Source organism: Phlebotomus argentipes, unplaced genomic scaffold, assembly GCF_947086385.1.
Source record: "Phlebotomus argentipes unplaced genomic scaffold, Phlebotomus argentipes genome assembly scaffold_4, whole genome shotgun sequence".
Lineage (NCBI taxonomy): Eukaryota > Metazoa > Arthropoda > Insecta > Diptera > Psychodidae > Phlebotomus > Phlebotomus argentipes.
The window spans coordinates 4,922,858-4,978,552 of NW_026776174.1; the positions used below are offsets into that span (position 1 = coordinate 4,922,858).

Below are 55,695 nucleotides of genomic sequence, written 5' to 3' on the forward strand. Positions count from 1 at the left end.
ATATTCCAATTATTAATTGTTCTGTCCTCTCGCAATTGATATTTCATATATTGGAAAAGTGTTGGCGAATATTGGGCTTATCAGTGAGAGTGTGTTTGAGTGAAACATTTGACGAATTGAGTGTTTTTCAGCATATTGGAATTTTCATCAAAATGCAGTGACAGTGAAATTGAACAAGTTCCGATATTAATTCCCTCAATAATCACATGGATTTAGCATAAGTGGTCTATAAATACAATTCTAGTTCAAAGTCTTTCTCTCCGTTGACTTTTTTGCAATCACATCGCGATGTATTCAATACTGGGCAAGAGTGTTATACTGACGAGAATGTATCAGTACCTCTCGTACTTGTCGCCAATCACGCTCCTCATCTACGTCCTCCTCGTGACGCTCATCCTCATGTACAACAAGCGCAGAGCGCGTCTAGTGAAGCTGATCGACAAGATACCAGGACCACCGGGCCTGCCGATTTTGGGCAACACCATCGAGATTAATGTTGATCATGACGGTAACTTCTTTCACACTATTTGCATACTGCGCATGAGATATCGTACGACGCAATCTTAGCATTTTTTCCCTATCATCTTCTGTAAAAGAGCGCCAGACAATTGTGCATTCTCTGAATCTTCCAGTGAATGAATGGCCCACTTCGCGAGATTGGTACACTTTCGTTTTCTATTGTCCGCGGACCTCTAACAAATAAATTAAATATTTTTTTTCATGTACATCGCGCACAGAGGCACGAAAATGTGCTCCAATCCAACACTCGCCATTGGTATATTGCATCAACCTATTATCCTAATCATAGAAATTGAGAAAATTGTCTGTTGCTTTTTGCTGTCGCGCACGTGCATTTCGAAGTTTGAGAGAAATTTCCTAATTTGCCTACGAGATTTCTGGGTGAAAAGACAACCTTGGCACATGTTATAAAATAGGTCGAAATTGTGGCAAAGTGGATGACCTATGTATACAATACGTCCACTTCCCCTCGGGGTATTTATTTTCAGTTGAGCGCGCACAATTTTATCATTTCCCGAGCATCGGAAATACCTTCCAGTAGACTGACAAATGGTGTTGCAAAATTGAATTTATGGTGAACTTGAAAAAACTAAAAGATGAGTCAAATTATAAATTTGTCTGTCACGAACACGAGACACTTCTTTTTATACTTTTAATGTGATAAAGCAAACACACGATTTCACCAAAATCTGGGTAGGGTAAGAAAAATGACTGCCAAACAGGCTTATAAAGCATGGTAAAGGAAAAAGAAAGATTAATGATTTTTGGTGGAATTATAAATTATATCACGTGCATTGTTCCTATGAATGACTCTGATAACTTTTGCTGAAGTTATTGGGTTGTGCCATCGGACAGCAATGAAATGTAATAGTAATGTATAATGTAAGGGAGTTCATCTGTAACGAGCGTGTTGCGATGTTTGCTGCCAAAGCCAAAATCTTAACCACGCTAGAAAGATATATTGACGCCTTTAAGGAATTTTTACAGAAGTGAAAGACCTCCAGTAAATGTGGGAGATTTTCAAATTGTCTAAGAATTTCAGGTTTTTTTAGCTGATTTAATAAATGACCATTGCGAAAGAAGTGGGTGTGATATATGTACGTACTTAAAAAGAATTTGTGCTTATTTGATACTAAGACTTTTGGATGTGTCCAAAATGGAAGAACAACATTTTAGCATTTTTTAAATATTAAAGATAAGATTCTTAATAGCTCTTGTTCGGTTCTGTAAGTCTGACTAGTCGTTTTGCCTTAAGTTTTAGCTTATATCCCAGCGCACTTAACTCTTTTTTTGGTCAGAAAATAAAGATTCATAGCCATTGTATCCTAGCGAGACTTTTTTTCACAATTAAGATAAATCGGCCGTCGAGTATATTAATCAAGTATTATATTGGAATCCCGGATCTTCTTCTTCAAAAAGCATTTCCAAATAAGTCGCTTTTCTGGAGCCTTTGGATAAAGTTATCGGTTATTGAAATTCTTCAAAAATTTATCTTTTCGAAAAGTTGTTTTATATAATTTTAGTCTAATGATTGCTTAAAATACTCAAGAAAGCGAACAATTCAAAAGACAAATGTTAAGCAAATATTTCTATTATTTAAAAAAAAATCTCACTTGCCTTTGATTTTTTTGTCTACTGGATAATCGATACCTTTTACAGTATATTTAAGTATTTGTGTTATATATATAATATATATACTACAACTCCGCATCATCTTGGCGACAACAAAACTACACGTGGTTTCAATGCTCGCTAAAATGTGTGTTGATTTGTGCGCGGCAGAATTGAAATCGAATGCATAATATATCGACATATTATGCCTAATTGTGTCGTCTATATTTTCCAAAAATCTCATTTTATTTCAAAATCAAGTTCACACTGTGTGAGGTAAATAACACGGCGCGCTAAGAGAGGCCAAACTAACAATAATATCGTTATTTATTTGCATATATTTTTCCGTACATCCTTAATGGAAAAATCTGCGCGTGGCGTGACAATTTTCACGATGATCTGCATCAATTTGTGAGGCCTTCGAAGGGATAGACTTGGTGTCTTTCGGGGAATTGATACGCTTCGAGTGCGGCTTCTGTGATGACAAGTCGGGAGCAAAAGTGGCGATATAAAGAAGACCGGCACTATAAATATTTGCCATCATGTCTGTGGCCTCTCTTTCCAACATCACGTCATCAACGGGCCAGCGATCAAAAGGTTCTTTTAATATGTTCCGTCGAATATATGCAATATTAGGGAATTGATCGATATGGGAGGCAATAAATAAATCGTTCTTACGATGATATCTGCGACATGATTAATCACTGGAGAAAACGGCCAAATGTAATTTGTAGATCATCGCATTTTTTCGCCTTTTATTGTTGTACTTTACCCATCCAGCCGCGAGTTTTTCCTTCAAATGGCACCATCCCGCCCATCAGTTGCCCCCATCGCCTCTGGGGCGGACTCTTTGATGTCACAAATTCGATTAATTATCGAAAATGTTTATATTGCGGTTTTGACAGTTATACGATGTTCCAATAAACACCTATTTTTGCCAGAAATAATCCACTCCAGTTTGTTAATGTGAGCGTTCGATATCAATTTGATTGAGTCACGTTTTCTGTACAGAAGATGTCTGATAGGATTTTATTTATTGTTTCTTCTCATCTGAGCGCGAGTTTTATCGGGGAAAAGGGAAAAAATGGGCACGTCTCTTATCTAATCTAAATATATCATGCTCTCACATTTCGCCAATAGCACACTTTTTCATCTCGCGTGCCGAGTAATATTTTCCCGTCTTAAATATCTATGCTAGAGTCACTCGAAAGGTGGTGCAATTTTTTGATTTATCACAGATATTCCTAACTCAAAATTTGATACATTTCATGGGAACCACGTGAAATAATGCTTTCACGCCGAAGTAGCATTGAACGTTGGTCTGCATCGGATGGAAGGTGCCTCTCTTGGTCGATGCATTATTCATTAAGACTCTCGGCATTGAATATCAGTTTGATCGTGACTCGGAGTTAGGTGAAACCTTCAAAATTTTCGAATTAATATTTATTATTTGGTATAAAGAGTAATAGAAAAAAATTGACTCTAATTCAATTAGTTAGTAAATAATTAGCATTTTTCTTCAGATGCATTGTCAAAAGTGTATTAAAACAAAACGCAAAGACTTGTGCTGCAAATGAATGGCCTTCTTCTCAATATTAAGTTAATATACGGAATTTCCTAATGATATACGATACTTTGTCTAATTGAAATATTTTGGAATAAATAATTGAATTAGCAGATATACGATAAAACGCACAATGAGAACCACTGTCCAGTTTTCGAAATTATATTTTAAGCTTCTGACGTTATATATTCGAGCTTAGCATCCGTATTAATATTTATGTATAAGAAGCATTTTGCGCACGGTGATGAAAGAAACGCGCCTTATCTTTTGTTCTGTGATGTGAGCATTAAGTCCACTAACAAATTATACGGTCGAACTGAGAAACGAATGAGACATTTACAATCAAAATAATTTCATTATTGTGATTGATTATGAGTGATGAATTTATGGTGAGCGGTCACATTTTCCGTTCAGGAATGAGGACAATGGCAAAGGCTTTTCCCACTTTGTGTCACATGTCTCAAAATGCACTTCCTCCAAAAAAAAAACTCACTGTGTAGTTTAAATGCTAAACTTGAGGTTAAGAATTTCGAAATCTTTTAATTATAATTAATTTTGACACCAATCTTTGAGTGAGACATTGAGAAATGTAGACCACTCAATTAACGAGTCTCAAGGAAGTTTCGTGCTCGTCTTGCAGAACTGTTCACGAGGATTTTGGGCATGCGAACGTTGTGGGGACGACGACAGGGCTTCTGCAGGGCGTGGATTGGCACTCAACCATATGTCTTTATCTCAAAACCGTCAGTAGTCGAGGTAAGTCACGTTACGCAATAAAGGGAAGAATGGGGAATTTCGGATACTTCTTACACATTAGAAAAAAAAACATCTTTGAGTGTCAGGAAATTCCAGTGATAGATCAATGACAGTAAAAATATTAATCTTCTGAAAATCTAACTGGGAAGTTTCCTAGTCAAAATTCAGAAGATATGAATGCCAAACCCGCATGTTTATTTGAGGTAAAATGCTAAATGACTTAACATCTTGTTTAATGCTTATTTTGGCTTGATGAATTAACACTTCATGTATAGAAGTTGGTAATTAGGACTTTATTGCACAATAAGCAATTAGCATATATATGGATACGAACGATGATGAGAAATATATTAATGAACGTTTCGAAATTGCCCTTTCCTTCCCTAACTCAATAGACAAATCATTGAAAATACTCTCTCCTTCAGCCAATCCTGGGAAGCCCGAAGCACATCGACAAAAGCTCAGACTACAACTATCTTCATCCTTGGCTGGGAACTGGACTTCTGACGAGTTCCGGTGTTAAGTGGCATTCTCGGCGAAAGGTAAATTTCATGGCAGAATTAGCAATTTTGCTCGTCATCTGCGTAGAAATATTCCCAGTGTCTCTCTCTTCATGCAGATTCTGACGCCGGCTTTTCACTTCAAAATTCTTGAAGACTTTATCGATGTTTTCTCGGAGCAAAGCTCCATTTTAGCATCGAAATTGGCTGTCGAAGTTGAGAAAGAGTCTTTTAATATCTTCCCGTACGTGACACTGTGTACTCTGGATATTGTTTGTGGTGAGTTTTTAAATCATGACACCTTCATTTTGGTGTGTCTGATGGCATGAATTTATTATGGATAAACGTAAAAATGATTAACAGCTATAATTGATATTAAATACATGTGAAGGAAGGTCAATAACTCTTGATGCAGAGAGAAAAATACACCATGCGTGGAAAAAAGCACGGTCTTCGGTGAATTTAAATGATTTGAATAAAAGCATTGAGATGTTGTTGTAAGAAATTTATTAAAAAATGATAATTCTTCTCAAAAGATGTGACAGAAAAAAATTCATGTTTAGGTCATTCGGAAATGGAGGTAGCGAAGTATTGTGAGAATTGACCTTATGATAGCGGAATGTTTGAGAAAAACACAATACGCATCTTTTTCTTGCAGCATGAATTGACTAATTTTTTCCGGTTCTAGAAACGGCGATGGGCAGACAAGTCAATGCTCAGAGCAACAGTGACTCAGAATATGTGAAGGCGGTGTACGAGTAAGTATATGAAGAGAACTTTCTACTGCCGATGCGCATGAATATCAAGACATTGCTCATGCGATCATGCTTTGACCTTTCTTTTTTACACCCGCCCAGATTAGAGCCTCTACATTTCTACACACACATACTCTTCACCTAATTGTTTTCTCAATAACAAATCAAGCATAATTGAGCTTCTGATTGAATAATCCGACACATTATTAGTGAGAAAACTCACTCTCGGTGAGAACATCTTCAATTTCTTGCGTCCAGTACCCTCTTGGCACACATTTCGCCGCCCAACAACTTTTTCAGCTTGACCGGCAATTGAGATGTTGAGTAATTTTTGGCGAAAAATTATGGCATTTTCCCATTAAAAGTTTTTCGGCTGTGAGACTTGAGGTTGTCGTTCAGTGACCTTCTTGTACAGCAAGACAATTTACCGGAACATTAGGCCCCTGAGTTCCCAATCACTCAATCAAACCCTCGCAGGGCGTTCCTCTCGCACAGGGCAAGGAGTCACAGGAAAGTGGATGTCAGTCGTATGACGGTTTATATCACAAATCCATTGCTGTGGAAAATTAACCCACCCATCCACGTCACATTATTTTCCGTGGATACCATCATAAGTGTGCTGAATTGACTTGTGGAAGATGAGATTCTCAAGTTAACCGACAGCAAGTGTCACTCTCGCGTGCAAGAAGAAATATTGGAGGAAAAATTAAACTGTTTTTAAATCACGCCCACTTCAATGCTCCGCCAATTTAAATATTATTTTAAAAGCTCATATTATCCAAAAACACTAAAAAATCTAATGAAATCCTTTATTTACTGATTGATTATAGTTTTAAGGCCAGTTCAGTAAATTGTCTTGAATTTGCAAAATTTTGAAAGGTTGAAGAACTGAAGGATATTCATAAAATTACATTTCACACAATTACTATAGCTGTGATTTCCAATGAATTACTGCTCATGAGGCGGGAAAACCTTGTCAGCATATCCATTTCACTCTCGCGACCATCCACACATTCTGCCTCCCCCTGAACGCCCTGTATTGTATGATATGTAGTGATATGTCAATCATTTCTCTCCCATCAGAATTGGTTCCATTGTCTTGAATCGTCAGGCGAAGATATGGCTGCAGCCTGACATCATATTCAGGCACACGAAGCACTTTGCCGACCACCAGCGATGCCTCAAAGTCCTGCACGATTTCTCATACCGCGTCATCCGGGAGCGGAAGGAGATGATCAAGAAGAACGAGCTCAGGAAGCTCCAGAAGCTGGCCAACAACAATAACAACAACAACAACAACATCATGGACGGCTTGAGCATCGTGGAGCGCGACACTTCGGACTCCGAGGAGGAGAGAATGCAGTTCATCACGGCGGCGAGCATGCAGCAGGATTCTGACGAGGATGTCGTGGGCAAGAAGAAGAGACTCGCCTTCCTGGACCTCCTGATCGAGGCATCGCAAGACGGAAAGGTTCTCTCAAACGACGATATTCGCGAGGAGGTCGACACATTCATGGTGAGATTCAATTGAATTCGCTGGCATTTTCACGTATTCTCAAATAATCATGATGGTCTTCTTTTTTCCGGCTCTTCTTCTCATAGTTTGAAGGACATGACACCACATCAGGTAATTATTCCGCAATCCGCGGATGATGTGCGATCAATGCCTAGCGCGTGAAGTTAATTGATGGAATTCTTTACAGCTGCAATCAGCTGGACTCTGTTCCTCATCGGCTCTGACCCGGAAATTCAAGAGCGGGTCATTGAGGAAATCGACCTGGTCATGGGAGGCGATCGCGAGCGTGCGCCAACGATGAAGGAGCTTCTCGACATGAAATACCTGGAGTGCTGCATCAAGGAGGCGCTCAGACTCTACCCCAGTGTGCCCCTGATCGCGCGCCAGATCAAGGAGGACGTCAAAATCGACTCGTACACCATTCCGGCCGGCACCACCGCTATGATCGTCACGTACATGCTGCACAGGAACCCCGAGATCTACTACAAACCCGAGCAGTTCAATCCCGACCGCTTCCTGCCGCAGAACTGCATCGGACGCCATCCTTATGCGTACATCCCGTTCAGCGCCGGGCCGAGGAACTGCATCGGCCAGAAGTTCGCCATTCTGGAGGAGAAATCTGTGATTTCCGCCGTGCTGAGGAAATACAAGATCGAGGCCGTCGACCGACGGGAGGACCTCACGCTCATGGGCGAGCTGATCCTGCGACCCAAGGACGGACTTCGCGTGAGAATCACGCCGCGCCCTTAGCTTCTGGTCAGCTTGACGGCATTTGATCCTTATTTAGACCATAGATGATATTTATTTAATAAATAATGTCCAATGACAAAGACCTCAAATTAATTGTAACTCAGAGTAACAACTATACGCAATGTAAATAAATTTATACTTTAATAATCATTTTACCTAACGAAATTGAAAATGAGTGGAATTTGAATTCGTTATTGGCTCTGTGTTCAAATGTGGGCATTATGCATTTGCATGGTATTCCTATAGGCCTTTCGCAGCACATTTACCAGGTTTCACATGATTGTCCAAACATTTAAATGGCTTTCGGTGAATAGCCACACCGCCATATTGGGTTTTTATTGTTCGAACTCGCTGACTTTCATGCGAAGATGCATTCTATAACCATTCCATTTACAATATCTCATGGAAAATTTCTAATTTTTTTCTTTATAATTCATAAAGTGAGATTTTCTAAGCACAAAACAGCACGTATTGTCATAAATATTATAAGCAGAGATATGTCCATAGCGGAAAAATGTACTCATCTGTCTTTGAATTATTATGCACCAACCCGTAATTGTACGTGAGAGCGTTGTGGCGAGCGCTTTGCGAAGTCTCTTCGCCTTCGATGGGCTGCAAACAGTGTGTCATCTCGGCGATGACTGTCAGTCAGTGATCAGGAACTGAAGTTGTTGGAATTAATTTCTATTGTCCAGTGTTTCTCACTTTATTTTACGAGAAGAAAGTAGTGAAAATACTTGCGCAGGACTGCAAAGTCTCGAACGCCATGAATTTGCTGAGTGTTGCCCTTTGTGGCTTCCTAATTATCGGTGAGAAGCGCCTCAATGCCATTTTGCGTCTTATGTTTTTTTCATGCCCCCCACAAAACTCCTTTCTCTTTGTGTGTTTTGACAACGCTTTCGGGGAGTTTTTCACTGGAATTTCCACTGTGTTCGCAGGTGCTGCGCTCGCCTCGCCCATCATCGAGACCAGGGAGAAAGGCTTGGACCGCAGATGCTCGACAGGACCCCAGTTTTGGTGCAGAAACATCGCGTAAGGCTCCTTCGCATTGTGCTGCGCTCCATAAATTAGCCATTTGCGATAAGACGATCATTTTTTCGCGTCATGAATCATCCGAATGACACTCGTTATCGGCGCGGGTCAGCCAATGATCACTCTCTTTCTCTCTCTCTGGGAAGATATTTCAAGAACAAGTCTCCCTTTGTCCTCATTTCGGCAACAATTTGCAGAAAATCGCTCACATTTCACTCAATCCCACAATTATCTTGTGGGGTTTCATTGAGCGAGCATTTCCTCAGTGGAATTCTCCTCTGTTGACTCGCCATTGGACTGAGATTGCGTCCGTTGCGTCCAATGAGTCACACTCTTTCCCTGATGCATAATATCTCAGCCATCTCAGCAATTGTTCGGTCAATTTATCGAATTGTCCATGCTGCATAAATGCAGCTAAAGAGCCAAAGAACAGGAGACAAAGAACTCATGACGATGCTTATTCCACTTCCTTCTAATCTCTGCTTATTGACAATTCATCTCTGACACTCAACACCCTCACACGATCATTAGGCTGAGAAAAGCCCTCATGAAGACACTCAAAATTGCTGCCTTTTCGCCACGGACGAGCGCCCATTTCCTCTGCGGTCTTGTCTACCGACCAAATTATTTCTCATTGTGTGCCGTTGAAGGAAAAGAAATCAATAAGTGTTTGACGGTTATGCAATGGTGTTTATTTCAATACTTCTCCCAATACAGGGTCATTCGCTTTGCCGGAGAGTTTTTTCTTCTCCTTCGGCGATTCGCTCAGAGACCTTTTCTCAATTTGGCGTGTTTTCGCCATCGCGTCGAATTCCATTGAAAGTGACGGAACAGATTCTCACCCCGATATTCTCAATAGATAACCCGCGATTGCAGAATCTTGGCCAGAGAACGCAAACAAGTCGGGAAATATTTATTCAAACTGCTTTCAAGATGCTTCGCAAGGCACAAATGAAGTTAATATTCTGAAATCAAGGTGTTGAAGTCGAATATGAGATCTTTTTGATATCTGAAACATCAGCCTAGGATATCACAAGAAATTCCATTTTGAGTAAAAAGAAGAAAAGCGACAATACAAATTCTGCAATTATTTTAAGCACGAAGTTAATGAGTGAAGAGCATTGAGAAAATAAAAGAAAACAAATCTATGGAAAACAAACATTCCCGAGAAAAAAAAAATGTGGAACAGGACTTATGTATTATTTTCTGGAAATGTAAGAATAAGATTCACCAAATGAAGGCTTTGCTTCCAAACAAATAAAGAAATGTTCGTAAATGCTAAAGTGCTCGTAAATAAGAAACTTCAGTTTTTCGGAATACCAAGTAATTGTCGTCAAAAGATCTGTTTCTATGCGATGTAGATTCTTAATAGTTGAACCAGCAGGCTGGGGAGATTCTATTCACGCACGAGTAAATCTTGACTTGAAATCATATTATATATAACACTGCTTTTATTGTTAAAATTACTTTTATTAGAACTAATTCCGTTTAATTACCCGCATAAATTAATCACAAAAGAAATATAAATATTAGGGCAATTGAAACCCAACCTTATATCCAAGACAAGGAGCGTTCTTTTTCATATCTCATGAATATTTGCGGAGAAATATTTGTGAGAAGCAATGCGAAATATGAATAATTCATAGACTATTTCTATGCAAGCACCAGTAAATCGTAAGACAAAAACTAATAATTACATCTCAAAGCTGTGCCAAATCACAATTACATGCCGTTTTATGAGTGAGAACAGATAAGAAATAGACAAATTGTCATCCAAGTGGCGTTCTGTTATTGTTAGGCTGAAGTAGACAAGCTTTTCCACTGCGAGGCACATTTTTTCGTGATGATTTATTTGTTAATGACACTGAATATAAATTGCGGCATGCGAAATGCATTTTCTCAATTGCAGATCCGCCAAGACATGCAACGCCGTGACTCACTGCATTCAGACGGTGTGGGAGAAGCAGAATGTGCCTGAGGATCACGATTCCATCTGCAAGATCTGCCTGGACATGGTGCAGCAGGCGCGCGATCAGCTGGAGAGCAATCAGACGCAGTCGGATTTGCGCGACGTGTTCGAGGGCTCGTGCAAGCTGATCCCCATCAAGCTGGTGCGCAAGGAGTGCATCAAGATGGCAGATGACTTCGTGCCCGAGCTGATCGAGGCCCTGGCGTCGCAGATGAATCCGCAGATGGTGTGCTCAGTGGCGGGCTTGTGCAACAACGCGAACGTCGACAAGCTGTTGGAGATGGAACAATCGTCGTCGTCATCGTCAGAGGTGGAAGAGCTCGTGCCGCGCGTTGAGACCGAAGATGTGGATGACTTCACGTGCGATCGTTGCAACAAGATAGCAGGTGAAATTGCACGCAAATTCGCCAATGCCGACCGCGACACAGTTCTGGAGAATATGCTGCTCTACTGTGGAAAGATGTCGTCCTTCTCGGACGCCTGCTCGAGCATTGTGCTGACGTACTTCAATGAGATCTACGATCACATGGTGGAGAACTTCAATGAGAAGAGCATTTGCCACATCAGTGGCGTTTGCGCTCACAAATTCCACGTGCATTCGGAGATTGTTGAGATTCGGCCGATGGGCAATGTGGGTGTGATGCCAGTGAAGGATGACATTCCCTGTGAGCTCTGCGAGCAGCTGGTCCGGCATCTCAGGGACGTGCTGATCGCCAACACGACCGAGTCGGAGTTCAAGATGGTTCTGGAGGGATTCTGCAAGCAAACGGGAAGCTTCAAGCCCGAATGCCTGAGCATTGTGGATCAGTACTACGACAAAATCTACAGTTCGCTGGTGAATGAACTGGACGAGAAGGGTGCTTGCTTCCTCATTGGCATTTGTCCGAAAGGTGTTGCTGGAATTAGCGAACATGCCCAGATCATGCCACTTCTGCCCGCTCTGCAAGCCCAGGAGATTCAAGTGACTCTCAAGAAGATTACGCCGAAACCGCCTAAGAGATTGCTCGGTGAGGGCGAGAAGCAATACACAAATGAGGAGATCATGAACATGCAACTGCCTATCGATCGTATTATGGGTCCGCAGAATCCTTTCTACCTCATCGACAATGGGAAATACTGCCTGCTGTGCGAATATGTGATGCACTTCCTCCAAGATGCCCTCGCTTCTCCGGACAATGAGGACAAAATCAAGTCGGAAGTGAAGAAGGTGTGCGACAGAATTCCCTCCACATTTGGAGCTGAGTGTCAGAATTTCATTGACGTGTATGGAGACGCAATTGTGGCTATTTTGGTGCAGGACTGTGACCCGAGCATTGTGAGTATTTGTCACGACACAATATAAGGAATAGAAGTGAAAACACTTTCTTTGTAGGTTTGCCCACGCCTTCACTTCTGTCCCAGTCGTCGTGAATCTGATGTAGAGATCTTCGCGCCGGACAATCTGGAGATCACTGTGGATATCTCCAATACTGGCGCTGATAAGCCAATGTGCCCGCTCTGTCTGTTGGCCGTGAAGGACGTGCAGGAAACTATCCAGAGTGACAAATCCAAAGCCAACATCATCAAGTGCCTTAACAATCTCTGCACACATTTGCCGCGCAAGCTCATGGGCGAGTGCAACGACTTTGTGGAGACGTACTCTTCAGAGCTTGTGGATATGCTCATCAATGACTTCTCACCTGAGGAGATCTGCGTAAATCTGAGATTGTGCCAAGACAATACGCCGAAGATAAGGAAGGAGAACAATGACATATTCACGAATGAAATTCCCGATGACACCGTCAATGGACAGTTCGTCACGAATGATTTCACGCCTCGACGTTACGAAACCACACCCGAGTGCCTTCTGTGCGAGCGAGTTATCAACGAAGTGGAGAAGAAGGTGGTGAACAAGAAGTCGAAGGAGCAGATTAAGCATGCTCTCGAGCACGCATGCGACAAGGTGAAGAAGTACCGTGAGAAGTGTCTGGATTATGTTGAGAAGCACGGCGATCAGATTGCGGATATGATCATGAAAGATTTGGCGCCGAAAGAGATTTGCCGCATTCTGGGCTACTGCTTGCCGTTCAACGATGAACTGGATGTCAGCGAACCAGATTGTGAGTATCCAAGTAGAAGAATAAGGAAAGAAATTTGGTTGCATTACTTGAAACAATAATTATAAGTTGCTTAGATCGATCAAAAGTGTTACGAAAACTTACAAAGCACATTTTTCAGTGGAAATCGATGAAGCTCTCTCTATCACGGTGATCGCAAAGCCTGCAAATCCCGAGAAGATCATCGAGGCTCCAAGTCAACGCGACAATCAGTGCACTCTCTGTCAGTTTATCATCCAGCAACTGGAGAAGGACTTGATGAACAACAAAACTGAGGAAGAAGTGAAAGAGGCCATTGAAAATGTGTGCAGGAAATTGCCGGCGAAATTGGCGCAACCTTGCAATCAATTTATCGAGCGCTACACAGAAATAATCCTCTCGATTTTGGCAACGGCGCCCCCAAGTGAAGTGTGTAAGAAACTCGGCCTCTGTCCGGGATTCGAAGTCGAAGTCGAGGTGCCGCCGCAGTTTATCGAGAGCAAGAAGGAGGTGATTGAGTGTGCCATTTGCCAAAGCGCCGTAATCGAATTGGACAAATTGCTGCGCGATCCGCAAATTGAGAAGGATGTCGAGAAGCTTGGCCTCAAGATCTGCGGCGTCATGCCGTCGAAGTACTATGCAAAAGTGAGTTGCTGTGCTTTGTTTGTAGTGAGATGATTATGAATTATTTGTTTGGTTGCAGTGCAAGGAAATGGTGGAGATTTATGGGCAGAGCATGATCAACTTGATCGTGGCGAAGAGCGATCCTGAGAAGGTGTGCGAGAAGATTGCCATGTGCTTCGCCGGAGAGCATCCAGGGTACATTCAGCTGATAGACGGTGAAGTGACGCCCAGGACGGCTGAGGTGAAGCACAAAGATCGTCTCGTGGGCGCGAATGAGTGCACTTGGGGCCCGTCCCACTGGTGTGCCAACGAGGAGAACGCCAAGAAGTGCAACGTAAGAACTTGAATTGACTTGTGTCTTGACTTAATTGGCTAATTTCTCTCGCTCTTCTACCTTCAGATGATGGCTCATTGTGCCGAGAAGTACTGGAAGGACGGCAAAGCGGGTGCGTAAAACAGAGGTGAAGGATAGTTCAGCATATTCAAAGCATTGTTTACCCCCTTCTTAAAATCTTCATAGTGTTTGATATAAGAGATTGACGAAGAAACCTAATAATTCTTACCAAAAAAAAGATCAAATAAATATAAATACTTTAGCACAGTCCCTAATAATGGTAGTAAGAGGTTTTACGATTTCTGAGGAAGTGTAATAAGAATTTTTGTGTACATTAGAGTTTGAGAGAAGAGGAGAAGAAGTTTGCGTGGAAGAGGAGATGTTTATACTATTTGCCTGAAAGAAGAAGATTCAGCTGTATTTTTATCGCTCTAAATATCGATGACTGTGACGCTGTAAATTCATGATGAGTGTGAAGGAACAAATCGAGAGATTGAAATAAAACTATTTGGATTTTTCCCATTGCTCTGTTACTTCCACTCGAGCGCGAGAGAAGCCCGAAATGCTGCTGAGGAAGATGAATTGCGGGCTGTAATATCCGGACGATTGTGTGCGTGCAAGAGGCCAGGCATGCGCATCCGGTGACTGTGGCAATCTGTCATTTGTGCAGGAGAGTGAAAACTGTGGGAAAATCCCGAGTATATGTGTAATAGTGAAGAAATTACATTGAATTGCATTATGAGGTAGACGCAATAAAAGGGACGTGATTTGATTAAGTGATTAGCATCGAATTTAAAGCAGCCTGCGAGTGGAGAGACTGAAGATTGTGACTTTGTGAGGCATTTTCCTTTGGCTCTGTCGCTTTTTTTGCTCTGCATTTTCCAACTCTACAATTAACTTGGCATTTGATATTGAATGGGAATTTGCTGTGTTGCTCAGTGGCACAATTTTGCCGGCATAATTTAATTAGATTGTCATGAATGAATTCAGAGAGTGAAGCATCGGAAAATTGTGTCGTTTTTCTCTCATTTGTTTGTTATATGCATTATCGATTTTCCCGGCTACCTGCCCTCAGACAGCAACACAGTGCACACAGTTTTCCGTGTGGTTGTGCGAACTGCGATGGAATACTGTTGCATACGTGAAGGGAAAACAGGGCCAAAATGAAGTAGAATTCAGTAAAAAAAAAAAGTAAAAGAGATGTGAGCGGATTTTCCTGTAAAAATGCAATCAATGACGGAAAATGTCTGAGGCAATGCTAAATCAGTCGGGGCAGCAAAATCAATCTGACGAATTGAATTTCACCGCTTTCACTGATCTCTGTCGCTTCTGTTCGCTGAAGAATGGCCCAAAGCTGCACCTGTTCGACAAAGAGGCCGAGCAGCGGCAGATCATCTTCAAAATACGCTCTCTTTTGCCAGTGGTGGTGAGGTTTTTCTGTCGTCTCAGTTCACAATGGAAAAACCGCATTGCAAAACGCGTCGAGCTAATTTTCCCACCTTTGCAGATCAGCAAGGAGGATTTCTTGCCAAAGAAAATCTGTGAGCTTTGCGTCAATCGTCTGGAGACGCTGTTCGAGTGGCGCGCGAATTGCGTGCAAACTGACGTGGTGCTGCGAAACTATGCGGAATCTATGAGAGCGGTAACTGCTACTATCAACTTTCAGGTGAGTCCAAACTCTCGCCCTTTTCTCTCTGATTTTCCGTGGGAAAATCGCATTCAGACAAAATGCATTTAGCAAACAATTTAATATAAATTCTACTGGGAAAACATTTCTGCAACCAGTGATTTGCAGTATTAACTTTCTCAACAGAATTTCATCAGTGAGAATGATAAACACCAATTATTACAAATGACTAGTTATTCTTTTCATTTCATCCGAATAATATTTAATTCGCATATAAAATTTTCTGCCTAGTGTAGAATATACAAATTGACAATTTTCCTTTTAATTGTCTTTGTTCTTTCCTCTTATTCAATGGACTTGAAATATGATAAAGTGTTCTTTTATATTTTGGCTTTCATGAATCTTGAGCTGTTATCTTTGTAGGAATAAAAATTTCATTAAAAATTCGGAAATCTGAGTAAACATTCCAAACATTTTTCTTACTTTTTCGACTTCTCATCAAAATGTTGTTAAAATATTTTTAAACTGAAAAAATAATGTTCAATTCGAAAGGCGCTTCGGAACGTGCAGAAAATTTGATTCAGAAACTCAATCATCCGTTCTGCAGCTGACTGTATAGCCTCATAGTTGCCACCCTTGGGGTGGAAATTTCTTTTCATTCCTCATTTCCACCCAACTGCCAATGTCGCCGTTGTGTGTACACTTTAAATCAATAAAACACTCTCTTGGCTGGCTTTTTTCCTTCCTCCAATTTTATTTTATATAATGGCCCTCACATACCTTGTAAGGACATTATACAACATTTTGTAATCTATATGGAAAGTCTATTTATTTGCCTCTTGTCACAAACACCAAAAGCCCGCAGAGAGAGAGAGCTTCCCAAGTCGCTCGGCGTGTAAGAGTTTGTGTGTGCCATGTAAAGTGCCGAATGGGGGGATCGAGAACGCGGCTCTCGAAATTCGACGGAGGGACGTCGTATTGATCCTTCACCCCAGACTCATGCTCAGTGCCGAGGAGGGGTGTTCAGGGGGCTGGGGTGGGCGAGCCATACATATTTGCTTGCGACTGTAAATACGAGCGCCGCGCTGCACTCGAAGGGACACACACACGCCTTGCGGCGACGTCGCCTCCTTCTGGCCTCGTGCACGGAAGTGTCCGCTCTGTCGGTCACTGCAGACAATACGAGCCACTTCCGGCTGCACACAGTCGCACCGGCTCCTTCGCACCTCGCCTGTGCACTTCGGGGAAAATCCTCGATGGGGTGGGCGCATAATAATCACTTTCGCTGCCAATCTGAGGCCCAGCATCGGCATCTGCGAGTGTGGAAAATACTCATCTGTCGACTCGCAGTGGCGGATCAGCGAGCGCTCTGCAGCTGAGCCAATATCAATAAAAATCACGGCCCGAAAAGGTGTGCGGAAGAAGAATCCATCACTGTATCACATGGAGCTCCCCATTGGCCCGTGCCTCCCTTGCGATGGTGAGGCGCACAGCACAGGATCGGGCTCGGGGTGCCAATTGATTTTCGTGGAAACACAAGTTGACATCGCACTTGAGGCACTTTCAGCAAGCACAATGCGAAAGAAGGGAAAGAAGCCGAATGGAAGTATAAGAAAAATGTCGGATAAATGACTTAAACTGAGAAGAACTTTCTCTGCACTTTTCTTGGTACTGCATCTGAGTCTTGTTGAAATCGTAGATTTTTTCATTTATTTAATTTATTAAAAGCACCTCCCTGTCTAGCGCCCCTGGCGCGAACGGTTAAAATCCGAGATCGTACAGTCATAAGTTAAGATACAAGTCTGCGGTGACAGACCCAGATTCTCACACGATAAGTCTATCAAAAAAAAACTGTCTATCTAAAATAGTTAGACAGGAGAGTATGAAGACTAAGGCAATTTGAAGATCTCTAAATTGACAGATATTGACGCCTTCCTTGCGGGTTGCCCTCGTGCGGCCCTGCGCGCCGCATTGAGCTCATATCAGAAAGGGAGGGAAATTGCCAAGGGGGAGTGGATGGCGGTGAGGCCGTTTATAAATTACATCGGTTTATGAACACACCATCCACATGACGTATGTGTATGTGTGCCGAGTGTAATGTGTATGTCCGTACATGGGGAAGGGAAAGGGACTGGCTTGGAGCGAGGGCTGAGGGTGGAAATGCCTGCCGCCGCTCGGTTGGTGGTGAGCCAGGAAATTTTCTTCGACTCGGGCTTGACGGACGGCGGCACGACACTCAAACGGAGAAAGGCGCTTGTACGTCGCGCGCGCGGAATTCTTCCTCCCTACGGACTCTTGCTGCACAGTTCTCCCTTCGGGGTGAAGGACTCCCACTTGTGCCGTGGAATTGTACACACAATTTAATATTGACGCTCATCAGTGCAAGTGAACGCGGATTTTTTGCGTCTGGGGGACTTTCGAGCGCCTCCGCTTTCCGGGTTGTGCAATATAGAAGTGCAAAGGGTGCGGAATTTCAGAGAGTGCTGCAAATGAAGGGTGTGTAATGAATTAATGTGATGCAGTGCAAAATGCAAAGTGCTGCTCAGGCTTAGTCATCAGGCACTGAGATTGGAATAGAGGCGAATCTTCTACCATCAATACACCCGGAATACGAGCACTGTCTGGCATAATTCGGTTATGCAATATGTTTTTTGTGAGTACCTCAGCAGAATCCGTGCAAATATTGCACTGGCCAGTGAAAATCTCACTCCACAGCGCGCTGGGCGACGCCGAGGGGGCGGGGAAGAGCGAAGGAAGAGACTTTCCTGGTATGGTGCGGGAAATCCCCATCCCACCAGTTCAGCAGGGGTGGTTTGGGGCCGAGGTGTAGCGTTCTCCACAGAACGTCGTACATTTGTGATTCGGCGTTAAATTTCTGCCACTGGATATGTACAAGGGCGCCCATATATGTTACTCTTATGTGGAGAGATTGTGAGGGGAATTCTGCGAGGGAAATCCATATTAGAAGGGAAATTCGGTCCGCACCGCAATTGTTCGTCTCCTCCTCATGCTATATAGCAAATCCCACCATCTCCTCCACCACTACCAACACCGCCGGCCGACTCGGGGTTGTGCCGCTCGAACGTTTTGCCGCTGTGTGTATGACTGTTTCAATTAGTTTTATTGATTTTAACATAAATTCGAATTGAAACTGAGCTCTGCGCGACTCCCTTTGCCCACACACGCCCGCGAGAGTGTTGCATTGCTATGTGGCCACTGCTGCTGCTCCACTCAATTCCGCCCTCCTTGCAGGATGGCCAAGTGAACATTGACAAGATGTCCTCGGCGCAGAAGAATGCCTATCTGGAGGCCCACATGGCGGTGCAGCAGCACATGGCCCAGGCTGCGGCCATGCAGCTCAAGCAGCAAGTCCTGTCGCGACCCGGCCATGGCGCCGACAACACGGGCAACAGCCAGCAGCCGCAGCAGCCCGGACAAACGCAACACTCGCCGTCGAATGTGACGTCGTCGCATCACTACGGCAGCACAATAAAGGTTCCGCAAATTAGCTCCTCGAGTTCCGGCGGTGCCGACAGCACATTCACAGTGCCCGATGACGTGGGAATGGGCTACGAAGGAGGGGTGCGAGTTCTGCAGAGTCTAGGCAATTGGTACGTCCACTCCAATTAATGCACGCTCTCTAAGTGTTTAATTCAATTCTGCTCGTCAGAATGAAATTTTCCTGTAAAATGGTTAGAAGTTAGGGGTAGATTTATAGGCAATGGTGTTGATTATTACCACAATTGGAAGAATTGGTGTTTCGCGAGTAAAATCGTTGTAAACTATCAATTGGCATTAATGAAAATATTGTTAATTAAACAAAAATCGAGTGAAACTGAAAAGAAAATTACAAATGAATAGTGAAAGTAGCAGAAATTCATAAATGCGTTTAAGGCAGAATTTGGTTTATTTTGTTCCAAAAATTATAGACCTCAATCTAATTCCTCAAAAGATATTCAATTTAGCTAGAGATGAGGCAAATTCCTACTCTTTTCACCTTCTTGATAGTATGTTTAGAAGACTTGTTTTATGTGTTTATTTTTATTAATTCCTTCCATGCTCACTTCGCAGGACGCCTGACATTCCTCCCAATGTGCCACGTCCGAACTTGATACCCTTCACGGAGCCGTACGTCGAGGGGGGCTCGATGCACCCCGCGAGCCGCCTGAAGGCTCTGCAGCAAGTGCAACAAGCGTCAAGTGGTATTAGAAAGACGAACCCATCATCCAAAAGTACTAGCACTGGCGACACGAGTATAATCAATACAATACTTTCTCACATCCGACATTGATGAATGGCACTAATTGCACGTAATCTCTCTGGTTAGGTCACAAGGCGTTCGAGTGCTCGGTGTGCGGAAAGGGATTGGCCAGAAAAGATAAATTAACAATTCACATGCGTATACACACGGGAGAAAAACCTTACATTTGTGAAGTATATTCTTTAGCTGAGAAAATTATGTGGATGGCGTGCACGCTGAAGTTGAATTAATTGTGCGTCTCTTCTCTCTTCCGCCCTCGCGCGAATCTAGGTGTGCAATAAGGCGTTCGCCAGGCGAGATAAGCTTGTGATCCACATGAATAAGTTTAAGCATGTCACCCCGACCAACATTGCACCGCTGGGGAAGCGCCACAACAACTTGACGGTGAAGAAGAAGGAGGAGAACAACGAGAACACCAAACAGTCCGCCATCGATCACCAGAGCCTGGCGCAGCAGACCACTCAGGCCGTGGGCCACAGCATGGTGCCGCCACAGCAGCCGCATCCGCAGACCAGCGCCCCAATTCCGGGCGTCCCGCTGCCGCACCACCACCAGCAGCAGCTGTCGTGGACCTGCGAGCTGTGCGGCCGCATGTTCTCCACCAGAGACGAGTGGTCGTTGCACGCCAAGAGTCACTTAGAGGTACAAAAAGCTCCAACGGTGGTTAATATTTCGGCTGCGGAGGAAAAAAACATACCCATATCTGTGCTAATGACTCCGCGACCTACGGATTTATTTGTACATTTTGATTAGCTCAGAGAAGCATTTAGCTATTCAAATTGGCCATTTCGGATCCGCATGCTTTCCGTGCCGTAACTCACATTTTTTGGGCGCCAGCAATTTCATTTCTGCAATACAGTGCAGAGAGTTTGGCATAGTTTTCGCATTCTAAACTTGGAAATCAATTATTGGTATTCATAACTCTTTGTCGTGAAGTTTAGCATCAAAAATACATTTTATGAGGCAATACAACTTAATGCCTTATTAGTATTTAAAGACAATTTTCTTTCTGAAATTGCCTCTTAAGCGTTATGTTTGTGTTTCACAAAGCACATATTAAATAAAAACCAAAATGTAATTGAGCATAGAAAGCAGTGAAAATATCCGATGTTACCTTGTACTTTTCACACTTTTTTGAAGACCAACACTATATTTTACTGCTTCTTGCGCTAATTTTGCGAGGATTCGCGCAATTAATGTATTTGTAATGCCCTAACACAATTTATTATTGTTTTACAATCTTAGCATTAGCATGCGAAAGATTTTAGACTATTGCTTCAAAGTTACTCTTTCAGAAATGTCTAAATATTGCGAATGATCTCATCATATAAATTACTTTTCTGTGTCACCAGACATATTGATGAATTGGAGTCCAAAAATGTGAATATTCACGAGTCAGAATTAATTTCTCAATTTGCTAAAGACACGTGAGTTATGTCTACTGATAGGAAAAATCCGCGAATGGGCGCTTAAATGCAGTTTTCTCTTCCTGCACGCTTCTGTGACAAATAGTGTGGTATTTTCTCAGTGACTCTCTCGAACGCAATCGTGATGGTTGAAAAATAGAGCACAAATTGTCTATGATGAATTTTTCATATTATAAAGAGAGGAAGTATGAAAGTTGAAATTTTTTTCTTCTTTACTTTGACGTCACTGCAAAATGACTTAATTATTCTGGGTAAATTTGAAACGGTCTACAAAATTGCCAAGAAGCGGAGAGTTTGAATTTTTATTTCTATTCCACGCGTTCCATGTGAATGCAGATCAACATAATATTATGTACATACGGTCGTCTCCGAAAGTTACACAGAAAGTACAAATATATTTTTGCATTGCATGGCGAAGAGAGAAGCATCGCGAAGAGTGTTTAACGTCGGAAATTTCCTGCAACTCATTGACACAATCCATAAACCATGACTTCTTCTGGCTTATGGCCAAAAGTAATCATATTAACTCGTTGCTCTCTTGCAGTATTGACATCAGGAAAAGGCAAACGGTGTGATGGCGCAGCATAGCAATGGCTCAGGTTTGGGAGCAGGTATGTTTCCTGTGAAGGACACAAAGTTGTTACCTCATCAAAACCAAGCTCTTCTGTCGCAGCAGCGTCGAGCTCACGGCGCTCATCAGCCAGCCTCAAGCGGCGCCTTAAGCGGCTGCCCAGCGAGTAGTAAATCACTGGCCGCTCCGCAATTTCTCCACTCGTCAGCCGGCAGCGCGGCCGATCCAAATGAGCGTCAATGGCATCTCGGTCAGTGCGCGATGCTCGCCAACTCCACACTCCAGCATCATCAGTACGCCAGCAGCGCGTTCTCCACGGCACAGATCTCGGCATTCAGCACCCAGTGAGCATCCTTCCAGGACTCATCCTGTACATAACCCGGAGGCGACAGCTCAACTCTCAATTCTAAAGGCAAAGAAATCAACCAATGAATTAAATTCAGTCAAATATAACTTTGTATGGAAGCATTTGTATGAAAACCACGATTTCACGAGTATATGAATTCAGATTTTTTCTATGAACATGCAAAAGATATTTTGCAATTTCGATGTAGATATGATTTGTTGATTTTCACTGAAGAAGATAACAAGTGTAATGATCAAATATTAATCATGATGAAGAATTATGGTCGTGTATAAAAATAAATAGACGAAGAAATAATCAAATTAATACCTTCAATTTACGATGATGCATGAATAATAAAAAAAAATAATGCAGAGTGGGGATGATAAAGTGAGGTTATTTAACATTTGAGGGGACTTGTATTGCATATTAAATAATTAAAAGATGAGAAATAGAAGAAAAAACCTATATAACTGAATATATATCACATATCTGAATTAGAAAATTTACGTTTATTATACTCATGAACGGAACAGAGCAGTAAAAACATCAGATTGAAATTCAGGTTTGAATTTGGGGCATTAAATTGAAGGGAGTCTCTTAAAATAGCGCAGAAGAGATGCGAATAGAAAGAGTATGTAAAACACTAGATTGTAATACAATAAAAAGAAAACAAATTGTATTTATGGATTTGTTTTTTGAACTATAGTGGAAAGAGGGGCAGTTTTAGGATATTGATTGATCAATTATACGGAGAGGAGTTACTTATAACAATTGAAAAGCTGCATTTCTTACTAAAAAAAAAAAGTCTAATAAAAAATACTATCATTAATTTCTTTTAGAATCTCGTTATAAGCAGCGCGAAATGTTAATTTTTCAACAAAGATTAAGTGTGAAACATATTTTTCCTACTTATCCTTCTCCCTTAAATTATACGATAAAGCACACTAAATAGCCATTAGCGCCATTAGACAATTTGATTAATCATTTATGCCAGATGAGCTCATTACAGTTAAGATTTAGAATGTTGATGCGGATTTGCATATTTCTGCACGGCGTTTCAATTGCAGTAATTGCGTAGTTGCAGAAAAGCTGCAAATTCGCCTTTTGCAGCTCTTTGAAAATTATGCTGAACTGTAAGTGATCTTGATGCCTACAAAAAAGGCAGATATGAAATGTAAATTTCAGTTCAGATCACCATTGAATTGCACAGGAGAGAGAATTTAATCAAAATCCCCATCATCTGCTACACTGGCGCTCTCTTTCTCACCTGCGCGCTTCTTCACCACTCTGTGACCATCAAGATGATCCAGTATAAAAGCAGTCTGAGGATTTGCAACAAGTTTAGTTTCTTCCGTGGCGCTCAACAAAACGGAGATACCGTTCACGCAAGATCGCATACAGATCATCATGATGGAGCGTTTGGTAAGTTTTGACCGCGGCGCGTATAGAAAGTTTTTCCAATATCATCAAGTAAAGAGTGCAAACCACAAAATTCCAATAGCCATGTCAACAAGTGAAATTAACATAATTCCAAGAAATGTTATTTCGACATAAATTCTATCTTACACACTTTTTCTCCGCAGTGCGATTTGAAGTTTTCATTGTGCCAAAAACATGCCTATTAACTGTTGTTCGTGAAGCCATCATCGCACGATGATAAATCAAGTTCATATGGGCATATTTCTCAACGCGCGCGCGCGCGCTACTCAAGAAGAAAAGTGAAAAGATAAGGAGTGGATGGAAAAAAAGTAATTGCAACTCTAATCAACATTGGACGACGATGGCCGGATAAGAGAGCTTTTGAGAGATAATTTCTCTCACTCATTGTAATTTGTGATCGATTACACTGAATTTCTAATTGATTGCATGGCAATTAGATATTTTTGTGCATCGCTCGCGCAATGTCAATGTGCTGCTTTTTCGGTGTCACTCAATTTGAATCTCCATTGAACTTGAATACACCTTTTAATATAGCCATAAAATCTCCTTTCCACCATCACAGCGAACCAGTTCTTGCAATCTCAGGCTCAATATCGATATCCGGAACTTGAAAACATGCAGCACACAGTGCATATTTAGTAAGAAATCGCACAAGCGACTTTTCACAGTCACTTGAGGATCAATTCTGCGATCAATTAAGAAAAATTGTGTGTGGAAATGTATGTGCATAAAGTGAAAGTGGTGGTGAGATGACCTTCCCGAGGCATTCCAGCATTTTCTTATCTACCACTGCAGTTTATTGCACCTCCTGTGCTTTTGCCGCGCAATTGATGTGGTGAACTTCACACCATTCGCGAGGGATGTTTAAAAAGTGCGCTACAATTGTGCGATTGACAGCGGCGATCGTTCGTGAGAATGATGCAGGAGGAAGTGTGAAATTATCCATCTCGTGATGTTTGGTCGGTGGGTTTAATTGCGGGCACATAACGGGCGCTATAGAAATGAGAAAATCCCAATGGTGATAATTGATGTCTTGGCTGAAAGTGTGCACTGTAACATACAAGAATAAAATGGAAAAGTAAATCATTTGCCATCGCGACTTTTTGTATTTGCCTCGCATCGCGCTGGATGCTTTTTAGAAAATGCATCCAACATTCACTCTACATTTGCTCTTTTCACATGTATAATTGGAGATGAAAAAGAGAAAATTTCAATTTATTTTCCATAGATTGTGGTTTTTATCACTGCAGCCGTTATGTGTGGTGCCTCGCAGGCTGTGCAGCACTATAGTTTTGCCGAACCGCGCGCAGATCCCAATGTCAAGGGGCACTACAGCTACTCAGATCCTGGTGCTATCTTTCATGTCACCTATGAAACGGACAAGAAGGTCGAATTGTGCCGTAAATCAGTCTTGCGGAACTGCTTTTCTAATCTGCTCTCGTCTCTTGCAGACTTCATCCAAGACCTCTTCTCCTGAGCGCGATTTCAGCGAAATCGGGAGCTTTGGTGGTCACCGAAATACCCACATTTCGGATTTTAACCGACCAATCTACATCGTCAACACCAACAATGACGAGGACAAGTTCGAGGAGAAGGTCAACTATAAGATAGCATCGACCACGAGCAAGCCTTCCTACAAATTCCCAGCCTTCCAGTTCACCACAACGCCCAGTCCTGCCTTCAACAGCCTGCCCATCGCGCACGCCAACAAGCCTGGCCAGAGTAGCTTCCGGCCCCTGACGACTAAGTTCAGCGTGAACCATCCTCACCCGCCAAGTCACTCTTCCCACTCACATCAGGGCATCAGCAGCCGCTACCAGCAGTATTCCCAGGACGAGGAAGAGGAATACGTGGAGACGAAGCGCGAGAAGACCAACACTGCGCCAGTCTCAGACAAGTATCTCAACGACTACCAACAGGCACTCTCCAAGCTCCAGGCGGCGTCCACGAACATCGCGCGGCGCCCCAATGCGCCCAAGAGCCAGATCAAGTACGTCGGCCCGCCGTCCAACTCCCCCAACAGTTATCTCCCAAAATCCAAGCCCATCCAGTTTTCCGGCGAGCCCGACGCCAAACTCTTCAAGCCTAAGTTCAAGCTGCAGAAAGTGCCCAATCTCTACCCACGCGATGACGCACCCTTCAAGCCCTCCGTGGGCTATCCCAACAAGGGCGCACCCGCGAAGCAGGAGTTCTACGAAGTACCCGAGTATGTCTACTCCAAAGACGATGTGCAATACTACAACGTGGACGGCGGCGCTAGCCCGCCGGCCAAGAGTCAGAATCCGCAGTACCTGAAGCGACAGAACCAAATGAAGCACCAACCGCAGCTTGCCATGGAGAAGCTGAAGAAGTCACGCAATCCCTACAGCTTCGGCCAGGCGAGCCAAACGAATTTCCGCCCCATCGCGCCCCCGCAACCCCCGCACAGGTTCAGCATGCCCAGGAGGAAACCATCGAGGGCCTTCACGCCCGCCGGCCCGCCGCGCAACTTCAAGACGCGACCCCTCGTCGATGGACCCTACTCCATCCGCATCTCCATGTAGTTTCTCTCATTGTTTTCGTGCGTTTTCACTCTAGAGTACAGTGATGTTCATACAATGCTAATTTTGTACCAATTTTCGTTGTAACGGTTTGTTATGATATTAATTTATTAGATTATAAATAAAAAGAAATCAAATAGAAATGTTTGTACCTTGAATTTCACCGGTCGTTGAGTTTCCACCGCCGAAATGTATGCAGAACATTGAACTTTACAATATGAATTCATCGATTCAGCAGAGACACAAATTGGAAGACTCTCTTATGGCGGTGTGTCCAGGATGATATTAAATTGAAATACTCAACTTGATTCCTTTCAAGCTGTAAGAGACCTTTTTAAAAATTGATGTAAAATTAATGTAAAATGTAAAATTAATGTAAAATAATGCTATAGTTGCTAATTTGTTGAAATGCAAACGAAACTGAGAAAACTGCAATGTTTATGAGAATAATATTGGAAACTTTGGCATTGTGGAGTTTCAAAGATTCCGAAGCACCTCTGCAATTGTTCATTGTGCTAATTGAGTGATAGGAAAACATATAACAGCTGTTGGAATAGCTTAGGAGAACTTTTGCTTATAAAATGAGACTATTCAATGGAAAATCTATTCAAGCGGGAAATATCAATCATATTTAAGGGAATTTCCCCAGGTGTATTTGTGAAATTAGTTAAAAGTGAGTTACTCATTAAAATATGAGACAGGTTTATAGAATCATAAGTGCATTCCCATGAAAGAAACCCCCGAGACAGCTTATATAGGTCATAGAACCATTCCGATGTATCACAATATAAGCTCTCTGGAGATTGTGCTTTCGAAAGCATTGGATTAGTTAGAATGTCTGCGCCATGGAGAATTGGCAGGACAATGCATAATTAATTAACTTTTGAAGTGAATATCCGCTGCTTATTATGTCACATTAGCGAGATGATTGGATTGCATCAATTCTTTCACATAATTCTGGTCATTTCACACGCACTCCTAATTGCACGTTGAGCTCATTGGTGTATCGGATTGTCTAAATTGCTGCCAATTCGTGCTAAATTGCCCGCCTTTTTGCTACAATTGAGACATTTACGAAGTGACCAATGAGTCTGAAATTGGGCAAAAAACCGCTCGGCACGATGTCGAAATCAATTAGCACACAGTTACATTCAGTTATCCTCATGTTGCGAGTGCAATAATCTCTCGTGTTATGAGGAAACAATAATGCCACCCACGCCCAAGGAATGTGTTCACGTGTAATTTGAATTGAATACCGCACTGCGGGTCATGAAGTCCACAAGAGAGTGAGAAGAGGTTCACCTTCCTCCAATTACATCGGCAAATCGTCACTTGGCGGATATCAGCAACACCCAAGATTGTGGAGAGGGGTTCTCCACTCCTAGTTCTTGTGTGTGGCGTGAGGAGAGGAACCTTGGGTGACGCTCACCTTGACTTTACCTATTTTTCTTTTCCCACCTGGCGCTCGTATGCGCGATGTGGAGCTGTTTGCACCTCCAGGCGCTGAATTATTACCAATCGCTTACACTTCCCGCTTCTGGCGGTGCCGCAAAAACCATCGCTGACGAAGCAGGGTGTGAAACCCGGAGGAGGAAGTCAAAGACATTCTCTTCATACACGCATCCTCTTTATTTTGTCTCTATACACGTGATGCTCGTGAGGCATAGGCTCATACACACAGTCCTCTTCTACAGTGTTCGGTATCATAAAGTACACGAGTATATCAATATTGCTTCCGTCACAACTGCGCGCGAACTCATATCACAAGGTTTATCTCGTTGGAGCCGGCTGTTTGGGGGTGATAGAAGAGGAGGAGAGAGTTGTGGGATGATAGAGGGTGAAGATTGGAAGAAAAGAAGGTGTTAATGAGGCACATAAATTAGGGGAGAGATAGATTGGGAGGTGGGAAGAGAGGGAAATCTAGACCTTGTTGAAGGAGTAGCTGTAGCCGTCGGGGGTGCGGTTGAGGGAGAGCTTGCCGGGTGGCTGGAAGCGGTGTGGTGGCGGGGTGGTGTGGTAGTGGGTGGGCTGCTGGGGCAGGTTCTGGTGGAACTGGTGCGCGTGCTGGATCTGCTGCTGCACGCTTGGGGGGTGGGTGGGCAGTGGGGGGTGGGTTGGGGCCGCGGCGGCGTGGTGGTGGTGGTGGACTGGAGCTGGGGCCGGGGCCTGATGGTAGGCGGCGTTCTGGCCGAAGCCTGGGTCGTTGTAACGAGGATCGTAGGATCCGTCATCGTAGTCGTCGCTGCGCGCGGAGTGGTACTGTGGCTGGGGCTGCGCGTAAGAGGGCTGGTACTGTGGCTGGGGCTGGTAGTGAGGCTGTGGGGCGTGCTGTTGCGGGGCAGCTGGAGCCACGGGCAAGTGATCACCACTTGCACGGAATCTGGGAAAAGTCAGCGCGCGGGTTACAAATTGAGCAATATCAAAATTGATTTCATATAACGCGATACAATGAGAGATCAAGTGAGGCAAACAATTCATTTGACTATCTGATCTCTCCTACTCTCTCGGCGCACAATGTATGGGATTGGGTGTTACATAAATACTGTAATATGCATGCTCCGCACATGAGGTCTGACTAGTGGACCTCATGGCGAAGGCAACAAAGAATTTTATATTAATGACTTCACACATGAATGCGCTTTTCTACTCCACTTTTGCAAAATGCAACTCCCAAAGTGGTAAGTACATTTGTCTGCCTTCCATTTCGCAATCCCATCACTTATTACGTCAATAATCGTGGGGAGAGACGTGTATCGTGAAATTCAAACGAGTGGAGAAAGATTGTGGGAAAAAAGAAATGCATGCGCGCGGGAAATTGCAACTCACCCATCTTTTCCCGCGGTGTAGGAAATAGTTCTCTTCTGGCCAGTGGGGTCAATGTAACTGTAGGAACCGTGGCGGTTGCCGTCAGCGTCGGTCTCTTCCTTGAAGTCAATGCCGTCCTCTTGTGTGTAGGCAGCGCCGAACTTCCCGTCGCCGGACAAGTATCTCTGTTCGCTGATGATGGCGGCGGTCTGCGGATTGTTGTGGTATCCATGTCCGTGCTGGGCGGACGCCACGAGGGCCAGTGCAAAGAAAATCGCCTGCGGGGGAGAAGACGGTCAGCAACAGGGTCTAGTGGAAAATTCAAAGCGAGCAAAGCCGGACACTCACAAACTTCAACATGGTAATAAACTGCTTTTCAGCCTTTTTCCCACTTTTTCTACAATTTCCGCGTTCAGCCACTGTTCGATCACTAACCGATGGCAAGAGAGAACTGATACACTCTAGAGCCTCCCGCTTCACTTTTATATGAGTGCAGGAAACCTTGATGGGCCCCCATTCAATTCCACTCCAAGAGCGGTGGTCTGTGAGTACGTCATCGCAGTCACTCGACGCGGCGTTACAGTAATTGTACCATTCCTCTGAAATCCATATTCTGCAAGAGAGAAGTGAGGCAAGAAAGAGTGGAGGAGGATGATTAGCCACCGAATTCGCACAGCTTCATCTTGTGGAATGTCACTCGAGAATGTGCGCAAAATTTATTCCAAAACTGATTTAAATTGCCACAGCAGACAATTGTCGTAAAAATTGAAATTGCCCCATATAAAGCGTCGATATTTACGGCGTCATCTCGTGGCATTATGCATAACGTCTGAAAGTCATTTCTCTAAAAAAAAAACGAAAAGGAAAGACCGAAGAAGGTAGAAAAAAATGTCTGTGAAAATAACTTATTCAACAATTTTCATTTTTGGAGCATGTCCAATTTAATAACTCACACGTTCTTGCATTTTGAAGCAGTGGAAAAAATTTCTTATGCATTCTTTGTAATGGAGTGTCTATTCGGAAAAAGGGGGCGATTAGATAATAGATTTTATAGGTAATTTCTCTTTCAAATTCTCTGCTAAAAACATGCGCCATTTCAATTGAAAAACAGAATACCAAATTTCTTTTCCACGATTCTCCGCCAAATGCCAATGCGTATGATTTCCACACATGTAGCAAAAAAAAATATAAACTTCACTTCCGATTTTGAATAAATAATACCCACTTTTTTTTCTTTCACTCGCACCAACCGTCTTTTCGCATGTAATTAAAGTACTTTTCATGGTGTTCCAGTTACAAGAAATGAACTTCTTGCGTATATGTCTCTTGGTTCCGATTTAACACATAAGACACACACTTCCTGCAATTCGAATTGCCGTCTGAGCGTTTTTCTTTCTTCCATCCATCGTCAAGGTGGTCAAGTAGTTTTGTTGGAGTTTGTCTCCAACAATTTGGCTGCGGTGAATAATGCAGAATTTTACAATGACTGATGACCAATCGAAGCCATTAATCATCACCTGTCCATCATGTAAGGGATTTTCCACAAAATTCATGCTTTCACTGTTAAATAAACAAACACTTCACCATCAAATTATTTTGTGATGATTTAATTTAGCAATTTAAAATAATGCGGCAAAATTTGGTGATTTCAGTACGTGCGATAGTTATTTCAAAAATTATTCATTGTATGATTGTTGAATAGGCCTTGAAAAATGCTAACATTCTTCTTTGAACATTAACAGTTTGTAAAACCACCAGCAGAGGCGCTTCAGTTAAATATTCACTTTCGAGTCTCTCACATTCCAAATTGACCGTAAAAGCTCAATTGCTCGCGAGATCAACAATGTGGAAAGCTTATTCGCATTTTCCACCTAAATTGGTGGAAGAAGTGCTTTGTCACTGTTTCAGTGTGGGTACATTTGCACGGCTATTACCAAATTCCGTTTCACTATCTTTGTGGCATTTGCATTAAAGCAAAAGAGAGTGAAAAGAAATGTTTTTTTCCTGGCTCATAAAAATATTTGGGCTAAAAACACTGGAAGCCCGGTTACGTGAGGAGATCTATTTAGTGAATATATGGTGTGTTTTAAATACAACAATCATTACCAATGTCCAATTTGCGCTCGCTATATGTAAAACTTGTTTCATTTTTTTTTTAGATCAATTATAGTGAAATAATTTTGAGAAAAACTTCCATCGACGGATTAATATTCAATTAGTGCGGATAACATGTCTGGCATATGCGTAACACTTCACGGTTCAAGATCGTAAAATTACCATTCAAATTAAGTGTCGCGCGCTGGGAAGGAAGAAGTATATTTTCCCATCACAATTATGCGTTAATTCACTTTCATAACCATGCGCGTGATGATCAATTTCTTCGCCAATCCGTCACCACGGCTCTTCACGTTTCTACAAGTTTGTATCTCTGAATGCCGGCAGGTCAATATCAAGGTTTGCACTTTCAAAACTACATTCCCATTTTGGTATATTGTGAGTTTTGGTGTTCTATCTCGCTGGTTTTTTTTTCACTCTCGCATTCGTCCGCATTTCAAATGAACCCAGGAATTTCTCACAGCGAAAAGAGATTTCCATTGGCGTGACCAATTTGGGAGATTTGCGCTTTAAAATTGAGCGAATTCCAATTGCTCTCAAGTACATCTCTTCACACTTCAATGGAGATCAATTGAAGGGATATATTTTTCTGTACATAATTTGGAAGGATCAGAAATGTAATTTATTTATTCAGGTGCTGCAAAAGTCTATTCGTCACATCAGTCAACGCACACAGTTGGATGGCTATTATATCCATGGGCTGAAGAGGGAAAAAGTGCAAGGAAAATAGCCTGTAAATAGTTTTTTCTCGAGGTCCTCCTCAAATGCAGTAGGGCTAAACCCACTGGAGCATATTGTCTTTTCTATCTGATAATAGTCTCTGGGCAATTCCCCTTATTTTCATTGTGGATAATGCCCGATCTTCTCTCTCATCTCTCAGCATTGCTCTCCTCTATGGATTGCATTATGTATAGAATATTGCGCGCACAGCATTTAGAGGGGATATAATGCCGAGATAAGTGTTAGACTTCAGGTAACTTTTTGCCCATTAGTTCATTATGCAAGATTTATCCCTCCCCTTCATTCGTCTGCCTTTTGTGTGCGATCCTCCATTAGAGATCTGATGATGGCAAATGTGGAAAATCGAAGAGATGTCCAATTTTCCAGCTGTACCGTGACTATGAACGCACACATTCTCACATGGAGATTATCTCTAGTGCACAGGGTGGAATTATGGCAAAAATGCGAACTAACCAAAAAGTCTTCTCTGACGACACGTCGAAACTCGCTCGAATGTCCTCTGGAAAAGGTAAACGCACAATGAGCAATAGCAGGGCAAAAGAGGGATGAGTGAATGTGAGTGGAAATATGCCAAAGGTATGACTCGAAAAATATCCTCCTCGATTATTCCATTACTTTTTTCTTGCGCTCATCCACACACATTTCGACAGAATGTAGTTCAAAAAGGCATAAAATCAGTTTGAAATCCTCAATCTCGACGCAGTGCAATGGAGAGAGCAGGTAATATAGTAATTATTCAATTCCCAAAATATTGCCATATAAATAAAATCATATGCATGAATTTCCACTGAATCATTGAGATGATGAAAAGTCGAATAGTCTGCATAGAGTGATTTGAATAAAATTCTTCTCCAGTCAGCATAATGGTAAGTCTACTAGCTTTTCATGCAGTCTCACAACTTCATTTGCGGTGATTTTTTGTCGAATGAAAATCCCTCCATTATTTACTATGTACAACGCGGAGCAAATTATATAGTTTGAAAAGGGATGAGTTAAGCTTTGATTTCGAACACCCCAATTTGATTTTCATTCAAATTCACAAATGCATAAACGAAAAGTGAGCGCTTTTGTGACATTAAATATCAAATCAAACAGAGTAACACAATTTCAATAAAATCATTAGGCAAATGCATTTCTCTGAATTTTGGGCGGCATGTTCACAAGTGAGGATTTTCCATAATTACGAGGAGTTATTGCTTTTATCTTTTTCTGCCACCTTCTGTTGTTTAATCTGAAAAAGAATACTTTTACATGGCACAAAGATTGTGAAGAAAGAGTGAAAAAAGATGAATATGAGAAGTTTTGCAGTGTGGAATTTACAAAAAAACATAGACTTCTCTCCTTTTCGGCACTTTCTTAGCCAGTCGAGGGATTAGATATGACGGTGTTTTTCACCCTCAGAAAGCAGCTACTTAGAAAAGTTATTAGGACAGAGACACAAAACTTGTGCAAGGATTAGTGAAGTCTCAAAGTCCTCAAAGACGGATGAGAAGTAATTTTGTTGCAACTAGAGTAAATTAATTAACTTATGTTTGCAGAAATGTTAACATGAAGTTATGAAATTTATAAAAAGAATTTCATTCGTAATAAATAAAGTGTGAAATATTTGTTTTCATTTTCAAGTTCAATGATAATGTTCATTGATTAATCTTTTCTCTTTACGCATCTTCTACACATTACAACACCTCACGAAGTTGAGTGTGCAAAATGCTTGTCTGCGTTAGCATTGAATCCGTCTCTATAGCGATGAAGTAAGTGCACTTATAATCATAGAATGCTTGTCCTTATGTCTTAATTGAGCAAAAAACCAGGTCGGAAGTCACAAGGACCCGAGGCTGGGCTTTCTTTCTGCAGATGAATGGCAAGATTCGCCCCAATTACAATCGCCTGAGTGAACATTGTGGGAATCTTCTGCTCGCGCCGTGGCTTAAATTGATCGTTTCACCAGAAAACTCCACGCAAAGTCTGTGGCTTTGAACATGAATGTTCCGCCAACCCTTCGATATGTTCACCGCGACATTTAGATTGAAATCACTCGCCGCCTTCCGACCGACCATATGCAAGTGTGGTGCTAATCCACTAAATGTGCCGAGAGAACAAGCAGGAATTTTCGAGCTTTGTGACGCAATAAAATCTGAAGTGCCCACTTCTGAGTGTATTTGAGAGTGTTGCAACTCAATTGTCCCTTTACGGGTTGCGATGGGGTGCCAAATGGGATATTTTCAGCGAAATGTTTGCCCGACAGATTAATTTGAGGATGTTTGAGAGTAGTTTATGTCATTTTGTGTCGGAAATGTGTGACACGCCTCGAGGATATTGTCATTTCAAGAACACTGCTTTTGCTATGAATTCAATTAAACTGCGGATGCGATTTAAATTTCCGTATCGGCTTTGGAATCGCGCACAAAAAAAATTAAACTCTGAATTTATGTAAGCTCTCCAATATCAAACAACTTTTAGCTTATGTGCAAATAGAGCTTGAGAGAGTGAGTGTGTGCGTGTGATTCGCACAGATCATTCAATTTCCCCGAGGGTTGATTACTGCCATTATACGCGTAACACAAACATGGGCTGAGGATGTTAAGACAATGAGTGACTCCTTCACGTGACCCTTGAAAATGTTGCAAGTTCAGCCAAAGAATGGCCACTCAAATGTTGCCAACCGAGACCATCGAAATGTGTTACACTTTCAATTGACGCTGGATTGCCACTCTAGATTATTTGCAACTTTATGCGCGACGGCTGCAAAATTCAGCATAAAACCGAAGGGTTGGGAATTTTGATACATTTTAATGCCAATCGATAAAATCCTGATCCCACGAAGTGATGAGAAAAATTCCTTATTGGCTCTCGAGAGCCACTTACAATCGCATTCAATTTTCTCTCATGGTTTTCTTGAACTCAGTGCCATCCTGAGTGGCTCCTGAATTGCAGGGAAAACTTTTCAATTATATGAATCGACCTCCTGCTGTCTCAAAGGTGAGAAAACATGACACACTCGAAATGTCCCATTCACACTTTCCCAGTTGTTTCACTGCGAACTCTTCATTGATTACACTAGGCAACAAAAATGACACTTTTTTCTGCCCTTTTTTTGAGGTGTGGATTTTCTGATTCCTTGAGTCATCAGCTTTTCAACGGTACCTTCCTTTTTTCTCTAGACCCTCAAGTTTTCCTTTTAGAGCCTATTTTCCATTTTCCACTATTTTCACCCACTTTGCCGCACTTATGTGCTCATATCTCGCCCAATTTTCCACGGATTTTCCTCAAATTAGGCTCAAATGATAGCTATTGAAATTACCTACTACTTTGTAGAACATTATGAGTATTTTAGATCACTCCTTGTTGGTCAAAAATGATCTTTTGTGAACCACTAGGTAAAAAATTCACCGGGTTTTTTATTACTTTTTTCTAAATATCTCCGAAACGAAGAAACTTTTATGTTGGATTATTTTTCCTATGTGTAGAGCACTTCAGGGGATGCATTTCCTCCATACATGCCGAAGTGATATCTCTTCTCTATCTGCCGGAAAAACGAGGTTTTCCCTCGACAAGTTTTGCTTTTTTATGCTACGCGCACCCGCTAAAAAACGGAAAGAAGGTACATTTTGCTGTCTACGCATTCATTTAGATAATGATAATGCTTAGATGTTAAAATAAAAGAGAAAAAAGGCCAATATCTCGACTTTTTAGCTATTTTACGTGAATTTTTTGTGTTTTTTATGGAGTTGTTGTCATTAAGACCAAAAAAATACCTAAAATAGCTAAAAAGTCGAGATATTGGCCTTTTTTCTCTTTTGTTTTAACATCTAAGCATTATCATCATCTAAATGAGTGCGTAGACAGCAAAATGTACCTTCTTTCAATTTTTTAGCGGGTGCGCGTAGCATAAAAAAGCAAAACTTGTCGAGGGAAAACCTCGTTTTTCCGGCAGATAGAGAAGAGATATCACTTCGGCATGTATGGAGGAAATGCATCCCCTGAAGTGCTCTACACATAGGAAAAATAATCCAACATAAAAGTTTCTTCGTTTCGGAGATATTTAGAAAAAAGTGGTAAAAAACCCGGTGAATTTTTTACCTAGTGGTTCACAAAAGATCATTTTTGACCAACAAGGAGTGATCTAAAATACTCACAATGTTCTACAAAGTAGTAGGTAATTTCAATAGCTATCATTTGAGCCTAATTTGAGGAAAATCCGTGGAAAATTGGGCGAGATATGAGCACATAAGTGCGGCAAAGTGGGTGAAAATAGTGGAAAATGGAAAATAGGCTCTAAAAGGAAAACTTGAGGGTCTAGAGAAAAAAGGAAGGTACCGTTGAAAAGCTGATGACTCAAGGAATCAGAAAATCCACACCTCAAAAAAAGGGCAGAAAAGTGTTGCACAGTGTTATTGGAGTGTCTCACGAAGAGCAATTCAAACTGTGGTCTCAATATTTATCTCAACCTTCTTAAGACCCGCATGAGATATTTTCTTCAAAAATTGTCTGGAACGATTGTGAGAAAAGCCGAAGAGTGATTGAAATCAAGTTTCTATCAATTCAATACATAAAATCATCGCCTTCACGACATTCCTTCTGGCATTTGATGTTGAGTGACAAATCCGAAATTAATAAAGTATTTCTGACTCAATAACTTTACAACCGATATAAAGGAAGGACTTTATTATTCTCCCATTTCTCCCTTCGTCGCTTGTCAACAGTTTCATGCGTGTTGCGGTGATGATGAGAAATCCTCATCGTATATACTGCAATTTGTCAGTTGGCTATTGAGTACAACAATGCTAAATAGCCGAAATGATGAGGATTATTTATACACAAAGAGAAGAGAAAAAGTATTCGCAACTACAAAAATGTACCGCACCTGGAACAAGACACCGCCATGCCAGAGACTTTACCTGGTTCACCAGACCAGTCCCTTTCACAGCGGATCAATGCGGATGGTGCGGATAGAGAAAAGGCATCCAGGAATCACATAGTCAATTCAGAGGCGAATTTGGGACATTTCATCTCTTCTGCGAGCACATTTCTTCCGTGGCGAGATGATGTTTCTCAAAGTCTCTCTTCCAGTTCGTCCCTTGTCGAGGCCAAAACAAGCCACTGGGCTTGAATGTAATTCGGCAGAGGTTTTTTCCTCCCTGGAAGGATTATCAAAAATGGCGGACTATTAAGCCGGAGTTTGAAATTCAAAAGATCCGATCTTTCAATGCAATGGTTTTGTGATATAATTTAGAGTTGTTGTGCATTAATGATCTTGATGATTTGTCCTCATTAGAAGGACTTTCGGGCAGTTTGTGGGAAAGAATCTCCAGCAATTGGGGAATTCGAAATGCCATAGTTAATAATAAAATATATTTTATTTGCATTTACTTTTACAAAGTGTCCAAATAAGCTCGAAATATATGTAAACTGTAATTTCCAATAACACTAATTCATTGTCATTTGCGCTAATTTAAACTGATAGCATTGATCATTTATTTTAAGGCATTCTGAATTCTCTAACATAATGTGGACTTATCACAGGATTGCTACCGAGGCAAGGGTGGAGAATTTTCGTATTGTTTTGTCATCCGCTCTCTGTAAATGTTGCGTGTGAGTTTGCCGATCGAGACATAACCGATGTTCTGTCTGAAGAAAATCTCCTCTATTGTGTAATCCGACACTAATGCGAAATCGGGCAGAATCAGTAGCAATTCCTTGCACCTCTGTACTTGGATGGGATACACGGTGTTGACGTAGTCCCTCAGTTTGGCCTTTGCGTCCTCGTGCAGACTCCGCACGCGCTCGGACTCCTGGAGCTGGCGATTGCCACCGTCGTCAGTGGTGCTGGAGGAGTCCGAGTCTGCGTCGGAGTTCGCCTTGAAGAGGACAATTGCACGCAGGAAGTAAAACTCGTTATCGTCGATTCGCAGCTGACTGATGCGGTGGAGAATCTTCTGGAAGTTGTCGACTTCTTGGCGGAAACTTGCCGTCGGCCCGCGATTCTCGCGACTATTGGTCTCGATCTCGTACGCGAGGAGGAGTTGGGAGAAGTTGATCGGCATGAGATGCTGTGCCATGGCGAGAATGAAGAGCTCGCGCCAGGTTTCCTCGAGTAGGAAGAATTGGTCAGACACCGAGAGATCGACGAACACGCGGAGACTCAGCAACCACTCGACGTTGCGAAAGAGCAGATTGGCGGCAGATTCGCGCATCGCCTCGGCGGCCTCGCGGATCGTCCCGGCCGCCATCAGTGGCGGCGTGGGCGGAAGCACCCGCGGAGTCATAAGAGGCATGAAGTTGCTGGTGGCTGAGAGGAGCGACGAACGCGGCACTGAGAGATCGAGAACGATGGGTGCCGGCGGCGGCGCCAGGGAAAGCGGCATCGCCTGAGACATGATCAGATCGCGTCTCATCTGCAAATCCGTCATGATGGGATGTTCCCTGTTGATCAGCAGCGACATTTGTTTCCTCAGAGTAGAGTTGCGCGGCCCGCGCTCGTGCTGGACAGCGTCGCGATTCATGCCCGCTTGGAAGCATCTCCTCAAGCGACACGCTCTGCACTGATTCCTGTGCGTCTTGTCCACCACGCACTGGCCCTCGGAGCGGGACTTGCAGGCGTAGTCCCTGCTCTTGCGGATGGACCTTTTAAAGAATCCCGCGCAGCCGTCGCACGCGAAAATGCCATAGTGCTTTCCAGAGCTGTGATCTCGACATACCTTACACGGTGTGTCGTACAGAATCCGACCTGGAAGTCAATTAAGAAATGCTGTGTGAGATGCCATTCACCGAAAAAGTCTCTTATTTCACATTATTCTCAAGGAGGCAAAAGAGCAGCTTTACTTTATAAGAGGGAGTGATTCTTTCTGGGATCACAAAGCACCGGAAATGTTTGTACTTCTTTCACTTATATTTATTATTTTTTTCTCATTTTGCTTATTTTTCATGAGTCAATGTCAGGATTTTCTTGTTCAATTCAATTTCATGTGGCTGTGAAATTGAGAAAACGTGTTCTCAAGTCTTCATTCACAAAAATTGCCACTCTTTCGAGGAACACCGATAATCTCAGGTAGCAGTCGAGAAGAAATTTGGGTATTGTTGGAAAACTATTATAGTTATGGTTTTTCGACCTGAATATTCACTCATTTGCATGCTGTGAATTATTAAAATTTATTACTTAAACCATGTGATAATAGTTTTAGGGACAAAAGACCCCCCTTTGGCCTTGTTTGCTACAACTGAAGATTGTAGTTGTTTGCCAAATTCACCGAGAAATTGCTCAATAACCATAGTTTTCATTCACAACATGTTATCACTTCACAGGTCGCACAGCAGGAGAAAATAAATGTTTTTCAGAATAGTTTGGGATAGTTCCTTACTTGATGATGGTTGTATTCGCAAATGATTGAACCGATGATCCATAATTTCTGGTGATCTGCTCGGAGATTGCATTTTGCTCAAGATTTTTCTTATAATTTCTCAAGCTTCCCGGCTGATATAAGAACAGTTCTACACTATTTGATTCACAGGCAATGCGTGCAATTGATTCATTCAATTAAACAATTTCACTCTTTACTTTCGCCTCGGCAAGACTTGCAATTAATTCACAAAGTCCTGTCTTTCACTTTTGCTCTTTGACGTTTTGACTAAACAACGTTTGATGTATGAATGAAGAGTTGGAAGTTGAGTCTAGCAAGCATCAAGGATCGGAAACGGCTTGGCCATTTACTGCTCGATCCCTTCTATGTTCAGAGGCAAAAAGTGTTTTGTGTAAAACTCTCCTGCCCTCCGATGATTGGTGCACGACAGGGACCCTCTATGAACGATGGTAAGGGAGGAGCTTAGCTCTTTTTCCATGCTCTCTTCTTCATTATGTGGTATTTTTGCTCAACAAGCCAGAAAGGCATGTGAATGTTTTCCAAAGAGACACCCCAATTTCAAGCAATGAAGGGAAGAAAATGCTGATTCCCATTTCCAGCTGATAAGCCAATACCTTTTAATTGTTATGTATAATGTTGAGATATGAGGAAATTGTATATAATTTTCATGCATACTTTGCTCTCCTTTCATCCCTTATGGATTTTTGATATGGAAATTCCTTGTGTTCATTGAGAATGTCGTGAAGCACCACTTTATGAATCAAATTAAATATGTATTATGCACCCCATCTCTTGAGAGATGTGATATTAAAAAATTATGGAATTTGTGGGATTGAGAGCTGACGAGATGAACTTTTTCATTTAATCCGTACAAATCTGAATGCCTTTCCAAGAGTGAAAAACAGCATTGATCATTGTGAAATTTCCCACGATATCGAAGGTAAGAACATCTGCTGGTGAATCATTTGCATTGGGAATCATCACACCTACTCTCAATTTCTGCCCACCCCTCAATATGTTGTTCAACATGCACTAATGGTAATATTAGGGTTATCAATGCGGTGCACTTGTTCTGAATATGTTCTCATCAGATGAAACTGAGATGATGATTAAACACACAACAGATGGTGTAGTTTTCGGGCGACATGCCCTGAAAAACACTCATGTGATGGTCATTCTGAGGGGGATGACAGATTCACCCTGATAAATTTATTGATTGCGTGACACGATCGATGGTTTGCGAAGGGATGTGCATGGGAATTTTCAGTCGGCATGCAAATGCAAACATTTTCCCTCGCCGGTTTCTGCTGGCACCAGAAATGTGGGGAAATTTGGCAATTTGTGCACCCATAAAAATATACATGATTTTTCAGAGATCTCCCAAAATGAATCCCTGAAGTTATTAAGCCTTCGAATACTCATCCTAAAAGGGCTGTAAAAAGATACGCCAAATGGGCTTTCTGGCATCTTCTTGTGCAGTTTTCAACGTTATGAAGGAAGTCTAAAATTGCCTAGACATTGCTGGACAAAAGGAGGAATTATACCCTCAAATTATACTTCATCGCCCATAGAAACCTTTAAAGTATTAGGGCATTTTACAACACTTGGGAAATTCCCGGGGCTAACGACAGTTTGGGAAAAACCCACATGTGCGCTCTCAGTGTGCCCAGAGTTGATCTTGGTAATGAAATCAATGAATTCTGAAGTGGTGGCAAGAATACAACCCCCACAGCGCATCCAAATGAAACACAAACAACTCACCGGAGAGTTGAGAATTCCTCTGCAGATTACTTTGTTAAGGCTACTTTAATGCACTTTAAGTACACCAAATTATTTACATAAATAAAGAGAAAAGAGTTGAACCTCCGTTTTTGGCTTTCTAGAGAAAACATGAGGATTATCACCTATGTAAGAGATCCTCGTGACTTTTCAACAATGCACACTCTCCTTCAGGGACCTTTGGTACACGTTCGCACACGAAGATGTGATTGAATTCAGCATCACAATGACCCAAAAGCACGAATGTTATCTAGATTTTCTGTCGTGTGAAATTGTCTCCTTTGAGATTACGCTTTTGCGTGAGATTTCCAATGAAGGCCTTTTTTCACAACAGGTTTCAATATATCCATTTGAGTCAGTCTCCCTAATGCAATACCATGAATACACCTCGATAACGTCTCAAATTTCGCGAGCAGCTCAGTGAAAGGACTTTTGGAGGTGTGGTTGCTTTTCCAGCTCACGAAATTACATTCAGTATGAATGTTCTTTTCGAGATATCCTTCCCATCCCGTCAGGAGTCTCGTGTTACACCGTGTTTATTGTCCCTCTGCAACTAATGTATGTATACACCGTACGAAGTCCTTCCTTTGCCTTTTCGTCAATTGCATAATGAAATATACTTGGTGTTGAGGAGGCAAAAAATGAAAAGGCGTTCTCTCCAGCCAAAAGAGCGCGGAGAAGTAAGCAAAGTGGGTTGTTCACTTTATTTGATGGAGAGACAAATAAAGCATTTCCTGAATGGGGTTTTCTCATTTAATTCTATCTCGCAGAATGTCAGAGAATGCTCGAATGAAGATTCAACTCTGTGAATCAATTCAAATCAAATCTTTTCACCGCCATTACGATAGACAAGGAGTTTTGTGGAGAGGGATATAATCACTCGTGCAGTGGAAGAACAAAGCGACAAATACGAACCACCTGATGATTCCATAGATTTCACAGCGACATGGGAATCTATTCATGACGCAAAAGAAGGCGTGCTTCACAACAAAAGGGACCCAGCTTCCTTTCTTGTCCTCCAGAGTGGATGAGGGACTTTTCAAGATCACCGCGACTCCTACATCACTGTGTTATCTTCGCCCAGTGAATGGATTTTAGATGATATCAAGTGACGCGACGTGGGAAGTTTTCCAATGAGGGAGACTCCAATTTCACAATTTAGCGTCTACAATCACATCCTTTTGTCATACTTTGCCATGATTTATTTGCATAACGAGAGGGTAAAAAGAAGCCCCCAGAAACAATTAATGTGTCACAAAATAGCAGTCACTTATTCAATGAGGAGTGAAGGGCTAATGGCATTCTATTTCAATGAAGTATAGCTGTAATCAAGGATAAAATTACGCTTAAGTGTTTTGCAATCAAAGGGCGATTTCGCAGGACACAATTCACGAGTGTTTGAACACAAAGCCAGCTATAGCAAATTCCATATTCCTAATGTTGATGGAAAAAGATATTTTATTATAAGAGACTTTAAGTTCAAGGCCTAGTAAGCTGAGCTTTAAGTTTCATGGAGTTCTCAATAGAGAATTGACTTACTTTATAATAATTAGTCTGCAGTGTGAGACGCAAACTCAGGTTGGGTTAAAGCTTTACAGAAAGCACAGGGAAAGTTAGCTGAATAGTTAATTAACTTACACACAATTATTCTAAATGATTTTCAAATAATCTTTTATTATGTGATGCCAACAACGAGTTTAATGTTCTTTGTCAACAACCACGCTGTTTGAATCTGCGTTTTCCTATCAATGTACAGATGGCTTGAGTTCATCGATGAATGAAAACTCCCTAAACTGCAGCATTTTAGGCGAAAAATCCACTCTTTCTCATGTCTTTTCTTTCATTCAACATCGCGGCATTTCGTCATTGGAACACCCAATCCAATTGCACAAATGCAATGGTCGCTGTAGAATGGATCGCAGTTCTTTATTCCTCCGACTTGTGATAATTTATTGATATGTTCGAGCGCTAAGTGTAAAACACCCAAGTTTGACCACTTCCTGGAGCTGTGCCTACGCGATATTCTATATTTACGCAATTCACCCAATATTCTTGCTTGACTTCATATTAACCAATATGCATCTACTTTTTCACCTCAAAATTGCATGTTTAACATTTATTTGTTTATCCACTTAACATGGACTTTGATGTGAGCAACTTTTCCGCAGGCCTTTTTTCCCAGACAAATTATTACACAGTTAAAGTTATGAGGGAAAGAGACGCATAAATATTCAAATTGGCTCAAATTAGTTGTCTGTCACCATTTGGATTTATTATTGAGAAATTTCATCTTGAATTTCATCGATGATCGTGAAAGAGATTGACAAAAGTGGAATGCAGAGCAGAAAATTGTCTTTCCTTCCGTTTAAAGTCCCATTAATTTCAACGGTTTTTTCGATCTGCTTCCGCTTGTTGGCTGATAAGACGTGTTTTTGGTTGTGCGGTGTGATTAATTTAAAAGCATTTCAGATGAAAATTGATCAACATCGCCCAATTGACCGCTAGACAACACACGGGATTTGCATAATGAATTAAAAGAGTGTTGTTGCCAATAAACGTGTCTACACAAGCTCGCCAGAGCGACCATAAAAAGAGATTATCCGACGCATTTGTGCCGCCGTTCTTACTCGAGGTGTTTGATGGTAAAGGAGTTTTCTTAATGAAATTGAATTAAATGTCATTATTGTGGATTTAGCAATTATCAGGACGTCGAGGATGTTGAAAATGTCACCTCGCGCACGGCTGCCAAGTCTTCTGTGACAATCACTGCAATTTAATTGCACTTAATTCCATAATGTCGCCGGCACTTTTGTCTAATTGCCCTTTGCCAATTATCTTAACGCCGTTAATGAAATCATTTAGTGATTTTAAGAGGTACTTTGAGGAATGCTAAGGTGTCGCGTCGGAGGATAATTGTTTGCAGTGTGGTGACAATGATTGAGCTAATATTTTGCTTCGTGGCGAATTTGTACGATTGCAGTGGAACAATATAATAAATTACTGAGAATCCCTCCTTGTACAAGCTTAGCATATGTAGATTTATTGCACATTCTTAGCTGTTAAGCCAATTGACACTGACAGATAGAAAAGAGTGTTTCCCACTAATATATTAATTGAACGCCAATTACTCGACGACCAGTTGAGGATTAACCTATCCTGTGCCATGGCGGCGAACATTGTGCATTGAAGTGTAATTTTATTCGACACGCAATAACGCAGATAAAATATGTATAGTAAGAAATAAATCGGCAATAAAGTAGGATTGAAAATTGTTTTCTTAATACGGCACATTTTACAAGAATTCTTATTTTATTTACATAAACACAGATTTATAGTTAATTCACTGGATGTTGTTTGAATATTGAGTTCTCACACAAAGCCGCCATCAGACTTTTCACATTTCACATGCGCGGGAATGCACGCTCTTCGCTGTCTTTCCCTGCAAAACCTTCGCTTATCATTCGATACGCAATGTCCGCCTTGTGATTCCTGCAAATTAACTACAACGTCTTCAATTTACTCTGGCAGCGAATGTCCATAAAATGCCTCGGCATGGCGTATTGTCACAGCAGTTGAGATTAAATGTTTTAAAAATAATCGTAATCATTCCTCGGCAAGTTCATCAGGGAATTTACAATTGGCGCCAAGCAGCTTAATAAATACTTGCAACTTGCAAAATGAAGAATTGAAAAAAGGCTCCTGGTAAGAAAGTATCGTTTCTTTTTCATAAAGAGAAACCCGATTATTGTGCAAATTGTTCATGATAATTCGCACAATTCTGAGTTATTTTAATGCATAAATTATTGATGTGATTTCCATTGTGACTCTATAATTGCGATATTTACCGAATATCAAGTGATCTTTTCCTTAATGTACCTTTATCTTAAGGTCTTTATTACTATTTTCCTGACTCGATCCAGTAAGCAGCATTTTTAAAACTAATATTTCATTGGTTTTTAGTATTCTTAAAGGTTCTTGACATACAAGTAGGATCATTTTGTAAAAAAGAAGTTTTGAAAGATATTTATAGTACAATTTAAAATTTATCAATACAGTTTAAGACTCCATCCAAGTAAGAGTGTAAATTTTCACGGTTATATTTTGATCTTTTCTATCGTCTAAAAAAGATTGTTTCATAAACTATGAAATTCTAACTTAAATAATGCTGAAGAAGATTTTGAAAATCTAAAACATTGAGGGTGAAAAATTCCATTCCATGATTTTATCATGTAAAAAGCTAAACAAATGTCGCAAAAATTCCGTTCTGCCTCGTTAGTCCACGAGCATTTCGAGAGACCTTCGCATTTTTCATGTTCCAATTAGCAAAATGATATTGAAATTAATCGCATTGTATGTTTTCGTACTTACTTTTATTTGCTTCAGGATGCACAATTATTGAGATTCTGGTGTTGCATATTTAAATTGTAAATTTGTAGACAATCAAAAAGGGTCAGAGCTCACCAAAATATTGCCTTTTGAATGCTCTTTTATAGCGCAGACTAAGAAATTCGACCTAGAAGTCGACCTTCCGCTTGCGTTATAATTTCACAATTAAAAGTGTGGCTTATGTATTTTCGCTCAAGCAATAGTGATTTCAATTGTCTTTACGTGAAAGATAAGGCGGATACGTGGCAATAAAAGCAGCTCAAGCGGTGGGTTAGTTTGCGATTTAATCAATTTGATAAATGAATTCTCTTGAGCACCAACTCACCTGACACAGAAAGTGAATTACCGCATAGATGCATGCATATCGAACAATTGAGAAAAGCAGCAACAAAAGACTTCAATGTATAAATTTATTATCTGAGTATATCCTATTATCACACAATTTATCAAATAACATGATTTACTAATTTTAAATTAAGGAGGAAAAATTACAATATTCTATCTAAGCTTGACTTATCAATAAGAGAATTTCATTCTTTATTTTCACTTTCAGGAAAATCGTCTAAACTATGGCATACATTCGTTCGTTTTATAGCAAAATCATATTTGTTTCCTAACTAGTTGACCTTCTTACTCTTTCCTAATACTTTCAAAGTTCAGAGGGACAAGAACTTGAGGAGAGCGTTGTAAATGAGACTCGGACTGATGGTGGAATCCGCGGTGTATCGCACGCCGCGCAGACTGCCATCATCGTGACTTACCACCCCGTATTCGCCCACGATGAACCCGTCGGCCGTCTTCTCCTCCACGCGATACTTTCGGAAGTTGCGTCCCTCCACCACGTAGCCCACCTTCTTGGCGTCTTCCGTGGGCGTCGCGGCACTGGGCGACTGGACGCCGTGGTGCCGACCGTTCGTCACCACGCTCACGGCCTCGTCCACCTCATAGTTCTGCTCGGGCGTCGGGCCTTCGTACGCCTCGAAGGCGCTGGTGGTGGACCTGGTCTCTGGCGTGGAGCTGGGGATGAAGTGCGTGGGTCGCGTGCTCTGCGGGCGGTTGAGCAGATCGTAGGGCAACTTGTCCAGGTTGAAGACAATCTTCCTGGACGGCGACGCGGACGTGTGCGCCGGCGATTGTGTGGTTGTGGGTGGTTCCGCATACACCTTAGCCGGTTTGCCATAGACCTTGGCGGGCTCTGAGTACACCTTCGCCGGTTCTGAGTAGATCTTAGCGGGTTCTGAATATATTTTCGCGGGCTCTGAGTACACCTTCGACGGCTGGCCGTAGATCTTGGCCGGTACAGAGTAGATCTTCGACGGCTCGCCGTAGATCTTCTCGGGCTGCGACCACAATTTCGACTCGCCGACAGATTGACCCACAGACGTGTAGGAAATGGAACGAGGCAGCGCCGTGCGCTCTTTCTTCTCGTCATTATCATGATAAATTATGGCTTGGTAGGGGACAACATCATCTTGCTTGCGCTGAGTCCTTGACCTCACCTGCTGCGACGGCTGTTGAGCCACTTGCGACACAACACCTGATTCAGGTGGTGCGACGAAACTGTGCACGTTCATTGACTCCTCTTTGGCCGAATCCGCAATCTCTTTGTTGGTCGTCAGCGGTTCATCCTCCTCGATGGAAAAATCACTGCCCGACCGGCGCGACGGTGTGACTTCCACAGGGAAATCCCTCTGCGGTGTCGATCGCTGGGCAACAGACGATGAGACACTCACGCCGAGCACTCGAACTCCCTTGTCGTCATCCGCGTCCTTGGCGTCCTCGGGCTCGAGAAAGACAATCTTGCTTCCAGTCTTAACGAGCTGCAGTTGCGATTTATTGGCGTCAACCGCCTCGGGAGCGGGTCTCAGCGTGGCTGTTGCCGTGAAGGTGTCCAGTTTGCGATTTGTACGTTTTTCCAACGGATAGTGATTGGTGCTCTCGGCCATCATCTCTTCAGTGGACAGGAACAGCTTCTCGATGGGCAGCATCGTGTCATCCTCCTCCAGTTGTCTCAAGTACTCCGCTCTGTCGAGCTCCTTTCTATCGCTGAACAGCGACAGAAAGTCCTGGCCGGAAATCAAGTCACTTTGAGCAGCGGGATGACCAATTGCTTCACTGACTGCGATCTGCAAAACACCCAAAAAAGCGCCACCCATTAGAATGTTTGCTACAATGTTGTGGGTTCTCAAATGATTTATATGAACCGTATAATTAATGACTTCGGGCTGGATATTATAAATAATTAATCAGTTCATTATAGCCGGTATTAAATTGTTTAATTGCATTCCAATGGGCTGAGCGTTGAGAGGCGGCAGTGATCAGAATTGTTATTGAAAATGTCTAGCGAAATATTTGGAGTATGGCATTTTTTTCTCTCTCTCGCAAAAGCACAAGCGTTTTTACATCTCTATAATTAGACAGATTGCTTTCAACATATTCAGCATAAGAAACTTGTTCACCGCAACCTATAAATACTGTCTCTTTTTTGTGTGATATGATTTGGTGAACTTGTTTCTCGCATTCTAGCATTTCCTGATTTATCACGCGAACTTGATAGACACCCAAGAAGAGACGCTGTTACAGTTGCTTAGGCACTTATCTAGCAAGTTAATCGGAATTCTGTTTTACCTCTGTCACGCATGACATCGCCATTAATCCTTTTTCTGCAAAGATCAAGTCGCTGGCGGTTTAGATAAATATATCTAGTTCAAATAATGGCACAGTTTTTCCCTCTCCGCGCGAGAATTAATCATTTCACAAAATACCTCATTGGCCATCAATTACAATTAGAATTTGGAAATGATTATTACATAATTTGGCTCTTTTCCCAAACTGTGACTATGGCAAACCGATTTTACACTGTCTGATTGGCAAGTTGTGCACACGCTGAATTGTAAGTGAATTTTATTGGTGAGAGAGCCTCATGAAAAGCCACATCAAGGCCGTTCAATGTCGTTTGCTCGCCCGTTGTTTCTGTTTCGTTGCAATTTCATCAGCGCCTGAGATGGGCAACACCACGTAATGAGGCATCCATTAACTTTTTCTCCACTTATTTTGGCATGATTCAATGGACTTTACCTGATTCCATTTTTTGTGCACAATCTCAACTTCACCTTGCAAATAATTTTAAAGAATATTATGCAGTGGGGAACTGAATACTTTGCGGTACTATTTAATTATATTGAATTTTTCTTGATGTGTTCTTGTGTACGAGGAAGATTTATTCATCCTTTTTTTCATTATTTACCTTTTTTTGTGTCCACACATTGTGGCTTTATGATCAAGATTTCCTTTCGATCATGTAACTTATACGTGATTCAGAGCATATTTAAATACTGGTCTCTCGTGTGATATTTAAGAGAAAAAAATTCCTGTCTCGTAATTCGATAAATGGATGAAGGGAATTTTTGAATTATATATTGACGTTGGTAAAACAGGTATTTTGCATCCAGTATTCTAGAGACGATAAGATAGGCAAGAATAGAAGCGCAATCTTTATGTATTGGCGAAAAAATAAAGACAATCATTATTGTCAATTACTAGTGCCATTAATTACTGTTATGGTATTTTTATGCACACTATTTGCATTAATGCTCGTCAATTTGAATTGAGTGAAATTAATTGGCAAGTCGAGTGCTTACCGATGGCATCTTCAGCCAAATGACTCAATCAAGCGAAGATGAGCCGTATTAACTTAACTTTGTCAAGCTTCCTATTAAGATGCGTGCGGCCTTTTAGCGAATGCACAAAGCAAAAAAAACTCGTATATCATTATATTATCGAGTTAATAAAATACAAATTCTGATACTCGTGTACAATGAGTAGTTTTTTCTCGCCTTATTGCCGCGAAGAAGTAAATTATTTTAGCCATTCATCTGTCTTTGGAATTTCAAATTGCCTTGAGTGGCAGAAAAACCGTTAAAATAGGTAATTAAGTATTGAGGAATGTTTTTTCGTCATCACCCATCGCTGTAGAATTTAATAATATAATATGTATATATTGAATAAAATCAATACGGCCAAATTCTTCATTCTACGGTTACATTCAATTAGCGGAGTCATTATTAAAATCGCGCGCGCGGGAGCGAAATGTTAAGTTCTAGCTCAATAAGCATTTAGATCAGCCAGCTGGCGATTTAATTAGAGTCACAGCCATTGACGAATGATCCGCTGAGCGTGAAATAATTGAGATATATTAGTACTGTCTTTGGGACTCACCAAGAGAACGAAAATGAGACTACACACATTGACCATGGCCATCCTTAGCGGCGGATTATATTCGATGCTGAAGAATTTTCCACTGTTGATCTCGCGCAATTCAACTCGACGAATACTTCTCGGCGATGATTTATGGCTTATTGTTGAGATGGAATGTCATACTCGTTGACATTTAGCCACCCCAAAGTGATGAAGAACAACCTATTTTTTCTCTCCGATGAAACATCCAAGAAAAAAAGCATGATTGTTGATGCAATGCGCAACTATTTGGGTCTCCACTGCACACAATTCACTTTCTTCTGGGGTTTTGTTTTGCGGATTTAACATATGTAAATACAGCATAGATTATCCGCCCACTTGTTCCGCCACACACGAAAATCACCATTTACTGCACTGAGCGTTCATAATTCAATCTACTCAATCCCATTATTACATGGAATTTCTTCAAATAACGCTCAATTTAAAACTGATTGAAATCATTGGCTGGCGCGAGGAATTACGAAAAATCTTTATATGTCAGCCTTGAAATTCTCCATACGAAATTTGGTCTTGTAATTGTTTGTTAGATGGATTTTTTCGCTAAAATAACTTTTCTTTCACTTCACAGAGAGAGGGAGAGAGAGAGAGAGACACCCAAAATCGTGGCGCGAGAAGACTTTTTCGCCACACCGCACAATGCCAAAAGGTGGTTGTTTCCCGCTCCGCGGTCTAAGTTGCACTGAAACTGAAACAGAAATTAAATTGGCATAAGAAAGTCTCCCGTCTCTGGCTTCGACTTATGGAAGTGTTTATGAGTGGCGTATAAAAATGTTTAATGTGTTTGTATGGCTTTTATATGAAAATAGCGAAACTGTCGCTGAGATTCCAGTTGTGTGAGCTTTGGATTGCCTCTGGACAAGTTCCACTGAAGAAAAACCATTTTTCCTTTTTTCATCGCCCAGAACAAACCCTCGTGAGCGGTGAATGTGGAGACGCCAGGTGATTTGAGCTCATTGTCTCATTTCCACTGCACTCACTTGCGCTTTTTGGGTCTCGACAGACGGCAATATTGCAATTGATCGTTCTGCAAGTCTTTCGAATCAATGCCTTAAAATTCTCTAGCTTCTATTGGGATTGGAAGAGCAAGGAGCGCTGCAATAAGCTCATTTATTCATCAGATAAACATTAGAATTATAAGTTATGGTCTGAAACTCAAGCATTGCGCGAAGTCTCACGGCCATAATCTCTAACTTTAACAATTTATTACTGGCCATTTTACTCTTTTCATTCACTTGAAAATTGAAGAAAACAAACGGTGTCAATTTATGCACAAAATAATTACAGAATTTGAATAAATTGTAGCACGTATTGAATATTTTCGCTGTAATTCATCGATGTTTTCCTGCACTCTAATTAACCGCGCTGTCTATAGAGTCCATAGAGTCACATAATTTATTCACGATGAAAAAGAAGTAATAGTGAGTAGAATGTTTTTATTGCCCCGAGACACTAAACCACCTACATCAATTAATAACAAAATTGTCTCAAATGTCATGCATTTTACGATTCCGGTTGTTTTATACAGCCTCTCATTGTAATTACTCTGCCGACCGGCAATATAATTTGAGCAATCGCCCAAATTGATGAATCGCGCTGGAAGTGGAAATCTTTTTTGCTCGCCCAATTAGACTTTTCGAGTTCACGGTCATCCGGTCAAAGTTATGAAAATTGACTCTGACGCTGCTTTATGCCCAAGGATTCAAGCCTCACTAGCACCACAAAATTCCATCGAGTGTGAAATGCGACTACAAATCGATAATTTCGTTAACATTATCGATTTGGCCGATCATGAATGGCGCGGTTATGCATTTGAGATCGCGATGTTGTTCTCTTGTCTTTCCTCTCCTCTCAAACGCTCGTGCGATATTGTTTTCATTGTAAATCGTCCTCAGTCGATGCATGAAGTTATTTGTCGGCCGCGAGCACAATGGATTCCCCAAGCCATGCACTATTTTTTGCAGTTCATCTCTGAACTTGACATTTACAGGAAGAAACACATATTATCTAACACACGGTGATTCAACGCACACTTTCAATTACTAATAATATTCCATGTGAACATATTTCAGGTTCTTTCTTTTTTCTCATACACCACGCGTTCGTGCATTTCTCATTCCACCTAGATTTGAGTATATTTATGCCTAGGTTTGTCCACACAAAGTTGCGAGAAAACCAGAATATGATCTGACGAACTTGTTCCTTTTACCGTGCCTAACGATTTATTTTTTAAAATAAACTCCGCGCGAGTGTTTTCAAGTTCAAATTTGCCGCTATGACGTTGTTGGAAATAATTGAACACTCACCACAAGATAAAGCACAAAGAGTTAATCTTTTTCGGGTTGTGGTTTAATTATTCATATCCGGTATTTGTGCCTACACAATTTTTCCCGAAGGAAAATCATGCATCATCAATTGTGGGTTATTCATCCCTGTGGTTCGGACTATTGGATTCCGTCTTTGGCTGAGTCACGGAGAAAATTTAATGAGAATATAGCTGTGAATTTCGGGAAGATTATTTATTTAACAGGGAATAACAACGATAAATAAACCAGCCATAAGTTGAGTGAGAAATACCACAGAATTGCCTCTCACCTGTGAAAACGCTCAGGTGACTAACAAACGGCCCATGAATTTCCCATGAAACTTGCGATCCATCCTGTAGTAAATCGCCTACATTCAGGCATTTGGGTAGATTAATTTACGATCGCGATTTCAGGTGTGGGCTGATAAAGTTGCAATTGATCTCTCACAGCCGCTCATGAACCGTTTCTTCACGTAGGAATTCACCGTTCTTTCGCAGCACAAGGAAGTGAAATTGAATATCACTCAGCATTTTGCGTCATATCAGATTTATGACGACAGAGCGCGGCTCGAAAAGTGATCTTCAAGGATATAAAATAAATCATCGCATGATTCACGACCACTGAAACCGGTGAGAAATGTCTCTCCTCATCGTCGCTCACCCACAATGTCTCGCAGACCATACTCAGTGGTCCGCCTAATTGTTTCTGGTGTCCAGAGAAATTTCCACTCGATTAATTTGATTGAAATCGCGCAATTAAAAAGCTTAAGACAATGATTAAAACGCCCGCGTATCAATCGAGCGGATCTGCAAGAAAAGAACTCTTGTAACTCAGCGCTGGGCGCATTGGTTCCACATTAGAAACGTGTGCTGCAGACCAGAGGATACCCGCAATGAAGAATGTCGGTGGAGGTGGAATAATTATGTAACTAGTAAACCGTGAAACGCCTTCAAATCGTTATGCATTACCCAATATTTATAATAATCAGACATTATATCAAGTGTAAACATTATCCTAATTTGTTATCGTTGAATAATAGGATTAGCAAACTATTTTATAAAATACACTTATTAAAATCGGGTATGCGAATTCACACGTAACTGGGAGAGGGAAAAAGATGTGGAATTCCTCGAATGTTTGCAGTCAATTAAGTCGCCAGCCTCAAGATCTTTCAAGGTTGAAAAATTGTGCAATAATATGAGATTAAACGCTAAAAATAATTCCAGCCTCTTTCACACACACACTCTGTTTCCCTTCATTTCGTCTCAAAACGAAACACATTAATCAATTTGCCGAACTTGTATGAATTTTATGGTGTCGAAGAAGTTGTGATATTTGCACTTGATTTGGTATTTTTCGAAAAATCACAACTTGCCCAGTTTCAGCATCATTCACAAAATTAAACCAATACTTTAGCAATTACAGTGGGCAAAATATGAATAATTGCCAAAGGTGTGACAATGCCCGGTAAACGATTAAGTATTCATAAAAATGCATTTTATTCATGATTTATTACAATATTTATAGGGGAAGTAAAACAATACTTTAGGCGTTATTGTAAATTTATTAGTGTTTTTAAACTGCTCTAGATTTGTACTAGAAACTAACTAAACCGTTGAGAGGAAATAACACTCATGTTTCATGAATTTATTAGGAAAATCAGTGGAAATTAAAGGATTTATCAAAGGAGCTTTTACAATATTCTGCTTATCATTAATCATCACATTTTTTGCACTTCATTTCTTCTTCTGATTGGCATTTTCTGTGCATTTATCGACAGACAGCCAATAAAATTGAACGAAAAATAAAATTTATTTAAACCAGTTTTCACCAAGAACGTGTCAAATTGCAAACAAAAATCCTATTTCTGCATAAATTATAAGGAAAAATTGTGCTTTTCTCTGAATCATATTACTTTATAGAAAGGCAAAAAGGAAGAAATCTGTACTCTTAAACTACAGGTGTCACCTGAAATTTTACCACATATACATTTACGTTACATGTAATTTACGAATTCCAAGCGTAGTGTTTTTTTGTAACGCATTGAAGCCATAACAAGTTTGCTTTCTTGTGGTTTTATTCTTTTAGCTCTGCAATGAACAATCTGTTGCTTTCGTGCCACTTATCGTGATAATATTTGACGCCATAACTTACCTTTTCGAGAAGACTGTAAATTCTCTTATTTTAATAATCAGGATTATTATTAACATGTTCTCTCGCGCTGTAGTCACTCTTGACCTTCTTCAAGAAAAAAATAAAACAGAGACACGTTTTGCTCAGCACTGCCTCTCCCTCTGGCATTGTGACTGGTATCCTACAGGTAGGCGTTTCGTGTTGTATGATAAAACACTATAAAGTACACAAACAGGCCCAAAAGACTTTAATTATTCCGGCATTTGAGTTTTATTTGTCTGCTGAGGAACACATTAATCTATTTCCCGTGTTTGGATAATTTTTATGATGTCAAGAGAGTTGTAATTTTCCAATTTAAGACCAAAAACCAATATACATAATTAATTAACCATAGAAAAATGTTATAATTTCTTACATCACCCACAAATGCTTCGGAATTCGCTTTGCCTCGCATGCGAGAGACAGTCAGAACTTCATACACCATAACGTACAATTTTTTTTTGAGTGGAGAGAAATATAAAAATGAAATCGCTATCAGTAAAAATTATTCTATATCTCCAGCTCACTTAACAATTATTCAACGTGTGTTATGAAACGTAATGCTAATAACAAATGAGTACCTATAGGTACACACGAGCCACACATGCCACAGATGGTCTCACTCTCTTTTTGCATGAAAAACCAGTAGGTAAAGCGATAAACCTACCCTGCAATTTCCACCAGTATCTCGATTGAGGCATAGACAATACCAGTTCACTGGGATGCTGAAGACAAATGTTGCGCTTAAGTAGATTTCGCTGTTCTATCGCGAGACTTGGGCAATAAAATTGATTCGATTTTTATGCGACATCCAACATAAAAATGGCAGTTCGGCAATAAATGGGGCGACCTTTGGGGATTGCGTTCAAGGAAGAGCCAACGAGGCGACATTTAAAACTGCGATGAACGTGCTTGGCTACCAATACTTCCGAAAGTGACGAAAACAACCCCCACACGAATTCCTCCACATCAGCACGCGATTCGATTAGCAATATGGTTTGAAAAGAAATGTGTTCCACCTGTTTGATTCTTCAGTGTGTTTGAAATGTATAGCAAGAAATGGTGCGACTCCCAATGCAATACTGGTGGCGGGATTAACAAAGTCGCAGCGTATAAAAGTCGAGTAGTTGGTCTTCGGCGGTGTTGTTGGTAAACAAACGTCGAAGAAGTAGTACAAGCTCGAGAATTGTCTCTCACATTTCGTGGACTGTGTTTTTTTTATTGAATTTTTCTAGTGTGATAAGTTATTTTGTACAATATATTATCAAAATGAAAAATCTGGTGAGTTTTGCCATGCAATCTTATTTCTATGCAATCTCGAGAGTGTCTCGTGTTGTGAAGAAAAGTGAATAATGCTGAGCAACGAAATTGGATTATATATACGATTTTTGTGTGTGGAATTCATTGTGCAACGCGATATATTGTGAAGTATTGTACTTGCTCAATTGCATTCACAATTAATCTTCATTGCACGGCATTTTGGGGATAAATCACCCACCAAATTGCAGACAGTGTGGATTTGTAGCGCACAAGAGAGTTAAAATGCAAGACTGCAAATCGAT

The 55,695-nt window shown here is 41.4% G+C and overlaps 7 protein-coding genes across 10 annotated transcripts in view; 4 read left to right on the forward strand and 3 right to left on the reverse strand.

Annotated features, from left to right (window-relative positions):
* Positions 1-288: 288 nt before the first annotated feature.
* LOC132257982 (cytochrome P450 4c3) lies at positions 289-8,049 on the forward strand. Its single transcript, XM_059755067.1, has 9 exons — positions 289-508; positions 4,335-4,450; positions 4,876-4,992; positions 5,070-5,229; positions 5,639-5,708; positions 6,789-7,026; positions 7,108-7,221; positions 7,308-7,332; positions 7,409-8,049. Exons 1-9 carry the CDS (start codon positions 289-291, stop codon positions 7,969-7,971), a joined length of 1,623 nt encoding a protein of 540 aa, XP_059611050.1. The 3' UTR covers positions 7,972-8,049.
* Positions 8,050-8,591: 542 nt separating this feature from the next.
* Positions 8,592-14,523, forward strand: LOC132258881 (uncharacterized). Its single transcript, XM_059756412.1, has 7 exons — positions 8,592-8,780; positions 8,910-9,003; positions 10,913-12,287; positions 12,345-13,071; positions 13,190-13,692; positions 13,751-14,005; positions 14,072-14,523. Exons 1-7 carry the CDS (start codon positions 8,738-8,740, stop codon positions 14,123-14,125), a joined length of 3,051 nt encoding a protein of 1,016 aa, XP_059612395.1. The 5' UTR covers positions 8,592-8,737; the 3' UTR covers positions 14,126-14,523.
* A 120-nt stretch (positions 14,524-14,643) lies between these two features.
* On the forward strand, positions 14,644-22,537 carry LOC132258882 (zinc finger protein 768). 4 transcript variants are annotated; one of them, XM_059756413.1, is made up of 8 exons: positions 14,644-15,431; positions 15,513-15,671; positions 18,885-19,243; positions 19,704-19,885; positions 19,960-20,066; positions 20,164-20,535; positions 21,865-21,931; positions 21,980-22,537. In XM_059756413.1, the coding sequence occupies exons 1-7, from the start codon at positions 15,249-15,251 to the stop codon at positions 21,868-21,870; spliced, it is 1,368 nt and encodes a 455-aa protein (XP_059612396.1). In that variant the 5' UTR covers positions 14,644-15,248; the 3' UTR covers positions 21,871-21,931; positions 21,980-22,537. The 4 variants fall into 4 exon arrangements, with proteins under 4 accessions (XP_059612396.1, XP_059612398.1, XP_059612397.1 ...); XM_059756415.1 differs by having other exon boundaries at positions 21,994-22,537; XM_059756414.1 differs by having other exon boundaries at positions 21,997-22,537.
* Positions 22,538-27,830: 5,293 nt separating this feature from the next.
* On the reverse strand, positions 27,831-29,463 carry LOC132257591 (uncharacterized). The gene is made up of 3 exons (XM_059754564.1): positions 29,371-29,463; positions 29,044-29,300; positions 27,831-28,597 (listed from the first exon to the last, which is right to left on the reverse strand). Exons 1-3 carry the CDS (start codon positions 29,380-29,382, stop codon positions 28,138-28,140), a joined length of 729 nt encoding a protein of 242 aa, XP_059610547.1. The 5' UTR covers positions 29,383-29,463; the 3' UTR covers positions 27,831-28,137.
* A 7,943-nt stretch (positions 29,464-37,406) lies between these two features.
* Positions 37,407-39,312, reverse strand: LOC132257983 (protein tailless). Its single transcript, XM_059755068.1, has 2 exons — positions 39,237-39,312; positions 37,407-38,605 (listed from the first exon to the last, which is right to left on the reverse strand). Exons 1-2 carry the CDS (start codon positions 39,307-39,309, stop codon positions 37,407-37,409), a joined length of 1,272 nt encoding a protein of 423 aa, XP_059611051.1. The 5' UTR covers positions 39,310-39,312.
* A 6,514-nt stretch (positions 39,313-45,826) lies between these two features.
* LOC132257986 (uncharacterized) lies at positions 45,827-50,330 on the reverse strand. Its single transcript, XM_059755072.1, has 2 exons — positions 49,620-50,330; positions 45,827-47,527 (listed from the first exon to the last, which is right to left on the reverse strand). The coding sequence occupies exons 1-2, from the start codon at positions 49,659-49,661 to the stop codon at positions 46,058-46,060; spliced, it is 1,512 nt and encodes a 503-aa protein (XP_059611055.1). The 5' UTR covers positions 49,662-50,330; the 3' UTR covers positions 45,827-46,057.
* Positions 50,331-55,287: 4,957 nt separating this feature from the next.
* Positions 55,288-55,695, forward strand: part of LOC132257633 (cuticle protein 3) — a 1,475-nt gene continuing 1,067 nt past the window's right edge. Inside the window, exon 1 of the mRNA XM_059754620.1 lies at positions 55,288-55,414. Within this exon, the coding sequence (XP_059610603.1) occupies positions 55,403-55,414 (12 nt within the window). The 5' untranslated portion in view covers positions 55,288-55,402. The remainder of the gene's footprint in view (positions 55,415-55,695) is intronic.

Coding starts and splice junctions, on each gene's coding strand:
- LOC132257982 (XM_059755067.1), top strand. CDS start 289: ATGTATTCAATACTGGGCAAGAGTGTTATACTGACGAGAATGTATCAG. Junction 509..4,334: donor GATTAATGTTGATCATGACG/GTAACTTCTTTC, acceptor CTCGTCTTGCAG/AACTGTTCACGAGGATTTTG. Junction 4,993..5,069: donor AGTGGCATTCTCGGCGAAAG/GTAAATTTCATG, acceptor CTCTTCATGCAG/ATTCTGACGCCGGCTTTTCA.
- LOC132258881 (XM_059756412.1), top strand. CDS start 8,738: ATGAATTTGCTGAGTGTTGCCCTTTGTGGCTTCCTAATTATCG. Junction 8,781..8,909: donor TTGTGGCTTCCTAATTATCG/GTGAGAAGCGCC, acceptor CTGTGTTCGCAG/GTGCTGCGCTCGCCTCGCCC. Junction 13,072..13,189: donor GGATGTCAGCGAACCAGATT/GTGAGTATCCAA, acceptor CACATTTTTCAG/TGGAAATCGATGAAGCTCTC.
- LOC132258882 (XM_059756413.1), top strand. CDS start 15,249: ATGTCTGAGGCAATGCTAAATCAGTCGGGGCAGCAAAATCAATCTGAC. Junction 15,432..15,512: donor GCTCTCTTTTGCCAGTGGTG/GTGAGGTTTTTC, acceptor CCACCTTTGCAG/ATCAGCAAGGAGGATTTCTT. Junction 19,244..19,703: donor CTGCAGAGTCTAGGCAATTG/GTACGTCCACTC, acceptor CTCACTTCGCAG/GACGCCTGACATTCCTCCCA.
- LOC132257591 (XM_059754564.1), bottom strand. Junction 28,598..29,043: donor TACACCGCGGGAAAAGATGG/GTGAGTTGCAAT, acceptor GACTTTTCCCAG/ATTCCGTGCAAGTGGTGATC.
- LOC132257983 (XM_059755068.1), bottom strand. CDS start 39,309: ATGCAATCTCCGAGCAGATCACCAGAAATTATGGATCATCGGTTCAAT. Junction 38,606..39,236: donor GCGAATACAACCATCATCAA/GTAAGGAACTAT, acceptor ATTGACTTCCAG/GTCGGATTCTGTACGACACA.
- LOC132257986 (XM_059755072.1), bottom strand. CDS start 49,661: ATGGCCATGGTCAATGTGTGTAGTCTCATTTTCGTTCTCTTG. Junction 47,528..49,619: donor GTCTCATTTTCGTTCTCTTG/GTGAGTCCCAAA, acceptor GGTGTTTTGCAG/ATCGCAGTCAGTGAAGCAAT.